Raw genomic sequence first — 71,578 nt, 5'->3', positions numbered from 1 at the left:
AGAGGAAGATCTCCAGGACTGGGCAGCAGTTAGCGGCAGCCAAGGACAAAGCGTGTATCAGCACCGTTAGCTCCAGGAGGCGTCCTGCTGAGTGACAAATGTCAGCAAAAAGTGACACAACACCCATCACAATTATCCTAAGATAAATACACGTGTTCTAAGATCCATGCATATTTTGTGGCGTGAACCAAACACATTAGAGAAGACACTGGAAGGAATAAAGAGGAGAGAAAGTTAACTGTGGAAAAGAGGACTTTATGAACCGAAAAGGTGCTGTGTTAGAGTCACTAAACTCACCTCTCCTTCTCCTAAGAGGGAAGAAAGGAGGAAGAAACTAAGGAAGGGAGGAAGAGAAAGAGAGAAGGAGTAGGGAGGGATGAAAGGAAGAAGGAAGGAGGAGGTTAGGAAGGAAAGAAGGAAGAAAGGAAGGAAGGAAGAAAGGAAGGAGGGAAGAAAGAAAGGAGGGAAGGAAGGAAGGAAAGAAGGAAGGAAAGAAGGAAAGAAGAAAGAAGGAAGGAAAGAAGGAAAGAAGAAAGAAGGGAAGAAAGAAAAGAAAAGAGGGAAGGAAGGAAGGAAGGAGGGAGGGAGGGAAGGAGGGAAGGAGGGAAGGAGGGAAGGAAGGAGGGAAGGAGGGAAGGAAGGAAGGAAAGAAGGAAGGAAAGAAGGGAAGAAAGAAAAGAGGGAAGGAAGGAAGGAGGGAAGGAGGGAAGGAGGGAAGGAAGGAGGGAAGGAGGGAAGGAAGGAAGGAAGGAGGGAAGGAGGAAAGGGAGGGAGGGAGGGAGGAGATGGGAGACAGTGGAAAGAGAAAGACGGTTTCATTCACAGCGCTCCTCCTTGACCCCAGTCTATCCTGGCAGGATGAGCAGGAGTGCAGCTGCACCTGTCTCGGGCGCGTTCCCACCCCCCTGGTCGCCGGCACACTCCCTCTTGGCACAAGGCCCCTGGTCAGCACAGCCCAGGCCTGTGTCTCTCTGCCCCTCCTGAAGCGCGCATGTCTGCCCAGACTTCCCTGTGACTGTGGAGCTTTAGGAGCTGTGCTTAGCTCACTTGTCCAGACTAAGTGCTCAGTAAATATTTGCTACGTGGAAGGTAATCAATAAGACAACACTGGAGCTTGATAAACGCATGGGGCTGAGTGAGCGCGCGAAGAGCGGCGCGAAGCTGAAGGTCACCTGAGAGCATCCAGGGACTCTGTCCCTGGGGAGGCGGCAGAGAGGAGACTTTCTGAGCGCAGTCCACACAACTTAGTCTCCGGGACCCAGTTGGCTGGAGGGAGCGGCGGCAGGGCCTGGCCTCCCGGGGAGAGCAGAGCGGCTCCCCTTGTGATGGGAGCAAAGCGGGGAGCCTTCACACCTAGAAGATGACCAGGACCGGGGTTCAGAGTGACGCCAGAGCCCTCCCAGGTGCTCCCGCACAGGTGACCCCCAGTCACCAGGGCCTGGCACAGGACAGCCTCGTGACCTCGTGACCCGCTGCGGTGGTGCCGTGCTTCTGTCTCACCGGGGTCCCGAGCCACAGACATCCCGCCCTGCCCTTCACCCTTTGCGCCATCCCAGGCTCCCGGTGGGTACCAATCCCAGGAGGGAATTCTGAAGTCTGTGCCTCCTATTCGAGTCTCCGTGTCCTTCAACGAGTATTTGCATGTTAAATGATCACTCATTTGTTACCATGGTCATTTCATTTTTCCCTGACGTTCAACCAGGGCTTTACACATGAATCTTTTTGAAGTCCTACGGGACGGGTGGCGGACACGGCCCACGGAAGGAACTCTGCTGTGCGGTTTTTAAAAACATTCTGGATTCTGAATATTAGTCCTGTCCGATGAACACTGGCTCCCTCCCTTAAGTTGTTCAGCCAGGCATCTGGTCGCAGCTATGTAGAGGGAAGAGGCCAACAGCCCTCCCCAGCAGCGGCTCCGTCCTCCTGCCGAACCTCTGCCCCTGGGTCGATGTGGCTGACTTTCTCTGAAAAGGCCATGGGCTCCCCTCACGGCCTGTGCTATCTGTCGGACCTCCTGACCCGGCTGCCTTCATGATGATGGTGGCCTCGAAGGACAATTCCAGAAGGAGCACCAATCCCTAGCACCAATGCTGTCAAACATTAGCGTGTCAAGTGGTGTTAAAGGTGATCCTTAGTTCCTGGGACTAGCAAGGATCTCAGGAAACCACAGGCTTGGATAAGCGCACTGCATCTCAGCCCCGTGAATCACAACGCTTCTGTCCACGTTGTGCACGTGACGCACAGAGAGGGTAACGTCACTCTGGTCACACAGCCAGGAGGAGCCTTCCGACTCACGATTTCCTGCGATTGGCTGGGAGAGCTGCTGAGGCAGGATGGATTATTGAGATACTAATGCACGCTTTACTGTTTCAAAGTCTCCCATCCTGACTTCTGAGCTGGGCCGCTGCGCTCTAGGTGCCCAGGGAAGCCTCATAACTCAGCGAGAGAGGAGGTGACCACCCACCCGTCCCTGCCTGTCGTGAAGGCCCAGCACAGATGCCAGCCTTCCTGAAGCCCGCCTCTCTCCTAAGGCAACACTGGCAATTCCTGGATCAGCCCTGTTGTGCGTTGCCCTCACTGATCTCAGACTCGTGGCTCCGTTGTTCGTCATCTTATTAAACATTTACGGATGGCTGGGATGAGTGGCTGTGCTCGCCTGCTCTCCAGAAGAGGTGTGGGCAGCTTCCCAGCCCAGCTTCCTCCGGCCAGGCTTCCGCTCAGACTGCGAGAAACGCCCCCCCCCCCCCCCCCCCGGCCGGTACATCCACGGCCTCAGTGCGACTGCGGAAGCCTTCCATCGTGTAAGAATCAAACACACAAAACCAGAATGACTATTTTAGTGAGAAACCAGCTTAGGAAAACAAATTGATAAAGCATTACAAATCTGTCTCTCCCCCTGTTGAGAGGATAAGTTATTTCTACCTACTTCTTTCTTGAACTATGGGTTTTCCTTCAGTAACAGTGCTTATCTTCATCTTGAACAAAAGCTGCCTGAGGAAGGCGGTTGTAATGATGCTATGCAGGCCGGCGGGGCCGCACGAGCGCGGTGAAAGCAATGCTGTGCTGGGAACCAAAGGTGAGTCAACGCTGCAGCATGTTCACGCACTTAGCAAGCCCTTCTAGATCACAGCTTCCATACCTGCCTGAAAGGTTCGTACTGAAGCAATGAGACTATTGAGACTGAAGTAAAGAGCCTGGCTGAAGGGGCCATGTGGGATATGCAGGGGAGGGGCTGCAGATGGGATGGGTGGTATGTACGCGATGGGTGGTGCATATGTGGTAGGTGGTATGTACTTGATGGGTGGTGTATATGCAATGGGCAGTATATATGTCATAGTGGTGCATACATAGGAGAAACAATGTATATGTGATTGATAGGTGGTGTGCATGTAAGATAATATATATGTGATTGTGTATATGTGATAGGTAGATTTTAGAAACAGAAAACTTAGGTAAAAGGCTTCCTACAAGGGGCCAAACTTCTTGAAGTTTTCTGCAGGAAAAATATAGAGGAAAGAGCAAATAAAGTGTGAAATACAACCTCCCAACTCCTGTAAGGAATAAAATATTAGCCGCATTCTATGTACAAAGCTATAGAGAACGCGTCCCCAGCACATCAGCTCCCCAGCGTGGCTCTGGAGCCCGGAGCAGGGACAGGGAGCTGGCATCTGCTTCCCAACGTCCTGTTGCTGCAGTCACAGCCAGGCGGGCGCGGGCGGGCGCGCGCACACGCACATTGCCTGTGGCTGCGTTCCCATCGCTACCGCAGAGCGGAGATGCTGCGGCACACACCATCTGGCAAGCAAAGTCTGAAATATTTACTATCTGGCCTTTTACAGAGAGCATTCCTGGAGCCTGACCGCCAACATCAAACCAACGCTTGCCAAGGATGTGGGCAAGAACTAATCTATGGTCCTGCTAGTTGATTCTCGGACTTCAAGGAAGCTAGGATTTGCAGGGGGCGTGCTTTGGAAGTGCTAGGGTAGACCACGTGCCCCAGCTCCGGGAAGACAAATGGCAGACTGAGGCAGAGTGAGAAGAGCTCTCTAGAAACCTCTCTAGAAACCTCACCCCTGACATGAACAAAGAGCAAGTCCGGTAACAGGGAAATAGTATGAGGCAATCAGCCGTGTTCTTATGTGCTTTTTGTTGCTGCACTTAAGTCTCCTACTTTTCAGAATTAAGCATGCATGCAAACACGTGCACCCACACGCAGAAGACATGTATACACACACAACTGAACATATGGAGGTATTTTCCCATCAACACAAGAATCCAGCTCTCTTTCCTTATGACTCAGATAGAAGAAGAAGGCATAGAATATTCCACACAAGATCTATTTGGAAACAAACTCAGTGAGAACACAGAAATGTGAGACTGTTCAAAGAACATTATTCTTCCTGTGGACTCCATTAGCAGCTGCTCGGTAGAAAATAAAACCTGCCTGGCCGTGAAGTCCTCTATGATGGTGTGCTCATTACAGATGCATTCAAATAGAGAAAGTGCTTGCTGGACTTTGAACTATATAACATGCTTATTATGAGGACCTATATTCCCTGACAAAAGAACAAATATTAACCGGAAATAAAGCTTTATTGCAGTGTGAAGCGGAATCAGGTGTTAGGTCCGGAAGCTGAACTTGATTTTCTCCGAGTCTTGCTCCCTGTTAAGTGATGGGGCTGATGTGAGTTTGGATTTCTTTCCTCCACCCTCTTATTGTTCTGTGGCTCCCGTGCTGTTTCAGAGACAACAGGGAAGGTTTGGAGCCCAAAGACCAGAGCCAGCTTCTCCACAGGGCCAACACTGAGCAAGGCTTCAGTACCACAAACCATTACCTTCTCAGTGCAATGCCGGGAAATCAAATAGAACCCTTTTTATATCCCACATTCGCCGTACTTCTAGAGAATCAAAGTTTGCTACACTCCTCAGAAGACAGAAGTCACTTCCCCTGGCCTCTGCATTTGAAAGGGAACTGCCGTGGCACCTCCAGGCGCATGCCGTTTTAAGGGTGATTCTCTCCCAATCTCCACGTGCAGAGGGGAGTTTAACCAGGAACTGACCTTTTTTCCTTTAAACGTGGGAGTGTGGGCTGGGAATCGGAGACACTGCCTCCTCCAGCGGAAGGAGGCCTGCTTTCCTCTCAGCAAGGAAAGGACTCAGTTTCAGGCTAAATGAAGAAGAGGGAAAGCAAGCATCTTTGTCCTGTTTCTGATTTGTGGGAAGAGGGAACACATTTTGCATCTTCCAGTAAGTATAATGTGGACTGTGAGTTTAAGGGAGGGATTATTTTTAAATCAAGGTGAGGCGCTTTCTCTGTCTGTGGAGTTTGCAGAGTATTTACACTCTAAGTGACTGTTGGGTTTGTAAAGTGTTTTTTGTGTCTGATTCTATGATTTTTCCCTTTCTTTAGTCTGTTCTTGTGTGCATCATCTGGAAATATTTATAAATGTTCCAACAGCCCTGCACAATTGGAATAAATGCAATTTGGGTGGGGTGTGTAATTGTCTTTATTCATTGTTGGATTCTATTTGCTAATTCTTTATGGAAGATATCTAATGTTTTTATCTGGTTCAGGCCCTAGGGTAATTCTTTTTTTTTTTTTTTTGTCGGTCGTGGGGCTTGAACTCTGGGCCTGGGCACTGTCCCTCAGCTCTTCAGCTCAAGGCAAGCACTCTACCACTTGAGCTACAGCGCCACTTCCGGTTTTCTGGTGGTTTATTGGAGATAGGAGTCTCACGGTCTCTCCTGCCCAGGCTGGCTTTGAACCGCGATCCTCAGATCTCAGCCTCCTGAGTAGCTGGGATTACAGGCATGAGCCACCAGCTCCCGCTCCTAGGGTAATTCTTGTCTCCTATGAGGAGTACCTGTCTTCTGGAAGACATTGTGAAGAGTCAGTCACGTTTGTGCCGCAGGTAAGTGAAGCCTGATGCTGTCTTCTGCTGAAAGTTTGTCAATCCAGTCTTTTATCTGGGCAGAGATACATTCAGATTATTTATTTCTCTCTGTGTGAGCTTTGGTCATTCCATCATTCAGGTATTAGTCTCTTTCTTCTAGGATATCATATCTTCAGGCATAGAATGGTTCATAATATCAATTATCATTTTAATGCCCATGGAATCAGTATTGATGTTTTCTTTATGTCTAATATTAGTAATGTCTATTATTAACAATCCATCTATCACCTGTTATCTATTCTACCTCTCTATCTTTTATCTATCTATGTTTTACCTATGTATGTTTACATATATGTATGTACCTACTTACCTACCTACCTACCTATACTGTATATCACTTGTTTTTGTGGTCAGCATTCCTAGAGATGTATCAATCTCACTCCTTCTTTTAATCTGTTCAGGAGACCCTAGAAAAACGCTCAGAAACAACAGAAAGTTACTTCTCATGGTTCTGGGAGCTGTAAGTCCTGGGTCAAGATGGAAGCAGGCTTGAAGTTTGGGGATTCACAGGTGGCGGTCTTCTTGCTGGGTGCCGGCATAGGTGGATGGTGAGGCAGTGCTGTGGGACGCAGGGATTGGGAACGAGGATTTCAAAGATGAGGATGTTGAGAAAGCCACAGATATTCCATCTGCAAGATTTTTTTAAACAACCACTTTTTGGCTTCATTGACTTTCTCTGCTGATTTCCCATTTTCAATTGCATTGATTTCTGCCTGAACTTTATTCTCTCAGTTCTTCTGCTTGCTTTAGGCCAGAGTTTCCGTTCTTTCTCTTGTTCCCCAAGGCAAGCATGTGCATTATTGATTTCAAATCTTCCTCACCATCTCTATGTTTTATGCTGGGAGTGTCCTTGTACAGAGTGCTTTCTCTGACTCCCACGAATCCTCATGCCCTACATTTCTATTTTCATTTAGTCTTCTGTTGTTCAGAACTCTGGCTCAATCTCTCAGAAGTTTGGCATTCTCCAGCCATCTCTGGTTCCAGGTTTCGGGTTTCATTCCGCTGTGGTCTGAGAACACAGCTGAGGACATGCACAGCCCTTCGTGGGTGTGAAGCTGTGGTCTGCCGCCCAGTGTGCAGGTTTTCAACACACCCGCTCCTCCCGGGAGGCTGTCCTCCTCTCTGGTCCGGTCTGAGGAGGACCCAGCTAGCTTCTGCTGGCTTTTCCCCCACCGTCTCTGTCGGCTGGCCCCTGGACGGACCAGACTCTGAAGTCCAGGTTGTCTTGAGGCCTGCTTCTCCTAGGGCTCTGGGGACATCTGCTGCGGGCCTCCTCCAGCCTCTGGTGATTCCGGGGGTCCTGGGCTGCAGTGTTGTTGCTCCAGCCTCTGCCTGTGTGAACCCGGTCTCCCTCGGTCTGCCTCTCTCATCAAAGGAGATTATCATTATATTTAGGGCCCACCCAGATGATCCAGGATAATGGCATTTGGGCATACTTAATTACCTCAATAAAGACTTTTTTTTTTCCAAATAATACCACATCATAGGTTCTGGATAGATATAAAGGTATCTTAGGTATAAACATGTCTTCTTGGAGACATGCCTCTCTGGAGACCTGTGTAACTTAGGGTACAGTGATTATCTCCCAATTTTGGATATTCCAACTCCATTGTATGGGACGGACAGAAGGAAGGGGAAGTGGCAGGTTACAGAAAACCAGGAGGGCCAACCAAGGGCGATGCCAGACACCTCACATCCACACAGGACGGGTTGCGAGGCCAGCACAGACCAGAGGCCAGAGGCCACCCTGACACACTTGATTTCACATCTTACTGGCTCAATTGAATCAGATTTTTCCTCATGGCCTGAGGTTAGGGTCTCAGCCTGTCATCTCAACCATTGCCCGTCAGACTGATGTTTAACTGTCCATTAAGGAAAGGTGTGCTACATCGTGATCCACAAACAAAACTGCACAAAGTATGCACAACACAATAGACACTGATGTACATCAACTGCTTTAGAATGCCTGAATACTATTACACATGTCTACATTTTACTACCAAGTCATCACATACACACACACAAACATACACACATACACACACACAATACACATATACACACACTCACACACATACATGCATATACACACACACAATCTCACACACATATACACACATACATGCATGCACATATACACATATGCAGACACACACATACATGCATATACACATACACATATACATACACTCTCACACACATACACTCATACACAGACACACATACACACATACATGCATATACAATACACACATGTACACACATATACACTCTCACACACATATACACACATACATGCAAACAACATACACACATGCAGACTCATGCACATACATGCATATACACATACACATGTACAGACATACACACATATACACTCTCACGCACATATACACACATACATGCATGCAATATACACATATGCAGACACACATACACGCATATACACATACACACGTACACACATACACATATATACACACTCACACACATACACTCATACACATACACACAAACATACACACATACTCATATACACACATACACAATCTCTCACACACACATATACATACACACGTACACTTTATAGCATCCCCCTCTCCCCAGTGGCCATCTAAGCTGATTCACTCAAGAGATCTGTCAGAGGCCATGTGCTGACCGTGTTCTGTAATTTGGGCAGCGCACTCATTCATATAACCACAATATTTGCAGTGTGATCATGTCTGAGTTTCTTTTTGTGTGTGTGATTCTTTTTTAAAAAAAAATAACAACCCAGAGACAGCTTCTCCTTTGGAGTGGGTTGTGTGGAACACTAAAGGAATGGACCATCAAAACAGAGCCCTTGAGACATGAGACACAGGAAATGTGACTTGATTGAAGGTTGAGATCAGGCATTTTCTTTGTCTGTTCTACAGAAATTTTCTGAGAAATATATTTGTGGATTCCACGGCCTTTCTTTGAGCTACGAGAAGGTCATGTTTGGATAACTCCTCTTGAGCTATTTGATCAGTGCGGGTTCAAGCAAAGCCCAGGCAAACAGGTGCCACAAAACCAGGAGTCAATATTTCATGTCTTCCGTTTAAAAAACAAAAGCCATGCAACCCGTCCGACTATCCCAGGTACAGCCAAGGTGGCATTTCCAAATGAGAAGATATTGTTAGCTGTTTTGTCTTGTTGATTCATTTTAATTTTATCAGAACCTTTGTTTCCTTGATGCTGAGGATATCGCACCATTTGGTGCTAAAATCTACATTAGAAAAGCATTCATTAAAGACAGGCACAGTGCAATGGAGACTGTTAAAATGATGCTTGAAGGTACAATGTAATTAATTTTGTACAAGGGAAACATAAAAGAGGGAGCATGAAGCAGGAGGAAATAGCATCACACTGCACAGGATGATAATGAGAACTACAGCTGCAGACCAGGCAGACGACCCAAAGACATATGGTGTAATTGGACTTCAGGGGGAACATGAGGGAGGGTCGCCCGGTGAGTGCTGGTGACAGCGGGGGGTGGGGGGAGGGCACACCCTGGGCCCCCGTGAACAGTTTCTTGAGGACAGGAGCCTTGGGGACCTCTGCCAGGTGGATGGAGCCGATCACAATGCCACTTTGCCAAGAGTGTGGGCCATGAAGATGGGAAAAGGATGAGAGGCGGGAATTCCAGTTTCCCTGGGGCACAGGACACTGCTTAGGACGGAACATGGATGTGTGCTCCAGCCCTTGATGGCTCCCCTCTCTACCTCCACCTGTTGACCTCAGGAGATCCATGGTGAGAAGGTCAAGTTCAAGACAGGACCAGAGCCACCACTCAGGATTTCACGCACAGCGAGTCGGGCAAACTCAGCCCTCAGCAGGTGAAGAAATCCATCTTTGAATTCACTGCTTCCACCCTTCAGTAGTGCCTCGGGGAACGTGACTGAAAGTTACAGAAATGTCATTAAATTGGGTCTAGTGAAAGAGCTGTGAACTTGTACAAAATATCCTTCCTGAGGCTAAATCACCACGATGACGGCCATGGGCGTTGGAGACAAAGATAACAAACCACGTGATCAGCTGTGAGCGTGCCGAGGCGCTCTCTCGTGACAGGTGAGCTGAAGTGCCACGGAGGTCAAGTGTCAGGGCCAGGGCCGACACTGACCCACAGAGAGGTGAAATCTGGGCCTTTGGTCACCTGACCTTCTCCACTTAACACACACAACATATGCAGGATGTCGGGGAAAGGAATTTTCTTTGTACATATTACAGTGACAAAAACACGCTGGACTCAAGTAAACCTTCACCCCACGGCAACAGTGCGCGCAAAGGTTAAAGTAACAGGTGGCGCCTGTGGTGGCCTGTGGTGCCAGGTGTCCCTGCTGGCACCTCATGTGAGAAAGTCGGGTTGAAGAAGGAGTTGACATTGTGTAAGACAAAGGAAGAAGGAAACCCGCACGTGCACAAGAAGGAGGGGCAGGAAACACCCAGGCCTTGAGCCAGGCACGCCAGCACAGCGCCAGGAGTCATGGTGAGGAAGGCCTCTGTGTGATCTGTCAGCAGGTGCTCCGCAAATGTTTATGATGTGCGCATTCTATTCTCTAAGAAGCATTTAAAGAGCATCAGGGATCCTGGGAGGTACCAGTGGGGCTCTCCCTCACGTTCTATGGGGGACAGCACACCAAATGGCTTCTGTCCCTTCTGTGTGCCACTCCAGCTTGTTTCTCTGGGCTTCTTTACTGACCTTTCTCTGCTCTGGTCCTTCATGCTCAGCCTCATCATGGTCTCAGTTGGTCTAGGTCTTGGGCCCTGGGCCTTACTGGAATTGTCCTACATCTCTGGTGTCTGGAGCACAGGGTGAGAAGGCTCAGTCCAGGCCAAGAGTCCAGGCCCGGCTGGACCAGCTGTGGTCAAAGCCATTTGCCTTGGTGGAGATCACCTGGACCAGGGACGGCTTGCAGGTGGAAGAGGGGGCAGTCTCATTAGAGCCGGCCCCAGGGCTGGCAAGTGCTCACCGCCCCAGGGTTTTATTTAACCAGTACCTCATGGCTTGTCTTCCTTGAGAGGAAAACCAGGACAGATTTGCATTAATGTCACTGTGTGACAGCTGACGCGTGTCCTGGGGTCCTTTGTGCGACGCGCTTTCTCCTGTTTTCTCTGTGACACCTCCTTAAGCCTTCACAGCACCACAAGCCTCACTGTCACGTTCCACAGAGGAGGAGAGGAGAGGGGCCCTGCGGCGGTGGGCAGGCGGTGGACCTCAGGGCCGAGGGAAGTCCCTGAGGGACAGACTCCAGGGCTTCACTGATGAAAACTGCCCAGTGTTCTCCGCCTGTGTCATCCATTTCCACCCTAGGCACAGCTCACCATAGCAACCTTTACCGTGGACCTCAGTGCAGACGGAGTGCGGCAGCTCTGTGGGCCTCCGCTCCAGCTCTCCTGTGACAGCAATCATGGCGCCAGCCGGGTGGGGCTCTGGCCACTTCTGGGCCTCCACTGCCTTCGTCAGCATCCAGTCCTCTCTCAGACCTCCCACACAGCGCCACAGATCTCCACACTGGGGAGGAATGCGAATCTCCCATTCCCTCTGATCTCTGTCTCCCCTCTTCCAATGACACCTCCTCCCTTCCCTCCTTTCCTCACCTCCTATGGCATTCCCACTTCCCCATCAACCCCTCTGAGGTCCATCCTCGGGATGAAGTCAGTCTCTTCTAAGATGATCCAGGAGTTCTCCTAGATCCTCAAAAGCCTTCCAGCCCTGGCTGCGTTTCCATCCTTTCCACCATAGACTGCCCTGGAAAACCAGGAAGCGGGCTCCTGACACAATCCCGGCGTGGTGGGTTGGATGGGGCACTCTTAGCTGGTGAGGGCTCACAGCCGTCAGGCAGGCAGTGCGTGTGAACTCAGGCGGCCCTAGTCCCCACAGTAGGTGAGGCTATGGGACAAGCCAGAACAGCCAATGCACTGTGGCAGATGCGACAGGAAAACCAAGTCTGAGGAACCCAGGAAGCTGACACCTAGACAGGTGAGTGAGACTGCATGAGGGCCCAGGCCCAAGGTGCAAGTCTCTTTGGGGTGTTCTGTACCCCCCTGATTTCCCTAAAATTCCAGCTAGCCTAAGATGCTGTCTTCTAGGAGATGGGGGCTCGGGTGGGCGAGAGAATGCTCACCAGCACTGCAAAAGCCAACAGTGCTCTGCCACTGCCCCTGCCTCCGGGCCTTCACACGGGGGCTGCCGTGCAGACTTCCCGAGAGCCATGTGAGCCCCAAGGGCTTGTCCTCTCTCCACCCCGGGGGAAACATCGCCCTTCCTGCCTGCCCGGCCTGAGCTGCTCGCAGGATAACTGATGCACGCGTTGACCTGGTTCGGAAGAACTCTTGTTTGGCATTTTCCTGCCTGCTGCCCTGTCAGGTAAAACAAAGGTTACCCTGGTCCCCTGGGATCTTACAGAATTTACTTTACCACGACTGACTCTGCTGTGGGATTCCTCATCAATCATGTTAACTTGAAGTCTCGGCCACCCTCCACTTCGCTGTTAAACCCTTCGCGTAGAAGAATTGTGATGAAAGTAGTGGAGATGTCTCCACGGAAAGTGATGGCCAGAGATGGGGGCTCACCCCCTATTTTTTATAGCCTGCTGCTCTGAGCCGAAATCGTCTCATGAATGCTGGGGCTGGGCTGCAGCATCCACGCAGACACCAAGGTCTGGGTGCTGGGCACCGGGCTCCTGCGTCTGCGTCAAAGCCCTCCATGTTCTGGAATGAATGTCTAAAGCCAGGTGAGGCGTTGCTGAGGGTCTGCAAATGCTATTCTTTAGCTTTTAACTTCCACATAAAACAGAATAAAAAACTAGCACATGTCCAAAAGGAAAAAAAAAAAAGGTCTGGCTTCTGCTTGTAATCATTCCTGCCCGTGCGCCTGACGCAGGGCTGGGTGCAGGGCCTCCGCGGATTCATTTTTCATGGAGGTTGTATTTTTTGGGTGGTAGTCATTAAAAGGGGTGTCAGATACGTATATATTACTCTCTCTCTGTTTACACATGTACACAGTTCCAGATTCATACAAATGCATACCCAGCAATACACCCGTGTGTGCCGTGAGCCGCCCGCCGCCGGCAGTGGTCCCTTCTGTGTCAGCCGGCCTCGCCAGGCGCTGGCAACACGACAAAGTCCAGATGTGCCAGGCCGGCGGGGCTGAGCTCACGTCTCACGTCTGCTCCTGGGTGAGGCTTCGGAGGAAGCCCCTGTCCCCCGCAATGGGTCTATTAAAGACAGGGTTTTTATTTCATCATGTCTGTGGTAGAGTGAAGCCCTCAAAGGAGGGTACCATTTTGAAAACGATGGCCATCATTTCAAGTGGCAAACAAGGCATGGAGACTCTGGCGTGGGAGAGGACGCTGGCAGAGCTGACCTGACCCTGTGAAGCAGGTGATGTACGCGGTGGAGCGTGCGGGGTCAGGCGCCGGGGAGGCAAAGGCAGGCCGGAGCAGAGGAAGAATGGACCGCCATGGGTGCGCGTCACAGGGAGGCCTGGGACGGGGACTTCTGCCCACCGTTCTTCATGGGCAAGACGTTCTCAGGCCCAGAGAACGTCCGTGTGGAGAACTGACCGACACTCGCTTCCGTCTGGCTCTGGCCTGCACAGACGGGAGGAATCAGCACCACACCGCTTCTTCCGCCATTTCTGTGATCTGTCCCAAGAAGAATGGAATGCAAAGACGCTCAGAGGATGAGCAGAGGAAGAGAAGGGGAAAGGGCGGCCCAGAAGAGACAGTGTGGCATATGTAGCACCAAATCTGAGCATGGTAGTGAAGTCTGTGTGAGGAGGCAGAGGCGGAGAGCAAATGGTAGGGAGGGGTCAAGCAGGGGGGTGGGGACTGCACAGGGGGAGGGGGCTGCACAGGGGGAGGGGGCTGCACAGGGGAAGGGGCTGCACAAGGGGAAGGGGGCTGCACAGGGGGAGGGGCTGCACAGGGGGAGGGGGCTGCACAGGGGGAGGGGGCTGCATGGGGGAGGGGGCTGCACAGGGGGAGGGGGAAGGGGCTGCAAGGGGGAGGGGGCTGCACAGGGGGAGGGGGCTGCACAGGGGGAGGGGCTGCACAGGGGGAGGGGCTGCACAGGGGGAGGGGCTGTACAGGGGGAGGGGCTGCACAGGGGGAGGGGGCTGCACAGGGGGAGGGGGCTGCACAGGGGGAGGGGGCTGCACAGGGGGAGGGGGCTGCACAGGGGGAGGGGCTGCACAGGGGGAGGGGCTGCACAGGGGGAGGGGCTGTACAGGGGGAGGGGCTGCACAGGGGGAGGGGGAAGGGGCTGCAAGGGGGAGGGGGCTGCACAGGGAGGGGACTGCACAGGGGGAGGGGCTGCACAGGGGGAAGGGGCTGCACAGGGGGAAGGGGCTGCACAAGGGGAAGGGGCTGCACAGGGGGAGGGGCTGCACAGGGGGAGGGGCTGCACAGGGGGAGGGGCTGCACAGGGGGAGGGGCTGTACAGGGGGAGGGGCTGCACAGGGGGAGGGGGAAGGGGCTGCAAGGGGGAGGGGGCTGCACAGGGAGGGGACTGCACAGGGGGAGGGACTGCACAGGGGGAAGGGGCTGCACAAGGGGAAGGGGCTGCACAGGGGGAGGGGCTGCACAGGGGGAGGGGCTGCACAGGGGGAGGGGGCTGCAAGGGGGAGGAGGGTGCACAGGGGGAGGGGACTGCACAGGGGGAGGGGGCTGCACAGGTGGAGGGGGCTGCACAGGGGGAGGGGACTGCACAGGGGGAGGGGGCTGCACAGGGGGAGGGGACTGCACAGGGGGAGGGGGCTGCACAGGGGGAGGGGCTGCACAGGGGGAGGGGGCTGCACAGGGAGGGGACTGCACAGGGGGAGGGGGCTGCACAGGGGGAGGGGACTGCACAGGGGGAGGGGGCTGCACAGGGGGAGGGGGCTGCACAGGGGGAGGGGACAGCACAGGGGGAGGGGGCTGCACAGGGAGAGGGGCTGCACAGGGGGAGGGGGCTGCACAGGGAGGGGACTGCACAGGGGGAGGGGGCTGCACAGGGGGAGGGGACTGCACAGGGGGAGGGGGCTGCACAGGGGGAGGGGCTGTACAGGGGTAGGGGCTGCACAGGGGGAGGGGCTGCACAGGGGGAGGGGCTGCACAGGGGGAGGGGGCTGCACAGGGGGAGGGGCTGCACAGGGGGAGGGGCTGCAAGGGGGAGGGGGCTGCACAGGGGGAGGGGGCTGCACAGGGGGAGGGGCTGCACAGGGGGAGGGGCTGCACAGGGGGAGGGGCTGCACAGGGGGAGGGGCTGCACAGGGGGAGGGGGCTGCATGGGGGAGGGGGCTGCACAGGGGGAGGGGGAAGGGGCTGCAAGGGGGAGGGGGCTGCACAGGGGGAGGGGGCTGCACAGGGGGAAGGGGCTGCACAGGGCAGGGGTGTGGGACCCAGGGGCAGCAGCTGGTAGAGTAGGGTGAATCAGGAAGGAAATGGGGATAGATGAGAAGACAGTGGAGACTTCCCCTGGAAACAGCCTTCCTGTGTAGGAAGGGGAAATCGAGTCTGAATGGCAACATCAAGCCAGAGTGGCAGGTGCTCATGAAGGGATTATGGCGCCGAGTGAACCGCAAGGCATATTTCTTTTTTTCGGGGGGGGGGGGGTCTGGTCGTGGGGCCTGAACTCTGGGCCTGGGTGCTGTCCCTCAGTTCTTCAGCTCAAGGCTATCGCTCTACCACTTGAGCCACAGCGCCACTTCTGGCTTTTTTCTTTTTGCTTATGTGGTGCTGAGGAATTGAACCCAGGGCCTCAGGCATGCAAGGCAAGCACTGTACCACTGAGCCAACTTCCCAGCCCCCGCAAGGCAGATTTCTGCCTGAAGAAACCCCGAATTGAAACCTGGCTGCGATTTGGCCAGACGGTGGCTTCGAGGCCAAACTCTCCCAAGTGCCTAGTGCCCTGTCCACTCACGCTGGGAGACAGGAAATCTCACGCTCGAGGAGACATTGGGCTGCCATGACCTGCCTGGAACCAGTGAACCCACGATGTGGACGGCCACGGCCACCGGAGGGGCCACGTCAGAGCGGGGGGACACCCCAGCGCCGCAGGAGGGGGCCTAGTGCATACTCTAGCCTCTGTTTGCTAGGAAGTTCTTCAACAACTCATTCAAACTCGTATCTCATAAGAAAATGGATTGCATTATCAATGATCCCCAGGAAGAATATACTAGGAGGAGAGAGCATTTACACCACAAAGCTTCCAATGGTGCATCCTAGGATCCACAAAAAGACCGAGGAGTAAGGTCTGTGGGTGCTTTAGATGACACTGAGAGGGGACAGAAGAAGGGGGGAGAGGGGGAGAAGGGGAGAGAGGAAAAGGGGAGATGGGAGGGTGGGAGAGGGGAAAGAGGAGGAAGGGAGAGGGGAGAGGGGAAGGAGGGAGAGGGGAGAGGGGAGGGAGGGAGGGAGAGGGGAGATGGGAGGAAGGAGAAGGAGGGGAAGGGAGGGAGTAGGAGAAAGGAGAGGGGAAAGGGGAAGGGAGGAAGAAGTGAGAGGGGAGAGGGAGGGAGAGGGAAGAGGGGAGAGGAGAGGGGAAGGAAGGGCAGGTTATACAGGAGAGGAGGGGGGAAGGAAGTGCAGGTTATTCAGGAGGGGGGGAAGGAAGGGCGGGTTATACAGGAGGGGGGGAAGGAAGGGCAGGTTATACAGGAGGCCTTGGAGAGCTTGGAGCAGGAGGTGTGCAGGTGCGGACAGCTTTGACAAAGTCACGTGACTGGCCTGTGGAAGAAAGCCAGCGCAAGGTGGTTTCCAGGGCTGTGCATTTGGCAAACGTGTTGGAGGCAGCGAAGGTGAGGGAGCAGGGAGGCGAAGGCAGCAGGCCCGCGGCATGGTGGACGGGGAGACCTGTCGGGTGAGGCGTGCAGCCTTGCAGCAGCCATCTTCTCTGCGTGGTGGGCAGGGGGCCTCTGCCCTCAGACTCGGCTTTATCTCACCGCTAGCCAAGTGCACTATCTGTTCACGCGCTTGTTTCTTCTCAAGAAATTTCTGTGCGGGTCCTTGGCTCATTCTGGTTCGAGTGTCTTGTGGTGGAGTTTCAGGAGTTTTCTATGTAGTCTGGACATTCATCTTCTATCAGATACATACTTTGAAAATAGGTCCTTCTATTCTTTAGTTGATTTTCTGCTCTGTTGATGGTTTCTTTTGACACATACATTTCAAAACCTTTTCATGAAGTCAATTTTTCTTTGTTAATATGTCATATCCAAGAAATATATATGTCGGTCATGTAACTTCTGGCCTGTTGTCTTGTAAGACTTTTGTAATTGTCAGTTTTATAATTAGACTTATCATACATTATAATTAAATTTTATATATGGTGTTAGGTAAGGATCCTACTTTATTGTCTCACATGGAAATTCCACTTTTTCAACCCCACATAGTAGGAAGACTGTTGAGTGTCTTGACAGTCTTGTGGAAATGACCCTTGTCATTCGGCCGTGCATGATTCTGGGCTTGTTCTTCTATTCCGTTGCTCAATATATCTGTCTCTATGCAAAGCTCAACATCTCTTAATTATTGAAACTGATAGTAAGTAAGTTGCAAAATCAGGAAGTAGGAGCTCTGAAGCTCTGCTGTTTTCCATGGTGATTTTGTCTTGAGATTCCACATAAATTTTAGGAGAGATTTTTTTTTTCTGTAAGAAACATAATTGAGTTTTCGATAAAGATGGTGTTAACCCTGTGGTAATAGCAACATCTTAGCAATATTAAGTCTTCTAATCCATGAAAATAATGTGTTTTTTTTATTGATTTCTTCATCTATGCTTTGTACTTTTTATTGTGATACTCCTTTATATCCTAGACTGGTTCTGAAGCATCTTATTCTTTTCTGAGGCTGTGGTGAACAGACTTGCAGTGTGATTCCTGTCTCAGGTGCTCACTGTTAATGCACAAATACAAATGATTGTCTGGGTTTGCATTTATCTTGCTACTGTATTTGAATTCACTCATTAGCTGTTTTTCGTTGCTGAGATTTTAGGGCCTTCTACATGTATGCTTACTCTCACATTTTCACAAAATTGTGAACATTCCAGGCTTTTCTTCCCATTATCCCATTCTGGTCAGAGAAGCTGCTTTGTCTGCCATTCCCCGGCTTCCCATGGCACCGCCAGTGTGTATGGAGTTCAGTTCACGCTCACCTCGCTAGCGCATGGAAGCCACCGCCCCCGGAAGCTGCCTGCCTTCTGTGGACTGCGGGTTCTAGCACAGTTACACGATTCTGGGTCTGCCTGGTTGCCATCTCCCCAGAACCCGCCTCCATAATAACGCATTTCATTTAGCAGGCTGCTGGTACAAAATCCACGTGCGTTTCTTGGCTCCAGGTTTTGTACTCTTTCATACCCGCTGAGCTAGGCAGCCAACGTAACCTGGATTTAGACAAGGATCTTTCAGGCGTTGAGTGGTGGCCATACTGGACTGGGTGTGAGACACTGGATGACCGTGGGTGCTGTTTGTGAGGACGAGGAGGATTTGGGAGGAGTGGGTAGGAAGGCCAAGGTCAAGACCCTGTTAAACACCCAGGGATGCAGTTGGACCTAGGATTCCAGAGCCCCGATGAGCCCTGGGCCACAGGTTTGAAGTTTCAGTGGGAGTGGTGTTGCCTGGGGGGGGGGGGAGGAGGAGGGAGGAGGGAAGGGCGCAGGCGGGGCGCAGGCGGGGCCTCGGGAAGTATTCCGGATCCGGACCTCTGGCGTGGTGTATCCCTGTTGGCAGTGTTGACTACTATAAAATAATGGTTGGAGGAGAGGAATGGAGGCCAGCCATGTAATCACACAGCAGTGTGGACAGTTTCATGGCGCGCGCTGCCCTGAGGCCTGCAGGCTGCTCCACCCCATCCCCGGCCTCTACCCACCAGCGCCTGTAGGCCTGCAGTGTCTCTCCAACCCCCAACCCCCGAGAGGTGACAGCAGTGACAAAGCACAGCGACCCCTCGCTAAGAGCCACCTGAGGGGACATTCACTCCCAATTTAGGGATTGTTCTTGCTGGGTGGCAGAGAAGGAACAGGAGAAATAGGCTGAGGAGAAGACGGCAGGGAGGATGGGAGGATGGGAGGATGGGAGGGGAACCCAAGCGCCCGCTCAGAGCGCAGGGTGGATATGAGGGGGGGAGGGGCTAGCGTCTGTACGTGACTAAGAAACAGGTGAAACAAATCTGAGAAGTGCGTTTTATTTAGCCCAGAGACAGAAGAGGGAGGTATTATGCAATCAGCCTCATCATCTCCTGGGAGACCCAAGGCAATTGGAGACCAGTGAGCCATTTTTCACCCAAAGAAGAAATAAAACAGCCAAAATGTCTCCAGTGTTGGGCCTGATACCAAAGCCCAAAGTCTCAGCAGGCAAAGAGGCACTGGAGAAAAGGTTCCTATCTCAAAACTCCTATAACAGAAACACAAAGACAAGGGGATTAATATTTTCCAGAAAATACAATGCCATATTTATTCTACTTTCTGTGACTTATTAAATTCCTAGCTACAATAATTATAACCATGTATTGTTAGGGAGGATAAACACAAGAGAAACTTATTACTGTCAGAAATGATTATTAAAACCACACTTTTGCCTACAGACTAACACAGGCAAAAGAGAAAGTTATTAAAACTCATTTTTAGGAGTCTGCTTGTATCCTTGGGCTAAGTTCTAACACAGAGTAGAAAATTGATACTCTGGTAATTTTCCTTTACAGGACTTTTATTAACAGTATATCTTGTCACCACCAATTAATCTTTGCAAATTTTCGCCCCTTTCTGAATGCACAGTGAATTCAGATGGTCTATTTCTTCCGATAGCTACAATGTATGAAAAGGTTTCCGAATCTCCTTCAGAATCTCTCCCAAGAAGAAGACTACACATGAGACTGGTTAAAATAGTCTTCTACTACAAAATGACGGTTGGAGGTAAAAATGGAGGACAGCCTTATAATCACATAGCAGTGTCCCTCTCTCCTCTCCCTTCTTTCCCCCTCCAGCCTTTCTCTCCCTTCCTCCTTAGCTGTCTCTTAATGAGGACTTCTCCAGAGCCACAGCCTGGGGCCCTCTACCTATACCTATACCTCTCCTTTCAGACCTGTTTACCCTCCGACAGAGAGGGACTGACCCCATGGAAATGGCCAGGCGGAGGGAACTACCTGCAAGGAATTAACATGCCTGAGAGGAACTACAGCACTCCTGCAAGACAAAAGCTAAAACTGAAAATCGTTTTGTCTATGCATCTTGTCTTCAGTCCGCTGAGAAACACCACGTAATCCACCAGCTGCCTTTCTAAGTTTTAATTGGGGCCAGGTGTGCGCACACTGGGGCGTGGTGGCGTGGTGGTGGGCTCCTGTCCCCTGGCAGGGTGGAGGCTCCCACGAGGTAGATCACACGCTGCTCACGTGGGCATCACAGACCACAGCACCCGGTGGAAGGCCAGGGTCCACTGCATCTCAGTGGGAGAGGAGGAGGAGGAAGATGGCAGGGATGGGGTGGTGTCAGAGTCCTGTGGTCACAAAGACAAGAATCACATTACAGGGGGTGGGAGGAAGGTTCAGAAAGAAATTTCCAGCATTATTCAAACTGACCGGACATTTCTGTCCAGGGGTGGTCCTACTTGTTTTAATGACAACTTTTGCATTTCTCAGTGGAAGTTCAGGCCCTGTCCGTCGGCTTTCTGAGGTAGAGGGTACACACAGCTATGTAGACACAAGGTGGTGAATTATGCCCTGGACCTCCACGGCCAGGCAGGACCAGGATGTGACGGTCGCTTCCAGGGCAGAAAATAAGTTGGCAGGCCCAACTCCATTTATTCTCTGGATTTAGAATGCCTGATAAGGGCTACCTGCTTAGAATGGAGAAACTTTAATAAAACGAGCTCGTTTTTCCACCTGGACTATTTACAGAAAGCAGATTCTGAGTAATATTTTCCTCATTTTTCTGCAGAATTGCTTTTGCTCAGAGAATTGTATTTCCAAATTAAACCCACCTCCACCCCTGCCATAGCTTATGTCTGGATAGCCAAAAGAAATAGAAAGGTTGAAGATTACCACGCTTCATTACTGTGGCCTCAGAAACTCTAGTTTACTTAGTCTACTGTGGCGTGCTCCTGGTAAATGTTACTCCATGTCTAATAAACATGAATAATCATGCCTTCACTTTGGGACCACTGATCAATTTAATTGTTCACGTAACAACTAGGTTACTCGTTGCAAAGAAAGTTGGAAATCTGGGTGCTACATCCACTTGGGAGGTAAGGAAAGGGGCAGTTAGCTGGAAACATTTGCCAAGAGCTCATCAGTCTATATCTGTAATTCTAGTCAGGGAAAAATAAACATTGCGATGAGATGTAGTTGGTACAACACATGTAGACAATTGCTGTTTTAATTCCCAGAAAATAGAATACCTTAATCAATCATCTAATAAGTGATACCTAATAAAAATACAATGCAGACATAACATTTTTATGCATGTGTTTCACACACATGCACTCGTATATGTAAGTATGTGAATGGTATGAACGTATATACGAGCGCATGTACCTCTAGCTAGTCTACTTAAGTACCAATACCAAGATTATCACTTACCAAAATATTCATGGAAATATTAGACTTCTGAAGATGTAAGACCCTTCTTTGGACTAAAGGTCTACAAGGAAAGACAAATCAAACGGAAGTAAATGACTATCAAGTCCAGACATTATGACGATTCATTAAAGTGACAGTCATTGCACCCACTATAAACATGATTATCTTTTTCTTTTAATACTTCACCAAAGACAGAAAACACAGGTGGCAAATCCGCCCGTGAAGCAGTTCCGCAGCTTTGGTCTTCTGAAACGCAAATCATAATTAGATCCCAGCACACTTTCACCAGAGTGTCTGGAACGAAGTCTTGGCAGGATATGGAGGAAGTAGAATTCCCCACCTTGCCCGTAGAAATGGCACAAGGACAAAGTGGGGCAATTCGGATTATTTCTTATAAACAACCACTTTCCACATAGCCCAACCACTAAAGTTTTATCAAAATAATGTGGAGGGAGAGAAGAGAAGGGGAGGAGGAGAGGAGGAAGAGGAAAAAGGGTGGAGAGAGGAAGAGAAGGAGGAAAGGATGAAGGAAGAGAGAGAAGAAGTCCTGGAGGGAGGGCAATAGGAAGGGAGGGAGGGAAGCACGCATCCACACAGAGCCTTGGAGACACAGGTTCCTGCCACACCTGACATATCTAAATGCCCATGATGCACTGTGCTAATGAGAATCAGTTGCACCCAGGCCTCGAACACAGCTCAGCAATCAAAACAAGCTGCCAGACATTGTGGGTGGGGCTGTGAAACTGTATTCTGTGAATGAAGCAAGGCATAAAGCACACAGCTCAATTTCATTCACGCGGCGTTCTAGACACTGGAGCAACTAATGCAGGTGGTGGGGCGGGCCGAGGCTGGGAGCAGCGGGGCGCAGAGGGGTGCAGGAGACCCTCGGGAGAGCTGGACACACACTCTGCCACGCCCGGGAGGGGTCTCCTCAGCTCTGTTCAGTTGTCAGGATGCAGCAAACCAAAGCAAGTTTTAGTGTGCAAACTAGCTTGATTGCATGTCTAAAATCAGAAAAATGATGGCAGTAAGGAAGCAGGCAACAAAGACATGGACAATAAGAAGCTCAAATCCTGCTTGTCTTCGTTCTCACTGAGGCCAGCACCTGCAGGGGAGCAGTGTACCTGCGCTAAGCCCAGCTGCCCACAGCATGGCTGGAAGGAGCGTGGATGATCCTGCAGCGAGAGCAGCCATGTGTGGCAGAGCGCAGCCTGCTCCCCAAGTGTGGGATGGGAGGAAGGGAGGAAAGGCAGGGCCGGAGAGGCTCACCGCCCACACTTCCCGGCTCTTCCTGTCTGCCGTGGGCTGCTCACCACGCCAGACTTTAAGGACGCAGCAAGCACACAAAACAGAGGCTCACTCACGGACACAGCTCACATAGAAGACCAGCTGCTCTCAGGAACCCCCCACTGCTAGAATTTCAGTGATGGTGAGATCCAAGAAAATGTGAGCTTCCAGGAGCATGGAAACAAACCTAAGTCTCTGAGACAGACCAGAGCACATCCCCGAGAATCCTGGAAGGATACCTGGCTGCACCAAAATCACGGCAGGGCTGTGCTTCTCAGCCTTGAAGTCAAACTTGGAAAACAGTATTACTGCCAGGCCTTGCTTTAGTTCACTAATCAAGATCTCTTCAGTTGCTTCCAATTAAGCTATAGGTTAAGGTTTCCAGGATAGAAAGCTAGGCAGTGGCCAGGCAAACAGAGCTGATTTAGGGATTGAGTGCCGTCTCCTAAGGAGGACGAGGAAACACCTGAAAGCCGGTGAAGGCAGAGGGTAAAACGGAAACATTTGCAATGAATGAAAAGTAGTCTTGGCTCAGTATAAGGATGAGGCGAATTGGTTTTGAGGAGCTCTGTTCAAAAGTAATTAAATAATTTAGGCCAAAGACAGTGGGAGGGCTGTCAGTAGGGCTGGAGCCAGAGGGACCAACGCATGGAGGTAAACTGGCAGGCCTGTTGGAGAGTTGGGCCTCAGGACCTCAAAAGTTCTGGAAGCAGCAGGTGGAGAGCAAGCCCGGCCCCGGCTGCTTCTCCAGGCCTAAGGCTGCTGCTGTGTCAGGCAGGTGCAAGAAAAGAAAGGATTTGGTGCTGATGTCTCACTGATAGTCATTTTAAACATTTCTCAAGGGCCTTCCCGTCTCTCGGGTGGTCAGTGTTCAAACATCGCCCCTGAAGAAAGAGGAGACAACGGACTAGCTTCAAACACCTTTGGTTTGAGAGTCTAAAACAAGCAAACAAAAAAAACCTTCTGAACTTTAACAGTCACCCCCTAGAATATTCATCCTGCCTGCAAATTCTGTGCCTACAGCCTGTCAGCACAGGGAAAACATTTACAAGGAAAGGAACTTCATGTGGATGGAAACACCTGACTAGGTTCATGGCTGAAGTCCAAGTCCGCCTGGGAGGAACTGTCCAAAGTTCTGAAGGGGACTGCTGTGTGCTGAGCCCAGGTGACCTCCCCCAGGCTGGAGGACAGTCAGACGTGGAAGCCAGGGAAGGTGCCCTTCCTCTGGGAGGGCATTGAGGGGAAAAGGCAGCAGGGGTGAAAAGCATCTTAGAGAGCTTGTCATTTCTGCTTTCTCTGACTTGAGACCTCTGCAAGGCTCACTTCAGCCCCCTGGCATGCTGGCTACGAGCAAATGCAAAAACAAGAAGACACGGTGGCTGGCAGCACAGAGCCACTGGGAGGAGCTGGCACTGGCCCCGGTGCCTTTGTCCTGATGTGGAAGAGAGAGCTGGGGACAGCACTTCCGTGGAGAGTCTGTCCTGGAAACAAGCACACGAGCGAGTTCCTTTCACTCCGGCAGCTCAGCCTTAGCAACCCCACTGCCCGGGTGCAGAAAGCACAGAGCAGGGCTCCCAGGCCTGACCCGCACCTACCTGCTCAGGCGGCTTGGCTTCCTCCATTACGATGGCTTAGGTGCCTCCAGGTCCTGGTTCCCTGTGACAAAGACCAGGAACTGTGCTTCAAAGGAAGCAGAAAGCGGGCGTCAGGAACGGAGTCTGCAGTCTGTTTGAAACCCCCAAGCCGGTCAAGCCACCTGGCTTTCTCCTGCCAGCCACTATTAAACCATCAAAGGCTTATTTGTGCTCCTTTGATGTGGGCTGAAAGCGTGCTTCCCGTGAACGACGGAAGATTAAATGTTATAAGTGGACCCAGAGGCATAGCCGGAAAAGCACCAAGTCCTTGTCTTGGGGGTCCATGTATTTCCTTTAGGGATCATGTTCTTAGAGTTTTGGCTGAAGTGTACACATGTCATCAAATGGATGGCACCTGGGAGGGGCAATCTGTCATCATTTAAATGACCAAATCTCGGCTTCTCATCTGGGCTACGAAGGCCTGGCTCATCACATGTCTGTGAGGGCTCATCACCATCTCTGAAAGTCATGTGACACGGGAGGCCACTGCAGCTCACCACGCCGCAGCGGCTGGGGTTGGAGGAGCACGCCCCGGTCCTGGGAGCACGCCACAGAACTTCACGGCCTGGGGTCAGGGGTCGGGGCGGGGAGCCTGTGGTGGTGGGGGGATGTGAGATGAGCACATTCTGCCCTCTCACTGCCCTGGGAAGGCTAAAGTTGAAGTCCAGGAATTGTGACCAGGAGACAGTCTGCCCTTGAACTCTGCAGGGTGGCGGGCTAGAAACACAAGGAGAACAGAACAAAGTGGGGCAGATTTCCCAGCAAACAGTGAAGGAGGAGGAGGGTCTACAGAACCACTCCAGGAGCCCCCGGTGAGGGTTCTTCAGGCCCATGCACGCTGAAGCAGAGGCGAGAACACAGACCAATGGTACAGAGCCGCCCTTCCAGACCTCCCCCAGCAGTTAGGGCAGAGGTGGGACAAGGGGAGGGGAGAGGAGGGAGGAGAAGAAGGACTCCCAGACTAATGGCTCAGGGTCGCTCACATCCTACGGATGGAGCAGGGATGCTGAGTCCTGACACCTCTTCAGACTAAAGCCAGTAAGTACCAGACAGATCGTAGATCTGAATGTAAATGACAAACGGTAAGCTTGTCAGAAGAAAGCCCAGAGTATCTGCACACTTCAGGGAAAGAGTCTTTTTTTTTTTTTTTTTTTTTTTTGGCGATGGCAAGGCTTGAACTCTGGGCCTGGGCGCTGTCCGTCAGCTCTTCAGCTCAAGGCTAGCACTCTACCTCTTGAGCCACAGCGCCACTTCCAGCTTTTTCTGCTTATGTGGTGCTGAGGAATTGAACCTAGGGCCTCATATATGCAAGGCAAGCGCTCTACCACTGAGCCACCTTCCCAGCCCCTAGGTAGAGTATAATGGAAGAGTGAATCATTGATTACCCTTAAAACAGACAAAACACCACACACAGTGCAAGATGCCACAGTGCAGATGTATTTACAGCGCATGCACCCAGCCAGCAAAGGCTGTTGATCTGCTGTGTGACGAGGAACTCTTCCAAGTCAATAAGGGAAAGACAAATATCCCATCGGGAAACCATAGACCAGAGCCATCCTTTCTCAAGAAGTGAATGCCAGGGGCACTGCGTGTATGGCAAGTTGATTGGCAGCACTGATTGTCACCAAGATTCAACCTGAATGGTGCCGAGACTCCACACCTCCAGATGCCGACGTGGGGAGAAGGGAAGCAGCAGAGGGCTGGACACCAGAGGGGATGAGGAGCAGTGGAGGAGGATGTGTCCTGGCACCGCAAAGGCCGGAGGGCTCCTGGGCCGGCAGGTGACCCACGAGCCAGCGGTTCAAATCCCAGGAAAAATGCAACAGAAACAATTCACACTGTGAACTAGAAATGTGCCGGCTGTGTTTATAGCTGTCTTACTTGTAATAGACCCACACTTGGAAGCCATCTTCTATTCCAGTCACTGGTAAGTGAATAAACGTGCGGTGTATAAGGCCTCCCACACAACAATATGAAACGTGTCACACAGTGGTAGCATGGACAAAGATCACAAAACTCTCCATCTCTCCCTCCCTCCCTCCTCTTCTTTCCCTCCCTTCCTCCTTCTTTTGTTGTACTGAGTTCACCAAGCAGGCCGGAGGGGCTAGGACTCAGGGTAGTGCGTGCTCTGGGCAGAGCTCTTCTAGGAACTGAGTCATATTCCCTTCTTGACTTAGCACTCTTACCTGTGAATCCCTTTCTGTAAGTCCTGGATCTGTCCATTCTGTATGGTCTCTATCCTTCAATAGTATGCAGAAGGTTTGGTGAATTCAGTCATAGGATTCAAGTGCGATTATGAAACCAGGTAAATTGAATGGGTAAGGATGAGCGAGATGGAGGAGAATAATGAAAGAGGTGGCATTGGTCAAGATGCACTGTCCTCCCAAATTGACATGTGGAACTAAAACCCCTTTGTACAACAACTACTTAAAGACAACCACACACACACACACACACACACACACACACACACACACACACACACACACACACACACACACACACACACACACACACACAGATAGCTCCAGATCCCTCAGTAGGGAGATACGACCCTGAAATAAAGTTGGCTAATAAATATGGCAGATAGAGAAATGTACATATTTCAGAAGAATTAGACTGACTGGCACTAATGGATCAGAGCTGGGAGACAAGGCATTCTGGTCTGTGCTAACAGAGCCATGCCTTGTTGCCCATTAGTTCTGCTGAGTATTCTTAATTGTGAAGTCCATTGTTTTTGGGCACATCTCACTTCACACCAGGAAAAGAAAGAACAGTGGGAGCAAGGAGGGCAAGGATCTACGTTAGCACTAGTAAAATGTATTCGCAGTCCTCCTGTCCCCTTTGCATTAGCAACAAGGTACGGTCTAGGTTTAAATTAGTCCATTAAACAGGGGGACATCCTTGCAGAATTTGTCTAGGGACAAAGCCTCTGCAGAGCATGGAGTGTCTCCACCAAGCAGGAGAGGGGAACAGGATGACAACATGGCCTCTGCTCCTTCTTGGTGGGGAAGGAGACGGACGGTGGGGCCGCTGGAATTGGAGCACAGAAGTAACTAGTCACTTATAGATTGGCTATCCCCACAGCTCTGTAAAGCACTGCAGAGATCAATACAGCCCTGCAGGTCCTGTTGTATTCACTGGGGAGGGAGTGTGAGTATGTATGTGAATATGTGAGAGTATGCCTCTGTGTGTGTGTGTGTGTGTGTGTGTGTGTGTGTGTGTGTGTGTGTGTGCACGCACGCGTGTTCAGACCCCTGTTCACAGCTTGGAATACCTTCCACAGCTTGAATGAAGAGAAGTGGTCTTAGCAACAGAGAGTTTTGCCTTGAGCTTATTTAATAATTAGGCTGAAAAGCTTGAACCAAGCGCAATACCTATGTAGATTATAATGTCTTAAATCTATTTTCCCTAAATGAAACTGAGCTGGAAGGAAACAGGGGAAACCTGAAGCATGATGTGAACTGAGAATGAGGATCTCAAGGTACAACCTGAAGGTAGAACAAGAAAGGAGTGCTGGGATGGACAGACAGGGCTGCAGGACCCCTGCTCCAGCACAGGTGTGTGTGTGTGTGTGTGTGTGATGGAGGCACAGAGTCTAGCCTGTGCCTGCACCGTGCATACTGTAGCACCGGTGCCAAGGACACTTACACTGTGCAGATGCACCCTGATACAGAACCAGAGAATTCCACCTGTTGCTTTCAAAGATACTCTTTTAACCATTTTTTATAATAAAATTGTATATCAATAACTTAATAAGGGATTGGTGAGGACGGTGATTGTACTTGCAATTGTGTTTCCCAATTGGAAGTGGAGATTTCCACAACTGCTACATCAATGGAATACAGGACAGCGTTCATGGCAAACAAGCCAGCACTGACCTGTGGTTGAAAGGTTTCCAGGTTGGAGCCATTGAGCTCAGACAAACATTGCAGAATACCCCCATCGGTGTGTAACACATGCACAGAGACCTTGGCTGTCCACAATGGGATGTCTGTGTTATCATTCTAAGGAGAAGATTTAGAAGGACACCAACTAAGTAGCAGTGGCAAAGTGGAGACGGGGTTGGGCTAAGATTGGCGAGTGGAATTTTATCCTTTTTCATCACGTCTGGATGATTTATTGATGGTACTGGGTTTTGAACTCAGAGCCTCGTGCTTGCTACATCGACATTGTACCCCTAAGTCATGCCTCTAGGCCTTTTTTCCACTGGTTATTTTAATTTATTCTGCATACTTTACAGTTGTACCTATCATGGCCAGTTTGTGCTGTGGATTATGTTTGAGGGAGGGTCTTGCTTCTTGCCTAGGTCTGTGCCTGGTCCCTGATCCACCTCTTTTATGTGTCCCTTCTTCGCCGAGGCGACAGACCTGCCCCACCACACCCAGCTTCTCCCAGTGAGATGGAGCGCCACAACGCATTTCTTGCCCAGACTGGAAGGGAGCTGCAGCCCTCTTGACCTTGTACCCCTGAGAGCCAGGCTGTTAGACGTGAGCCATCACATGGAGTTGATGCTGGGCGTTCTTAACAAAGGTCAATTATTTAGCATGCTTGTATTTTTAGCTCAGTGAAATGGCTGACGTGAGATGGCTTTGTGAATCACACGGTGGTGTTTAAATGTGTGCGTTGTTTCTCACCATCGCGGCTGGACGGTGTGTGCGGGAGCCTGGCGGTGCAGCGCTGGGTCCAGGGCTCTGTGTAGATTTGTCTGTGTGCCCCGTCACCAGTGCCACCCTGCGGTGGCACGGTCACTGCACAAGCCCCTTCGTGTGGGTGCCAGGCCGCCCGCGGCAAGGCTGGGCGGGCACAGAGGCTGCAGGCCGCTCCGTGGGGAAGGCACACAGGGAACACGAGCAACCGCGGGCCTCCAGGTTCTACCGTGTGCCAGCACCGCGCTGCATGCTTCCCAGGGTCTCGGCTCCTCGAGCCGCGTCGGGCAGGGTGGTTTGTAATTCCTATCCACAGAGGCCGTGGACGGCAAAGCTTGGACGTGAAACCAGCCCTGTGACTGTAGCTGATGAGCACGCTCAGCCAGGGCTGAGCCACAGGCCAGAGCGGCCAGTCTGAAGGACTGTGGCGAGAGGAGCTTCCGCAGGCCACACCAGGAAGCTTCGTGGACCTGTAGAGAACACACGGCGGTGACATTTCCACAGTAGAGTTGGGGGAGGGGTGATAAACTGGCAGCGTGAATCTAAGGGCTGTGTGATGCTGAGCAATCTGAGATAGACTTCTTCCACAGAGACAGTAGGAGTTTAATGGCCTCATTTTCACTTATGTATCCATCCTGCAAAGGCGGGCCGAGTTCCCTCCCAGACGCAGAGCTGAACATTCAGGAAGGGACAGCGCCGGCCTCTTCAGGCCGACCGTCTGTGAGTTAGCGATGGTAATAAACAACTCACACATAAAAAATATAATTATAGATGTCTGGTTCTAGCAATAGGGCAGACAAGACAATCAAAAGCACTCCTGCTATTATTTTAAAACACAGATAAAACAATAAACAGAGCCAAGCCACCTGGGAAAAGAAAATGGGACTGCCCAGGTGCAGGCGGGGGAGGAAGGGGAGGACTGTGAGGGGCGGGGGAGCCAGGCCCTGGGAGGGGGGCGGGCCCTGGGAGGGGAGCGGGCCGTGGGAGGGGCCGGGCTGTGGGAGGGGCCGGGCCGTGGGAGGGGCCTGGCCGTGGGGGAGGGTGGGCCATGGGAGCGGGGCAGGCCATGGGAGGAGGGCAGGCGTGCGCAGGGCAGCGGTGCCCCTGATTAGAACACAGTTTGCTGGGTCCACAGCCATATGCCCTACAGCCATTCTGGTGTGGGTGTGGGGAAAATTCCAGCCACTTCGAAATAGGTCCCAATGATGCGGTAGCTCTATGAGATCCTCTCTATCCTGCTAAGGACGGAGTGGGTGAGCCTGGTGTCTTTGAGGCCCTCCCACAGCCACAGCCTTGGTGGGAGGGAAACCCAGGAAGGATTCATCTACCCTGCACACCATGCTTCCTGGCCATCGCCACCTGGCATCATTTGGGAAAGAGAAATAAAAGAGCCCCTTTGCCACGGGCAGTGTCCATCCGGGCCTGGGTCACATAGTGACTTCGGTTTCAAAGCCAACTCGACCCTGACCCCCACATCTCCAAGCCCACGACGGCACTGGGAGTGGCATGGAGCTGGCAGCGTCGCTAGCTTCTCTCAGACACCAGCACAGAGCTCGGAGAGGACACACCCTCTGTGCAGGGCACAGGACTCGAACCCACCACTGTAAATGGTGGACATACCTCGTATAAAATAAACCGAGCCTGTTTAAAACAGGAGGGAGAAGGAAACATAAGAAGAGGGGTGATGACAGTGGAATGGCGGGTCTGGAAGGTTCTATTTCTGAAAGAAAACAGCAGCTCCATAAGTTACAAATTCAAGCCATCAAAGGACCAGAATGAAAAAGTGCCCAAAGGAGAATCAATCGGCTGGCGACAGACTGGAAGAAATTACCCCAAACAGCACCGCGAGAATGGCTCCTTTTTGCCAAATGCCTTTACTCTTGTGTCCATCAGCAAGAGAGCTAGCACAGCCGAGGCGTCAGGGCTGTGAGCCCTTGGCTGGCAGACCAGGCAACCAAAGCCTCAGAAAGACGCAGGACCTGCTCCAAGTCACGGACAGAGTCAACGGATGAGCCTTGGCTCCACTCAGGCCGGAGTTAACGAGGTGAGCTGACATCCAGAAGTATGGCCAGGATACAGCGTCATCCATTTCTGAAGGAGCCTCCATGGCCTAGGTCCTGGGCTCAGCCGTCCCTGGTCCCCGGCTCGGACCGGAGCTGCTGGCCAGCTCAGAATTCCGTGGACAGAGATGTAACCCCACATCAGGACATTGCTTGAAGCAGTGCTGGTATTAACTGACAGCAGAAATCAAAACAACAGAGACTGTGTCATAACTCAGTGATGAATGAACAGAAGCAATTAGTAATGACACTCACAGGATATTAGGTTGTAGTTGGACAAATGATCATTGGAGCCTCATGAAAGCTTTCTTTCCATTGCACAAAGGCCCTGTGAGGTGACAGTATTTATTCTGCACTACCCACTCGAGACTTAAAACGCTTCCTGCAGCTAAGCTGGGGCCTCCTGGGTCAGGGCAGGCTTAGCAAGGACCCGAGGAACAGCACTCCAAAGTCATCGTGAGTGCTGAGCCCAAGAGCAGGTGTCAGCTTCAAAGCTTTGCTGTGAGTTGTAGGACGAGGACGCCAAACGAGTAAAAGCATCATCGGAGATTTCCCGGCAGTGGCTATAAAGAAACTGAGCTGTCGGAATGTTGGGATTTGGGGATTTAAATAATTATATATTTTAGCAAGTACCTTTTGCCTGAAAATTGCCTTGAATTGTTCAAGGAATAGGTAGAAAATAGGACACACATACAACGATCCCTTCTATCAACCTGTGGAGAGAAACAGCCAGGAGAGGAGAGGTGCACAGCTGCTGCTTTACTATACTTTCACCCCGCAGGGCACTGTGTGCTGGGACAGCCCGGACCCTGGCTTCAGCCGTCTCCATTTCCGTTCACATCTCCACCGTCTCTGTGATCTCGACTCATTGCTGCATCCCGAACCCAAACACGCCTCCCTCCCTGTCACCCCAATCATCGCCATGCTCAGAACCCCAGCTTATCGCTGCTGCTGTCACCCCCCCCACCTCCATTCCCATCGCCCCAGCTTAACCTCCCAGAACCTCACCCCTCCATCATCGTAGCTCCAACTTGTCACCTTCCCATAGCCCTAGTTTATCACCATCCTCCAAACCCCAAAGCATTGCCAGTCCCATAACCCCCACATTCCCCGTCCCTGTCACTGTGACCATTACCACTCCATCGTCCCAGCCCCTCCATCCTCTAAACCTCAGCTCATCTGCATCCTTCTTCTACCACCACTGCCCTGCTGGAGTTTGGACAGCAGCCATATGCTTTCCAGCTTCATGTCCTGCTGAGCTGGCTGCTTGGTCTGGAGAAAGAAGCAGCTCATGAGCAAGCAGGTGGTTCTGAGATCCCAGCCAATGTGACGTCACGGGGCATCATGGACACAGGGCTTGGATCTGAAGAGCGTGGGAATCACTCACACAGCCTGGGTCGGCATTGTCCAGCAGAGGGTGAGAGCCACAAGTCCCTGCACGCAGCCTCTGCCTTCCCGAGTCCAGACCTGCCTGTACACGCAAAGGGCTCAGCTGTCTATCAGTAATCCCTTTATGGACACTGACATTTTAATTTCATGTAATGGTCATGCATCTACACGTAAGGTTCTTCTCTTGATCTTTTTCCTTGTTTTATTTTGAATGATTCTTGAGTCATCAAAAGTATTTAAAACCATTCTAAGGTAAAGAACTGGATTTGGCTGTGGGTTGCAGTTTGCCGACCTTTGGGCAAAGTTTTTCTGGTGGGCTAACGTGCTTCTAAAATGCTGGGTCCTAGGTTCAGACATACATAAGGAGTCCTCAGAACATATTTAGTAGGTAAATGAATGGAGAGGAGGGAGGAGAGAGCAGAGACACGTGGAGGCACAGAGATCTCCCCAAGCACGCCGTATGAGCCGATATTGATGTAAAGGTTAACAGCATCCACTCTGCCTCTCAACTCTGTCTTTAAAACAACAAATGTATCTGTTTTTCCACTGGCCTCATGTCTTCACTGACGACATTCAAAACGCCTGCTGTGCGCATGTGCTGAGACTGATGAGCATCTATTGAGGGCCAACAGATTCCGTCCACACCTTCCGAGGACAGCGTATGCCATTTGGGCTGGCCTGAGAGGAAGGCGATGGAATAAAGCCCCAATAATTTTCTGACCTATATTTGAACGTGGTTTAAGCCGTTCATAAAATGGGCATTAGGAAGCTTAAACCTAAAGCATTCGCTGAGCAATGTCCTGGGGGTTGGATGCATCTTTTCCAAACTTTTGATTTGCGGTGGCTTCGAGCACTCCATGGTAATTTGATGCCCACGCTGAGGGATAATACAAGAATGGTGGAGAACAATGACACAGCATTTGAGACCAAAGGTGTTGAAGAGAGAGCTGCGTGCGGTTTTCTTGTGTGTGAGATCCACCGATTCACAGACACCCCCTGAACATCCCGCCCCCACCCCCGCCCCATGCAATCGAACTACAGCCAATTCAATTCAAGAGAAGGGATCAATTCCTTCTTTTCCACATGACAGTGTTCGATAGGTGTGTGTTTTTAATAGAGGACGGGAGAAGCAGTCTTAGAATGCTGCAGGGGGGTGGGGGGGGGAAGATTCAGGAGACAGCTATGTACATGGCCCTGTGGTGTTCAAAGGAAGCTGGGCAGAAAGTAAGGCAAACACCCAGGACAATGGGAGGGAGTGGCGTTCCGCCCAGCGAGTGTCTCTGGTCCCCTTTCAGTGGGACGGAGACTTGATCGACTTCCTCAGCATCTGTCCAGTCCCACACAGACTTGACCTGAAGTGTGGGCCAGCTTAACCACACCCAGAGTCCGCACAGATGCCTTCTGGGCAGACCCTGTAGATAGGCAGAAGAAACTCCTTACGGATGCACCTCGTGAACCACGTTCACATTCACCACGTGTGTGGCAGTGTGACCTTGCGAACATGGCAGTGTCGCTCCACTCAACTCAGGGGGAACAGGACACAAGGGGAAACACAGCTTTCAATCCCCTGCGGTGGGCAGTGGCTGGAGCCCCAACCCCCACCCCCATTCTCTCTGTGGTGAGTCCTGCAATAATACAAACAGAGACAGCACACTGGGTAAGGAAGGCTTGCCAATGATGATAGGAAACATACGGGCAGAAGAACTTTAAATCCTATCAACAACCCCAGTTCCTGGCCCCAGTGTGAGATTGCAGAAGTGAGAACTTGACAGTCTGCCTTTCTCCTCAACACTGAGTTCCACTCCAGACTTGGATCGTTTACAAGTCAAAACAAGCTCTGGGCAGCAACTATGCTAACTCAGTGCTGTCTGAAAATCAAGCTGGGATCTTGCTAGCAATGGAGACTCCGGGGTGATGTTCTGCCTGGCCTCGGGCTACAGTACACTGTGAGAGGACTCCACGCTGCTCCCCTCCAGTCCATTTCTTCCCGTTCCTCCCTTAGGACACTGACAGTATGGCTGACAATTTATCTTGATGGCTTCAGTTCTGGAGGGGTATCAGGTGCAAATCATAATCAGACAGATTAGCATTTTGGACCCAGGAAGAATTTCATTTCCCTTCTAGAATAAAACTCAAAAATTTAGGGCTGTTCTAAGCATCTGACTCATCCTAGCTGCCTCAGTGATGATAATTCCTTTTTCCTTCCTTCTTTCCTTCTTTCCTTCCTTCCTTCCTCCCTCCCTTCCTTCCTTCCTTCCTTCCTTCTTTCCTTCTTCCCTTCCTTCCTTCCTCCCTTCCTTCCTTCTTTCCTCCCTCCTTTTGTGCTGGTCTTGGGGTTTGAACTCAGATCCTGAGTGCTATCCCTGAAAGTTTCACAGACTTTCCTGCCTAGGCTGGGTTTGAACTGCAGTCCTCAGATCTCAGCCTCCTGAGTAGCCAGGATTTGAGGTGTAAGCAGAACAGCCTGCTTTTCCTTCCTTTCCCCTTTCATTTCCTTGTAATGTGGTAGACAGGACTGGGGGCTGGCCTGTGCCAGCAGTTTCCCGGCTTGCAGGCACTGAGGCCTGAAGCCTCCCACCCAGACGGAAAGGCCAGCTCAACCCTCTGCAGAAGTGACGAGAGAGCTTAGAAGTATGTCTGAAAGCTAAACAAGCCCCTCACATTTCCTATGTAACCAGGCTCACAAGTTTAGAAAAATAGCAATCAAAGCCACTACTAAGTCTTAAAAGATAGCAGCACCCATGTGGTAGGCAGTCTTAGCCAAGACTCTTGGACCTTGGATCTAGATGGCAGGGTGTTTGCAAGCTCCACCCCAGAGGGACTTTTCACAGGGTCACCGGCATCTTCCTCCCTGGTGGATATCCAAAGGATATCAAATGGCGCGGCAATATTCTTTGCAGCAAAGTGATAAGAAAAGCCTGGTACGTTGAATCATACTGTCAGAGCCAAACTAAGCCAATGTATCAAGTTGTTTCTTCACAATGTGGCTTAATTACATCGGAATCATCCTCCCCAGAAAAAAAATGTAATAGCTCCAAGAAGCACTTTCCTTAATCACACCGAACCTGGCCAACAGGGTTTGTCTTAAGATAAAACGAGTAATTACCAGCTCATTAGGAGCTAACAGAGGTCCAGATAATCAGAAGGGATTCCCAGGTGACTTGGCGGAGACAAAGAAATCCTGGACACATGCGTGCACGGCACGTGTGGCGGAGCCCATCACAGGCTGGGCGTGGCCGCCATGTTTAGCCTCTAAGAACAGTCCAGGTGTCCTCTGCTGACGCTTCTCTCCTCCTTCTCTCCTGTCCTTTCTCCGGCTAATTTCTGTCCTTAGCTCGGGTGTGTACACACGGAATTTCTTTTTGTTGTTGTTGTTTTATTTGGGGGGGGGGGTTGTCGGTTGTGGGCCTGAACTCTGGGTCTGGGCGCTGTCCCTCAGCTCTTCAGCTCAAGGCTAGCCCTCTACCACTTGAGCCACAGCACCACTTCCGGCTTTTTCTGCTTATGTGGTGCTGAAGAATCGAACCCAGGGCCTCATGCATGCAAAGCAAGCACTCTACCACTGAGCCACCTTCCCAGCCCTACACATGGGATTTCTGAGTGTTAAATCTAATTGAGCTTTAGCTAAGATTGCTTTGGTAAACTCACAAGAGGTTCTTATAGGCAGACAAGAAACTATGTATTTTACAATAGTTAATGGCCATGAAATTTGCCTTCTATGATGCTCAATTACAAAAGGCAGATAATAGGCACTGCCGATGGAAGATGGTAAGAAAGCACACTTTTATTCCAGTATTATTTCCTTAACACTCACTGAGAAAAAGAATTAAAAACTAGCAAGAAAACAGATGCTACAATATCATTGTAAAGAATACAAATAGGCTGGTGGCTCACGCCTACAATCCTAGTTACTCAGGAGGCTGAGGTCTGGGGATCGCAGTTCGAAGCCAGCCCAGGCAGAAAAGTCCCTGTGAGACTCTTATCTACAATAACTGCTCAAAACCCAGAAGTGGTGCTGTGGCTCAAGTGATAGAGTGCTAGCCTTGAGCACAATGGGGCTCAAAGACAGCACCCAGGTTCTGAGTTCAAGCCCCATAACCCCCACAAAAAAATACAAGTAGGACTCCCAGCTGACAGACAGGAAGGGGACAGTATCCTGAGTAGAATAGAGCCCCTTTGCCCTCCACATCCTAACGGCAGGAAGCCCACACCCGGGCAACAGCTCAGAGGGCCATGACCATTTATGTTCTTGCACTAAATTAAAAGCAAAGCATGTTTTACCTTAAGACATTATGTACAGAGCCATCCTTGTCTGTCCCCTGCACCTGCCTGTAGGCTGTGCTGTAGGGGTGGCTGGTGGGTGGATTTTACATAGGTCCCTGAATTTTTCTGTATACCCCGGGCTTTATATAATAGTGTGAATAATTTTTACCAAACTCTTAAAGTCATTACTCTTAAGTGAACCAAACAATCTTGTAATGACTCCCAGAGGTGTATATATGTAGGACTTACCCAAAATACGGGTAATGGTTGTTTTCTGGGAAGTAGATGACTGTTTCTGTTTATTTCTCACAATGTATGCAGGTGCACGCATGCATATGTGTGTATTTTCCATGCTGCCCATAATTAGTAGGCCCTAATTTTACCTTGAAAGCACAACAAATGGCATAGCTTCAAAGAAAACAAGAAAATCTTCCACCCTGGGATGGATATGCAGGGACAGAGGAGGTGCTTTCTTGGGAGAGCCCTGCTGCCTGTGGAAGGTATAGAAGAGGAAAATTCCTGTCATGCTTTAATAGCTACGTGATGCTTCCTCTTTCTCCTAAGCAACCATTTCCCCTTCTAAATAGCTCTGTGTCGATCAATAACTCTGCCCCTTTTACTAAATTATTTCAGTTTTGTTCACACCTACCCTAATTGTATTTGGAGCGGCCAAGAAGCCTCCGGACCCATCCGCCCTCTCGAAGTTAATGTATTCATTAGTTATAATTGTCTCCCCAATCTCCATCTCCTAGTTACTTAATGGTTCTGATTGGATGTAGAACACTTTTATCTGGGTTAATTTTCTATTCATGGTACAATGATGGAGTATTCATTTTGTTGCCCAGATTACAGTTGTAAATGGAATGATACATCATCCTCAGGAACCCTGCACGGGAGTTTCCTATTAAAATGCCTTTCAGGTGTCTTACGGGGAAAACAATATTTCCGACTAAACGTTGTCATTTTCAGCCTTTCTGGACCAAGCGTGGAGTATGCGTTGTCTTTTGTGTTTGGAGTCTCCCCGATTCCTTTTGCACTTCCTTTGGTTAATGGTGTGTGCTGCCCAGACAGGAGATGGACTCCACTGTTGGGGCACAGGTGAGGGCACCCCTGAAACCAGAGGGGGCAGGTCTGGAGCAGGCCGGCTTAGCTTGCACAGGATAGCCAGCCTGCAGAACTTCCCACGGTCTGGCTTAGACCCACGGCCTCCAAGCCTACGAGGATATCAGACTTCCTCAACTGTCCTCCACGAATCAAGGTGTTACCTTATTTATGTAGACCACGGGCAAGGATTGCGTTCTTTCTGACTCTGGTTCTTCTCCTGACTACATTGAAACTGTATCTGAATTTTACCTCCTCGCATAGCCCCTGCTCCTGAGTACTGAAACCAGCCCTGCTGAAAATTCTCCCTGGGAGAGCAAAGACCAGCCTGGCCCACTCTGCCCTGCTGAAAGGATTTTCTCTACCCCACGTGGGATCTCAGCTCTCCCTCCACACAGTACACAATCTGTACACTGGCCACACAAATGCCCGGAGGAAGGCACGCTGTCCCTGCCCCTAGCCTTGGGCAGGTGCCCTAGAGAAGACCTACTGGGGACTTCCATCTCTAAACACTCTCAGAGAGGGTGTTTGCTGATGCAAACAGAGGCCGGCACCCAGGAGGGACCTGGAGGAACTTCCAGGCCTGCTTTCCAACAGAGCCAACCGCTGCTCACTCCTGGGTCCCCTGAAGAGGACCAGGCCTACTCGTGACCTGAGCGGGAAGCACAGGGCCAAGGTGGTAACAATGAAAGTCTGGCCCGGCCTTGGGGAGAATCAGGACCCCAAGGCACTATAAGAACCTGTGAGCTCTGGGAACCGGAACAGGCTCCTCTGTGAGGCCAGTTCAAGACCCCAGTGGACTTTTGAGTGGCTTTTGCCCTTCTGATGAGCATCCATCGGGAACTAGGTTCTAGAAGAAACCCCGGGTTTCTGGACATTTAGAACACGCACACAAGAACATACTGCAACACAGAAACGTGGCCAAAAAGAAAATCCAAGATTGGAAACAAATGAGTGCCCAGCAGCGGGGCAAAGATCACTAAGCGACTGTGGGTGCACACTAATGTTGAGTCCGTGCACACAAACGTTGAGTTCATGCACACTAACATTGAGTCCATGCACACAAACATTGAGTTCATGCACACTAACATTGAGTCTGTGCACACTAACATTGAGTCTGTGCACACTAACATTGAGTCCGTGCACACTAACATTGAGTTCGTGCACACAAACATTGAGTCCGTGCACACTAACATTGAGTCCATGCACACAAACATTGAGTCCATGCACACAAACATTGAGTTCATGCACACTAACATTGAGTTCATGCACACTAACGTTGAGTCCATGCACACAAACGTTGAGTCCGTGCACACAAACGTTGAGTTCGTGCACACAAACGTTGAGTCCGTGCACACTAACATTGAGTCTGTGCACACTAACACTGAGTCTGTGCACACTAACATTGAGTCTGTGCACACAAACATTGAGTCCATGCACACTAACATTGAGTTCATGCACACTAACATTGAGTTCGTGCACACAAACGTTGAGTCTGTGCACACAAACGTTGAGTCTGTGCACACTAACATTGAGTCCATGCACACTAACATTGAGTCCATGCACACTAACATTGAGTCCATGCACACAAACGTTGAGTCTGTGCACACAAACGTTGAGTCTGTGCACACAAACGTTGAGTCTGTGCACACTAACATTGAGTCCATGCACACTAACATTGAGTCCGTGCACACTAACATTGAGTCTGTGCACACAAACGTTGAGTCCGTGCACACAAACGTTGAGTCCGTGCACACAAACATTGAGTCCATGCACACTAACATTGAGTCCATGCACACTAACATTGAGTTCATGCACACAAACATTGAGTCTGTGCACACAAACGTTGAGTCTGTGCACACTAACATTGAGTTCATGCACACTAACATTGAGTCTGTGCACACTAACATTGAGTCTGTGCACACAAACGTTGAGTCCGTGCACACAAACGTTGAGTCCGTGCACACAAACGTTGAGTCCGTGCACACAAACGTTGAGTCCATGCACACTAACATTGAGTCCATGCACACTAACATTGAGTTCATGCACACAAACGTTGAGTCTGTGCACACAAATGTTGAGTCTGTGCACACTAACATTGAGTTCATGCACACTAACATTGAGTTCGTGCACACAAACATTGAGTCCGTGCACACTAACATTGAGTTCATGCACACTAACATTGAGTCCGTGCACACAAACATTGAGTTCATACACACAAATGTTGAGTCCGTGCACACTAACATTGAGTCCGTGAACACTAACATTGACTTCGTGCACACTAACATTGAGTCCATGCACACAAACATTGAGTCCATGCACACAAATGTTGAGTCCATGCACACAAACGTTGAGTTTGTGCACTCTAACATTGAGTCCGTGTACACTAACATTGAGTCCGTGCACACTAACATTGAGTCCGTGCACACTAACATTGAGTCCGTGCACACTAACATTGAGTCCGTGAACACAAACATTGAGTTCATGTACACAAACGTTGAGTCCATGCACAGAAACGTTGAGTTTGTGCACACTAACATTGAGTCCGTGCACACTAACATTGAGTTTGTGCACAAAAACATTGAGTTTGTGCACACTAACATTGAGTCCATGCACACAAACATTGATTCCGTGCACACTAATATTGAGTCTGTGCACACTAACATTGAGTTCGTGCACAACCGTTGTTTTGAGGATCTTGATCTTACCTGCCTGTGCTCACCTGGAGGAACTCCTAAATGAACTCTCACATAGATCACTGCAAAATAAATACATAAGTAAATGAATAAATAACATGGACAGAGCAGATAAAACTAGTATTTGTGTGATGTGTCTATAGATTCCACTGGAAAAGCACACTTGGGACAACAGAGACTTGGAGACGCTCACTTCTTTTGTTTTCCTTCGGCAGGTTGCTGGTTTTGGAACCAATGGACGTGAATGGGTCACATCAGCCTAGAGAGCAGATGCAGGAGTGAGGCAGGGAGGAATTGGGCTGAGGCCGGGGAACCTGGGCCTCACCCTGGGGAGCGCAGACGGTAGGCTGTCTGAAGCTGTTCCTTGTAACCAACCTTCTGGGAGAGTCTTCCAGAACGGAGTTACCGAGGGCTCTGTGTCCGGAGGGGACAAGAGCCACGTCTTCTTCGTGGAGTCACTTCGTGGTGACTCAGGGGGACGGTGCCCCTTCCCAGCCGGGCTGGCAGAGCCGCGGCCTGGGATGGCCTCACCTCTCACACAGGCAGAAGCAGAGTTTTCATTTGATGCACAGGAAAGACGCATTCCCAATGGAGTAGGGGTTGGATCCAAGCATCTGTGTGAATGTGAGCTGGGGGTGGGGGCCAGCGTGCTCTGACGGCAGAGTCTGCCTGGAGGAGACTTGGACGTCGGGGGCCCCGGCACGCGCCCTGGCACAGGTGGAGGCGTGCCTGTCCAGCAGGGGGTGCCTGTCCTGGGACCTCTGGGTCCCTCACCCCCTTGGTGCCAGGGTCAGCTCACCCAGCCCAGGACCGCCACGTGCCTTCCTAATCTCCACAGAAAGCCTAGGCAGCCCCATCTTGCCCACGGGCCTCCTATACCAGCCCACGCCCCCTTGGGGGGTAATTATTGCTGTGAGCATGCATCTCCCCGGATCTTAACTGAGACAAATGTTCTGTTCTGTGCGTGTTCCAGTTTTAATTGAAGGCAGGTAACTAATAATCAGGGAAACGTAGTCATTATCCCCTGGCTTCTGGCTGGTCTCTGTGAGAGGTGAGCTGGGGCTTCTTGGAGCAGTCAGCGCGTTAACCAGTCATTATAGCCTGCGATTTCCACGGGGAGTGCAGACCTGCCAGGAGCCAGGGCACCCGCTGCAGCTTCCGGAGAGGAAGCCGTGGGCCACGCTGCAGGAAGGAAGGCCAAAGGAAGGAAGGGCGGGGCCTGGAGAACCAGAGGCCCGAGGAAGCGTGGCCTCTGTGTCTGCGCTCCTCGGGCAGGGGCCTGCGTGTCCTCCCATGGGGAAACCAGCCTGACCCACATAAACCCCAGAGGCTCCCACGTGGGCTCCGTGCTTCACACACGCAGATGAGAGTTCAGGATACTTCTGATGTCCCACAGCCTGGAGGGGTTACCATGCTTGTGACATACACACCCACCCACACAAGCAAATGGAAGCACATCCAATGATTCTCACAGCACAGTCATTCACACTGCCAAGGTGAACGTCTGCGAGAACAGCAAAGTAAATCCAGAACAAGATACTGGCAAGACAAGAGTCTTGGCTCACAAATCCTTTTGGTAAGACCACGTTAGAGAGGCTGAGAAGGCAGAGAGAGCATGGCACCCGAGGAGAGCAGGGAGGCAGAGCAGGCCTGGGCGCGTGGTGGCCCAGGGCGGCAGCTGTGCATGGTGGCATGGGGCAGCATTTGTGAAGGGCACTCTGTCTTGGCCAGAGGACTCAGTAAGTGAGCATCTCCAGAGGCTCCCAGCCTCTGCAGGTCTCTGCCCTAGGCAGAAGGTCCTAACCTGCTTCCTCCCTTTCCCCCATGTCCGTCCCGGCCCATGCGAATTCCCAGTCTCTGCGGCCATGCCTGGTGCTCCTGCCTCTGTATCTCAACCTTCGGGGAGTACCACACGGTCCGTACCACTCCTCTGCTGTCTCTGTGTCCCCGGAGCCCGCTGCCCCTGCAGGAGCCCCTCCGAGCCCACCCCTGGCCTGACGCAGGGCTCCCCTCTGCTGTGCTTGGAGCTCTGTCCTGGCCCTGCCCAGCCTCCTGTACAGCTGTGGAATGGGACAGCCACGCCTGGTGTTGTCACCCGCAAACAACGGCCAGTGCTTACTGAGTGCTTACATACGCTCTGTGATCACCCCAACTCCCAGCCGTGCCTGCACACGTGCCGCTCCCAGACCGGGGAGCTGAGAGGCAGAGAGAAGGCTGAGAATCAAACGCTGCCATGCTGGCTGATATGTGTGGGTCACAGCCCCTGGACCAGCACCTCTGAGCCCCAGAACACAAATGATGACTTTCTCGAGTGGGCAGAGGCTGCACACCCCATTTGCCCCGTGGTGGGGGGAAGGGGAGGGGTCCAGGCTGCTCACCCCACGTGCCCTGTGGTGGGGGGGTCCAGGCTGCTCACCCCACGTGCCCTGTGGTGGGGGGGTCCAGGCTGCTCACCCCACGTGCCCCGCCGTGGTCAGCACAGCGTTGTGCTGCCCCTGTGCCAGGTAGCAGGTGGAAACTATTTTTAGGCTGCTTTTCATAAATTACCAGAGTCTGCAAGAGTGTCCGGCCTTTGTAGTTTAGGCTGGCAAATGCCACAGGGAACCTGACTGCTCTGTGCACTGAATGCAGTTGGTAATAGGAAGGAGGGTAGTGCTGGAGTCGCTAGTTTCTGGATCCCGGCTTTTCCCCAGGGGCTGTGACAAAGGCCGCCCCCTACCCTCAGGTCCCGGGGCATCCCGGTCGCTGCACCTGCTGCCTGGGTTAGAAAGTCTGGCCACCGCAGGGCTTCTCCCACAAGCCTCACCCGAGAGAGCCAGGTGGGCTCCTTCTGCCTGTCCTCCTCCAGGGTGTCTAGCACAGAGTGTGACATCCATGGATGCCGGTGACTTGCTTGGTGTGAAGACCTCGCCCTGGCTCCGTGTGGTGTGATTCCCCGGGTGCAGCAGCCAAGACAAGGGGAGGCAGACAGAGGAGCCCCAAGAATAGACCCGAGCTTCTCTAGTTTCCCACTGGGCAGTCATTTCTCCTGAGGCCTGGGGGCATCATTCCAAGAGAGAAGATTCCAGAGACAAGTCGCTGCTGCCAGAATCCACTGTCCCCGTTCAGCAGCACCTTTGCTTTCTCCGTGGCTCCCGCAAAGCCTGGCTGGTGCAGGTCTGGAGCCGCCGTCCCTGCCCCCGCAGCACCGATGGCCCCCCGCAGGCCGCAGCCACGACCCAGGAGCCGCCACGATGACTTTGACCAGGAGGCAGTCTGGGCAGGGGAAGTGGGCTCCCGAGAGAAGGGGTGGGCGTGGGAGGGATGCAGGGGCCGTGAGTGGACAGAGGAGGACCAGACCCCTTGAAGGAGGGCCAGTGAGGAGCAGGGAGGGAGGGGAGGACTCCCGAGGGGCAGCTCTGCACCCCTGTGAACTGGTGAGGAGGATGAAGGCTAGTGATTCACTTTTGCTCAGGGACGGGCTGCTGCGGCCTGCCTGGGATGTGGCCTGAAGCAGCCTCTGTGGGGTGAGGTGCTGGAGATGGAGACAGCGCTGGAGGTCAGGGCATGGGGAGGGAAGGAGGCGCCCTGGGGTACTCCAATTGTTGTTTGCTCCATGCTTCCTGCCCAGGCTGGCTCTGCCTTCCCCAGTACATTCCCAAGAACTCCTCCTCCAGCCCAGAGCTCCGGGCTTTGGAGTTCAGGCAGTCAGTCGCTGCATGGTGTTTGTTTATTGGGGTTTTATTTATTCATTCATTTTTGTTGGTTATGGGTCTTGAACTCTGGACCTGGGCATTATCCCTCAGCTTCAGCTCAAGGCTGGCGCTCTACCACTTGAGCCACAGCACCACCTCTGGTTTTCTGGCAATTCATTGGAGATCGGAGTCTCACGGACTTTCCTGCCTGGGCTGGCTTTGAACTGCGTGCGATCCTTAGCACTTAGCCTCCTGAGTAGCTAGGTGGGAGCCACGGCGGCCCCGCACATTACATGTTTTGAATACTTGCCTTTCTTCAAACAATGCTCTCCTGCCCCAGGTGAAGGCTTCCACCCCACCCAGAGAGCTCAGGCAAGCCACCCAGACCACCATCCTGAAAGTCCCTCCCAGCGTGGTGCTGGTGCCTCTGCGCTTCTCTACCAAGGCCGGAGGTTGGAGCCAGGACTCTGCCTGAGCTCCATCTCCCCATTCCGCATGCAGGCAGATCCGGCTGGGCCCGGATAGTTGTCACAAGCTTCTTACGTTAGGAGAGCAGACTTCTATTTTCATCCATGTGGAGCGCTTGTGACCTTAGCGCACACACAATGCTTGATTAGCGGCTGATGAGGAAATGAACAATGGTAATATCTGACCTTTAAGAAGCTTTGGTGCCTCAGGAAGAATATTCAGGGGCGGGGGGGGGGGGGGAAAGGGGGGGAGAAGACACACTGCTTCTGTTCCAGTGCCGTTGCCTGGTCTTCCCGTGGCCTCCAGTGGACCACAAGCAAATTCTCCAGCCTAGAAGCCCGCCTGTGGTCGGCCCAGGCCAGCAGGCTGCTGAAGATGGGACCGGGGCTCCCATGGTGGCGGCTTGCGTCCGCATGGGCCAGTGTGGAGCCTCCTGGCCGGGCAGCTCTGGGACTGTGAGGGTGAGGTAGATGGGGCTGAGCACCGTCCCTGGGTGCACGGCAGGAGTCTGGCTGAGCACAGGCCCCAGACCCAAGGAGGACCTCAGTTTCTGCCCATGCCCCCTTCTCTGTGCTCTGTGCTCTTGCTCGCTTCCTCCTGATTCTAGTTTCTCCAGAGTCACCAGGCTGCCACCATGCCCCCACCCCACTAAAGCCCCAAGTGAAGACAGAAATAGATTTTGCCTAGGGACCCTCTCATGTGCCCCTTGGGGTCTTGCTGCTCGAGACGCTGTCTGTGGCCACGTTCGACTCACTCGGATCCAGCCGGAGCTGCAGAGGAAACATCTCAAGTCCACCTCGCGGAGCATGCAGGGACTGTTGAGCTGCCAGAGCATCCGTCTTTCACGAATGATACGCATGTGCAGCTATGCCACACATTCGCTGCGGCAGTCAGGTGCCGGGGAGAAGGAGCGCCTGCTTGTTTGTGTGCCCTTCAGCATGAGTCCCTCAGTTCCAGGGACAGGGCAAAAGTCACACACGTTATAAAAGAGCAAATAGACGTACTAAATGCTTGCTTGTTGCAAAGGAGTCTGCCTGGCTGTGCCTAGAGGAAGCAGGAAAGGCAGGGACAAGCTCAGGACGGGTGCAGACAGGTCTCTTGTGGAGCAGCAGTCATTTGTTTCTTCGGGAGGACTCGCCCATGAATCCTGTCCGTAGGTGGTAGCCCCGGCCTGCGGGCGCACCGCAGCCCATGGCTGGCTTTGGGTTTGGCAGCCCTCCCACTAGCCACACGGGGAGCATTGTTTCTCACACCTTGTCCCACTTTGGAACCATAACTGACCCTGGCTTATTTAGGGACTGCCCTGTGCTCTGGAAGGACCACAACCTGGGAAGAATGAGAGAGCTCGGGCCGCTGCAGAATGAACGGCTAAGATCAGTTGTGTTAGCCTCCAATACCAAGGCCCTGTGCGGGGCGGGTGCAGGGACCTTTGTTGAAAGGGTTTTGGCCCAGCCACACGGGCCAACTGGATGCTTCGGATCTTTTGTTCTCACCTACAGAGCAAACTGCCACAGTGCCTGGAGCCTAGACGCGGGCACGTGATGGGCGGGTACCGGGAGATGCTGACCAGAGGCTCTGAAGCTCAGATCTGCAGGATGAAGACGCTCCGGGGGCTCGTGTGACGTGGATCTGCACGAAGGCAGCTGGCAGCAGGAACTGCGTGCCTGTGGGGGGCTCTGCCCTGACCTGCTCTCCCAGGAAGGGCAGTATGTGAAGTCACAAGTGTGGTGACAGCTGGGGCCACTCCTGCCAGGGGGTGTGCGTACTGTGTGTGCAGACTGCCCACGATCGTGTACAACTTACAGCTGCTGGTTGAGAAGACAGCCACAGATCCAGCCTAGGCAGGCCTGGCTGGAGACAGACCAGGACTCCCACCTTGAGTCGGGTGTGTGACCTTGGACGATGATGTAGCCTCTCTCCCGTTTACTGCCCTCGGTTGTGAAGTACAGATAATGTACTCTGCCTTGGAGTGTTCATGGGAGGAGCGCTTTCTAACTGTGACTGCACAGGAAAGAACACATAACAAAACTAGCTACCATGGCACTTCCTATCAAACCAGGTTCATCTCCAGGCTCCGGGGGTTCTGGGTGCTGAATCCCCACTGACTGCAGGAAACATGAACGCAAGTGTAAATCACTGTAACCTCGGAGGGGGGCATCGAGCAGTGTGTACCTTCATGACAAAGTCTTCCAAAAAACCAGCATTATTGGTAGGGCACCCAGGGGCCCTCACCACATCTGTCCACGCCCAGGCTGGCCAAGCAGGTGCCAGAGTGGCCGGGACAGCTCGCTGGGGCTGGGGCAGGTAATCCAGGGGGCGTCCTGGTGTTCCCCTCACGACCATGGAACTCCCAGTGCATTTTTCCTTCTGGATCGAGCTGAACGAATGCTCCAGGTGCTCAGAACCGTTCTTCTAGCATGAGGAGCTTGCCTTCTGCGATGGATCCAGGTGGCGGCTTTCCGTGTCCACTGCGGTCCCGGCCTCCTCTGAGCAGCTCTCCTCCCAGCTCCAGGGAGCACGTGTGAAGCTCTTGCCTTTCACAGCAATGTCCGCCCCTCAAGGTTTGCAGCCGTGCTGAGGCATCTTCTGTAAGCCAACGGTGAGCTTCGGCGCCCCCGACCTCTGCGAACCCGCCCTCTGCTTCCGCCACCCACTTCGGCGAGGTACTGCAGTGTTTGTCAGACCCCGGACCTCCTACTTTCTACATACAGGGCTCTTTTGGTCTCCCGAATTCTCCACACCCCTGATACAGCTCGAGCTCTTGTTCCCAGTGGTTCACAGAAAGTACCTGCTTCCTTCAGCCAAGTCACTTTAAACAAAGCCCATGAAATGAATGTCAATGTTTTATTTCACTGTGGCAGGCTGTCAGTAATGCGAGGAGTAAATCGGAGAGTGGGTTTTTGTGGTGGTGTGGTTCTTATGTGTAGTTGGCATCCTATCTCGGAAGCATAAAGAATTCTCTTTGTACCAGCCCCACAAGAGCCTTTTTCTGAGAGAACTGCAGTATCTAGAGGTGACCGGGATTCTCAGCCCTGGCAGACATTGCTGCCGCATCGTCCCACGGCTGGAGAGCGGCAGCCTGTCCTCCCAGATCTCAGCAAGGCTGGGGGTATTCCAGAGACTCTCAAAGCATGCCGCCCCGCATGCAAAACCGTCCGACACCCGACTCTTCTGGACTGCCACGGGACGTGTCGGGGAGATAGGTTTGTGGAGATCAGCACGGGCCAGGGCTGGTGTAGGATGGGCCTCTCAGATGTGTCTCCCATGGGTTCCCTGCTTTTTCCGAGAAGCTGAGAGATTTCATGGGACGTCAGGGGACCCCACGGGAGGCCCCAGCGCTCTGACTTCCCCTTGCTCCCCTTCCTGGCAACAGACGACCGGCCCCAGACTCCGCACAGGGCCGCCGTGGCCACCACGGCTGTTGGCCCTCACCTGCCCTACCTCTCAGCATGGCTCCGGCCCGGGAAGGAGACACCACTGGCTGCTGGTGCCCTGCGTACTTGTGCAGAACAAACTGCAGACCAGAGCCTCAAGCCAGGCTCGTAAGCAGCCGCTGAGCCTGTACCTTCTACCTCGACTCTATGCATCTGGGTCTTGTCCAGAGCCTGAGACATCACACACCGGTGACCGCGAAATGCTCCCGAGCTGGCTTCTGTACCCAGCCTTGCCCAGGTGTCAACTGTGGGAACAACTGATCTTACACTCAGGCCCACACCTCACCCTGCCAGGCCCCCAGCCCGCCGAGCCTGCCGCTCCCCCCACCCCCTCTCCAGCTCCACGGTCCCAGCTGCTCATCCATCTGCCCATCCGCCACTGGTGTCTTGAAGGTACAGATCGTGCCTACTTGTTTCTTACCAGGCTCAGGTTGGCCCCGAGCACTTGAACAGAGCTAACCAATCTGTTTGTGGCATCCAGTTTGCTTAGGCACACACCTGTTCATCTCGTACTTTGTTCCCAAATCCATTTCCTGCTCCAGTCGTACTTTATGGTAGCCATGTGCTGGCCTCGCCCTTCGGCGGTGGAGCTCATCCTGCAGAGTGAACTCCCGCTCGCTGGGATCCTGGCGTTAGTTCCAGTCACTTGGGGGCAGGCCTCATCAGTTGGAGCAAATCGAAAGCTGGATGGCACTGGAAGGGGCTGGGCGGGGGAAGAACCCCACAGAGTTCCCACGGCACAGTCTTACCAGGCTTGTCCACCAGGGAACCACCCAAACCCGAGGGCCCTGAAGCCCTGGGCATCCGTGTCACGTCTTTATGTTGCTTTCTGGGTGCTGGACAACCGCTCTGCAGTGTGTGAGTCGGAAGCCAGTGTGGAGGAAGTCGGCCCTCAAGGGCTCTTCCCCATGCGCTGAGATCACCTGGCTCTCGCACTACCCAGGGGCACCGTGCACCTGCGTCAGGGCTGCACACAGGGCAGGGGTCACAGCTCCTCCGGGCACTTGAGTGTGCACCAAGCCAAGGGGCTGACACCCTGAGAATTGCCCTTCAGGTGGAATCTCAGAGATCTCGGAAAGAACAAGATGCAATCACTCTCATCCTTGTTGCTATGACAATGAAAGCATGTTTATTTCAACCCGAGGAGCATTCCACCACGACCTCGGTTTTGCCTTCCTTCGGCTTCCGGCACTCAGCGTGTGTCCAGAGGCTGTCCTAGACTAGGTGTGTCAGCCTCTCAGCTCCCCGCCTGGCCAGACAGACCAGCCAGGTTTGGTGACTGCAATCTGACATCGCGTATTACACCCCTATCTTCTGTCATTTGCAGAGAAATGCGTGAAATGACCTAGGAACGGTGAAGGTTTGCAGTCACAGTTGATGTAAATTTCCCCCCGACGTCCATCCTCTGAATGATGGACCGCTAACACTGACTTTAGAACAAAGATATGGATGCAGTGTTCCCAGATTAAAATACAGTATCTATCTTTATTCACGGGAGAGTTTATCTCAAATAAAATCTCCAAGCTACATTTTGGAAGGCAGCTTCAGTGGCAGGACCCAGGATTTATCACTGGAGAGAAAGGCAATGAAAATACATATAAAAATCTTTGCCACCAGCACAAAAGAGGAAAGGGATTTATAGAAGTACCGTCTTCATCAGATTTGCAATCTGGGTGCTGTGGGCCTCCGGAACGGCTCTCTCAGTAGGAGGCTGTGATGGATGGGAAGAACCTGGACCCAAACCAGGGTCCCCTGAGCAGCCCTCTGTGCCAAGCGTGTGTCGGTGTCAGAGGCCGGATCAGGTGCACGGAGCAGCAGGATGTGGCTACAGAGCCGCTGGCAGCATTGGGGTGCGTCTGGGAGCAGCGGGGCTCAGGCTGGCATTCTTGCTGTGTGCCAGGCGCTGTGCATACTCCACCCACAGAGCCTCCCTCTCTGATGCGTGCAGCTAACATGTCGCTCTGTCAAGCAGGGACGTGAAGCACAGAAAGGCTTGGGGTCTTGCCTCAGATCACACATCATGGGAGACAGACTCAGACGCAAGCACGAGGCTCCGGGGCCAGTCCTTTCACCCTGGAGGCATACCTCTGCCAGGCCACGCGTGCCCTCAGCTCACACGGGACAGCAGTTTGCATCCCTGAGACTCGGGTTGTATGTATCTCGTAAGGCAGTATGGACCATTGAAGCCATCGGTAACAGAACTGGAAGAAAATACCAGGATTTTTTTTCACTAAAATGACTTCTGTCCTTGGGATTCCATTTCCAGGACTGCACAGACCCCAACACTAGTCTGTGAGCCCCACCAAGAAGCCCCACCACACAAGACGCCCCTGTGGGCCTTGCCTCTCAGGGACACCAGCATGTATAAGCCCAGCTTGCTTTGCACTAATTCATCTTAAATTACCCTGAGATCCTCCATGGAGAAAAGCTATTGATTAGATTTGTTTTGTTTTCATCCTGCTTCATATTCAAAATGGAATTAGCTTTTGCAGCAAAACATCCATCAACAGCTTCTCCCCCAGAGGTGGGATTCCATTATTACAGCCCAAAGAGCCCACCTTCCATGAGCTTCCTCAACTCAGGAAGAAACAGTAAGCTATCGGGATCGTCGACTGCCCGTGGCGGAGGCTGGAGCTCCCGTGGCCAGTGAGAGGCTTCATCTCTGTGGAAGTCCCGCAGCCAGCAGGCCCCCGGAAGCCCGAGGGAGCGCAGGGCCTAATTCATCTCTTGATCTGTCACTTAAATCACCATCTAGAGAAATCGTCCTCCTGGCTGTATTACATCCAAATTAAATATGTTTGATCATAAGCCTCAAAGATGAGAGCTAGACCAGCCCTGCCCATATTACAAAGAGACTACGATACAGAGGGAATGAGATGGGGTGCTGGCAGGTCTCCGGAGTCGTGGAAACGGCATGTCAGTGCTAAGTCACCACTCATACATTACTAATCACCCAACAACCAATTCCTCTGGAGCTTTGTTCTAACTGCTCTCCCTCGCTCCCGCTTGCCCTCACTGTCTCTCTCTCTCTTACTCTTTTTCAAGTTTTCTTTCTCCACCCTTGTGTGATCACTCTTCCATGATGCATTTGCAGTGAGATGCTGCAGACTTGTGCCTGGTGCCTGGAAAGGTGGCGTGGAAGAGGGAAGCAAACAACAGCTAGAAATGGGAAGGGGTGGAGCTGTGCGTCTCCAGGGTAACCCTGTCCCCCTGTGTCGGGAGAGACCTCTGGGCATCAGCATGCATTCTATTCTGTCTTCCTTACTCCTCTCACAGAAGAAATAAACAGCAGTTGCAATTGGTTTTTAACCGCCCTGTTGGGGGCAGCAGAACTCATTCAACAGTCTGAGAGCACCAAGGGGACCAGGGCCACAGCGAGCTTCCACACACTGCCCATTTTGACTTGAAGGTTACACTTCCGCCGTGCATTTCTAGTCTGGTCCCTGCTCCAGTTGGACCAGTGGGGGGCTCTGGAACAGGACATGGACGTCCTGAAAGACCACAGATGAACCCCAGCAGCGCTGGCAAGGGAGGGCCTGTGCGGTAGACTTCTGCACAAAAGCAGAACACAGAAAACAGCACTGTGTTCTCCTCGAATGGGTGTGACATCTAGGGTGCCATTCCAGGCGGCAGTGCGATCAGAGCAGAAACGGGGACACAAGCACATACCCCGTGAAGATTGCTTCTTAGAAAACTTACTGAAAGTTTGTTGTTGTTAAGATTGTTAAGATTTATTCAGCACTTTGTAACTGGTGAGTATTGAACGCCGCAATGTGCGGAGCTTTGAGCCCTGCCTTTCTAGAGCTCACAGACTAGGACTCGAATAATCACAGCCAGTTCTCCGAACTGAACCGTGCCAGCAAATCGACTGTCTTCTGCTAACCCATTGGTCCTTCAAGTGGCACTGTGAGCAAGCTCTACCACTACCCTTGCTCTGCAAATGGGAAACAGGAGCCAATACCAAGGCCGCCCAGAACAGAGAGCAGGGAGCAGCCCTCTTACCGAGGCTGGGTCACACCCTGACTCCTCCTTACATCATGGCCCACTACATTGGCAAGTCCTGCTGGGACCTGAACAAGACAAAGAACCTCCTCCCAGCAATCAGAACCTCCTCTAGGGTATGGATGAAGAGAAGAGCGGCCCCAGTATCTGGAGAGCTCCAATCGGCCATTACATTTGGCTGCCCGCTGCTTCTATCAAATATGACCAAGGCAGGAATGCACACTTCAGAGCTCTCATTTCCAAATAGTTGCATTACAGAGGAAAAAAATAAGTCTCTTCCAGCCACCTGATGACTCCATGATGACACTCTGCAGGTAGACAGGAGAATGCTTGTGAGCACAGCAGGTCAGAGCTAGCACAAAGCATAGCAGCGTGCTTGCTAGCAGTAAGTGACCACTTCCAAGAGCCTGCGCTCACCGTGTGGCTGTGAGCCTCTCACTGAAGATGGACAATGCCTCCTCAGACCTCAAACTCCACGGGTCGGGAATCCGTGCTCCCCTTAGGACAGACACTGTTCAAGTGGGAAACCTGCCCTCTTCTCCGTGAGCATCTTCGGGACACCTCGCACAGCGAGAGACCCCGCTGTGAGTCCCAGGTAGAGTAATGTATCCCCTGGCTGATGGAGACCGTGAGGTTTAGCCAGGTGGAAGGATCAGCCAGGAGAGTCCTCCCCACGGCCAGCGGTGGGAAGGGAGCAGTTTTACTGGGTGCAGCTGAGTCTGGAGTGTTCCCTGACAGGCCGGTTACCGTCACCGGGAGATGAATCACCCCAGCATTCTGTGCATGACAACAGCAACCACTGTCTCACCTCTGCTCTCAGCCAGTGCGGAGCCTGATCATCCCCGCACAGCGCCGCCACGCAGCCCCCGGGGGTGAGCGGACTTGCAGGGTCTGGAGGCTTCTGACAACATCTGCATGCCTGTGTCTGGCAGGTGTGACTGCAGATGGGTGGGCCCCAAGGGGGCAGGCACCTTGGTGGGGGGCCGTTCCTGCTTCTGATGGGGGACCGGGCTCCACTGGAGTCCTAAGTGGCAGGACAGAGCCCTGGGAGAGAGGACAGAGCCACCTTGAGGGGGACATGGCAGGGACAGGGAGCTGAATCCCAGGGGACCTCCCATGCTGCAGTCAAGCTGTGGTGAGAATCAAGGTGAGCCCACATTCCTGCCTACGGGGCAAGGGAAGCCCAGCCATGCACCCAACACGGCCTGACACCAGTGAGACCCGCAGGAAGGTGGCCGTGATTGTGTCTGAACAGCGCGTGTCCTCCGTGAATCCTGTTACCTCCCCGAGGAATGGGGGCAGTTTTGAGGCCTCTCCTATCAGTAGAGACAGATGTGCCACTGCACTGCTCTTAAGAAGAAAACAACTCACGGGGCTTCACCTGTTCAGGGGACCACCTTAGCTCCTTATTTCCCAGTGATCAGTCACATTGTCCTGAAGAAGCCTCCCCTCCCCCATGGGAGTGCCCACAGGTACATGTTGGTACTGCAGCTCAACCCTACCTCTCTCCACTTGGGGACAGGGTAGGTAGCAGCAGGAAGGAGGGGCTGTGGAGGTTCACACTGGCATTCGCGCTGGAAATGAGCAATCAATATGCTAAGTACATGCAAGAAACATGTAAATGAGCACCTAACCTTTTTGAAGGAAATGTCTACACCCTTTCCACAAAGATGCGGGGTGGAGGGGAGACAGGGTGGGGTGACTGTTCCTGCACCTGCAGTCTATGAGCTGGAGGCACAGGGAAGAAACTGAGAATGATTCACACAGAAACGATGTTTCCACAACAAACAGAACATCTCCATCTGTGATCGCTGAGCAACCAGGAAGCTGTGAACACACACACACACACACACACACACACACACACACACACACACACACACACACACACACACACACACAGCTTCTATCTGACCTGCTGCTGTAAAGGCCTCAGCCACCCCAGGGAGGTGGCTGGCCACGCAATGAGGTCGCACTTCCACCTGCATGAAGAGCATGGTTATTTTCACTAGTCTGTAGTTCTTCATCACACACACACACACACACACACACACACACACACACACACACACACACACACACACACACACACACACACACACACAGGGCCAACTCAGCCACCCACATCCCAATTGGACCTGGCCAGGCAATTACAGGACCCATTTAGGTTTTTCTGTGCAGCCAACACTGCAGAAAGACCGACATGTGGGTCAGATCCCGGGGGAGAAGAAAACCAGCTATTTGGAGAATACATGAATGGGGATACGTGCCATCTGAGGCTTTGTACCATGGCTAGAGAGAATAAAGGAAACGGCTCTGCAGCTCTTCACCTGCTCTCCTGTGGGCATGGCGGCGGCTGCAAAGACCGGAGAGGGTACAGAGCTAAAACTGCGCGAGGTGTTCCTGCCTGCTTCCCAGCTTCGGTTAAGCATGCTAAAGATCATCTTTGAGGTGTGGAGTTCAATCATCAGTACCACCACCACCACCAACAGCAACAAGACATGGTAAGGATCTTTGGTCACCTGATAATCAGGTGTGCCTGATCTGCACATTGTGTGGCATCGAGGAGGCAGAGGTCTTGGCTGGAGTCTGGCCTCTTCCTCTTGTCTGTCACTTGATGTGAATGCTTTGGTCTCTCGGGCTTTATGCCTGCTGTCCGGTGGACCCCACAGACACACATGCAGCACTAGTTCAGAGGACAGGGGTTGCATAGTGCACGGCCTGAAAGAGGGATCGGGAGCTGCGGCGGCTAACACACTGGACATGGCTACCTCTAACACTCGACTTGATCTCCTCCCCGCTTTAGGTTAGAATTCGCTTTGAGTCCACTAAGCAGCCCAGCTTGGCTCTGGGGAAGCATTTGGTTTGAAGCCCAGACAACAAACAGCCTTCTGTCACTTAGCCTGTCAGGGGAGATGGCACCGTTTCCCAGAGCCTTTCCCTGTCACTTCAGCCATGGGGACTTCTCCAGGGCCCTCAACAGAGAGGCCTTCTGTGAGCCAGCTGTCAGCACACCTTGAAGAGCCTTCACCAGCTCTCAGGAAGCGTCTCCTGGGCTGCGTTCTCTGCCAGGGCCTCCACTTAGTGAACTCTGAAGCTCATCCTGCCAGGCCTCATTCGGCCGTGGAGCTGAAGCTCACCTGACGTTCACAGTAGGCTCACTCAGCCACACAGGCATGGAGGCCCCGCAGCTGCTCGGCGGCGAGGCCCAGGCTTCTCTTCTGGAAGTGCTGGCCAGCCTCAGCCAGGGTGCCCTTAGCCAGCCTCAGCCAGGGTGCTCTTAGCCAGCCTCAGCCAGGCTGCCCTTAGCCAGCCTCAGCCAGGATGCCCTTAGCCAGCCTCAGCCTGGGTGCCCTTAGCCAGCCTCAGCCAAGATGCCCTTAGCCAGCCTCAGCCAGGATGCCCTCAGTCAGCCTCAGCCAGGGTGCCCTTAGCCAGCCTCAGCCAGGATGCCCTTAGCCAGCCTCAGCCAGGGTGCTGTTAGCCAGCCTCAGCCAGGGTGCTGTTAGCCAGCCTGAGGTCCATCTCCACAAGCTTTCTCCGTGCTGGCCTCCCTTTGCACCTAGCATTACGTCTGACCAGAACCACCAGGGCTAGGGCCGTGCTTAATGACAGTGAAGTGGCCTTTCCTGGGCCTGGGGAGGAGAAAACACTGAGCCTGAATCTGAGAAGTCTGCTGTGCTTTGCCAGACACACAGGACCTGAGCTCCCGGGAGCCTCATCAGCCTCAGCCCTTCCTAGGAAAGCAGAGCCCCTGGAGTCAGGGAATTCCTATCAAGAGACTCCAGACCCGACAGGACAGTCAGGACCCTGGATAGTAGCCAAGGGCCGAGCATCTGATAATGAGGCCAAGGACAAAAGGACAAAGGAGGAACTGGCTAGAGAACATCGCCCTCACCTCTCTCCCCTCGGTCCCTCTGCCAGCCTCTCCTGCCACGCACCAGCAAACAGATATGAGGTCATACAAGGAAGTTGCAGCGGAAAGGTGTCGGGAAGGTAGCAGGACAGACGTAGGATGGGCTCCAGCAGGGACCAGGTTCTGTGAGAGGCCACTCTTCAGGTTGGGTGGATCAGCCTGGTATACATCTGAAATCATCTGCGCCAAAGGCAGAGAGGGGGGTCAGGGTCCAAGGCTGGCTCAGGAAAAGAAAAGTCTAACCGAAGAATGGTCTGAGGGCAGGGCTCACGTGGGAAAGTGACTGTCTACCAAGCTCAGGGCCCTGAGTCCAAACTCTACTCTGTGTCACCTCCATTCTGGTGTTTGTTCCACCTGAATCCTAGAAAATCCACAGTCATAAAGCACAGAATGCAATTCAGTCTCTCACTGAGTACTTAGAATTTTAACATTTCTATGCATCAGGAATATAATGAAAGACAATTTAAAATATGTGGGATCTGGGCTGGGAAGGTTGTTCAGTGGTAGAGCGCTTGCCTTGCATGCATGAGGCCCTGGGTTCCATTCCTCAGCACCACATAAGCAGAAAAAGCCAGAAGTGGCGCTGTGGCTCAAGCAATAGAGCACTAGCCTTGAACTGAAGAGCTGATGGACAGCGCCCAGGCCCAGAGTTCAGGCCCCACAACCAACAAAGAAAAATAATAATAAATAAAACAAACAAAATACATGGGATCCATTTGCCACATAGCCAACGTGGAAAGACTTGCAGGATGTAACTCATGGGTGCATAATCCAGTAAGAAAGTTCTCTTCCAAGCTGCAGAAAACTTGCCTAACTCAGACTTAAAGCTAGTTAAGCTCTGAGCTTCCCATTGAACTTAAAGCCAACTGAACCAAGTGAACGGGACCTTGTGTGCACCCTGCCACAGCCAACTCAGCCGGCCAAGGGACTGGGAATGGACCATGCCCAGGGGCGTGGCCTGGTGACCTGGGCTCCCTGGCTGGGGGTCTCCCCATGGACATCTCAGGAGGCGCATGATCTGCTCAAGCATCTCAAGCGGCCCTCAGGGGCCACGCAGCTCTGAAGACATATGACTGGAAAATGTTCTGGTGCTGTGATTCCAACCAGCAGCTGAAGGCCAGCAGCAAGGAGAGAGGGGATGCCTGACTCCCGCTTCAGGAAGCTCCTGGGGGGGGCAGCCCAACGGTGCCCCCTCCTACCTCTGAGGACTGCTGCACCACACGGGGGGCGGGGAGGAGGGGTGCATTCACAGCCGGAAACTCAGCCATGAGGAGCACTTCTCTCTCTGTGACAGAACTGTCACCAGCAGCCAACACAGCCTATCTGAGCTCTGCCATAGCTATTGTTTTAGGGAAACAAACAATTGAGGATGAAATTCTGATGCTTAGGGCACTATTTCACACCTGGCTCCTTCCCCACTCCTACCACCTCCCCCCACAATTTCCATCTCTTAGGCTCCTGAATGGCAAAGCCAAAGCCCAGACAAACGGAAATCCAGCTGGAACGTGGAAAATCAACTCTGTTTTCAGAGGGCTGAATGGGTTTTGTGCGCCATGTGTTTAAAGCTGGCAGCTCCAAGCTGGGAAAGGGCTAAGTTGGCGGCCATCCTGTTGTCTCCAACTCTCAAGTGTTAGAACGAGTCCAACAGCAGAAACCGCTAAATAAATCCTGCTACATCTGTAGGGTGGAATGGTATCTAGCCATTCCATAGCATGAGGGAGAATAAAAATGACAAATGAGAGGAAAAAGGAAGGCAGATTACAAACATCATGCTCTGTATGGTGACAGACTTGCTGAAGATGAAAATAACTGCATTTTTGTGTGTGAATCCGTGTGTGTGTGTGTGTGTGTGTGTGTGAGAGAGAGAGAGAGAGAGAGAGAGAGAGAGAGAGAGAGAGAGAGAGAAGAGAGGGGGAGAGAGAAAGAGAGACAGAAAAAGAGGAGGAGGGGAAAGAGAAAGAGGGAGGGGGAGGGGGAGGGGAGAGAGAAAGTGCAGTAGACCAGAAGAACCAACATTCAAAGCTTTCTTGCAGTCACTTCTTAGATGTGGGAATTGCAAGTAGGTGAGTTTTGTTTTTCTCTTAAATACTGTTGTGTGTCTAAAACCTCTGAGAATAAACAGTGTGTTCTTGATTTTTAAAATGGGTAGATAGACAGACAGATAATAGAGAGAGACAGACAGACAGACAGGTGATAGGAAGCTATCACCACGTAGCCCCTCCTCGCTCCGCTCCTCCTCCAGGCTCTCCAGGCTCTCCAGGAGATTGGGTGCTTTCTCCCTCCCGATATCCCACAGGATGGGGTTGGTTATCACATGGTGGCCTCTCTGGCCGCCACAATCCCTTGTGGGAGCATTTCTAAGAACTCCATTCCTTTTGATGGCTGAATCGTATTCCACTTTAAGGATGTGCACCTGGCTCTATCCATTTATCAGGTGGACATCTGGGTTGTTTCCACCACCGACAGGGAAGACAAGTATGGCTATGAATATTCACGGGAAAATCATTGAACCTTGGTCTCCAGTTCTTGGGGGTTTGTAGCTGGAAGTGAATTTGCTGGGTCCTCAGTTAATTCCCTGCGGAGGATGCCTATCTGTTTATGTGATGGCTGCAGCATTTACACTCCCAGCAGCAGTGAATGGGACTTCTATATTCTTCACAGTCTCAGATACTTGTTCCATTTATGTATCTGTTTATCATTAGTAGTAGTAGTAGTAGTAATCCTGGTGGATTAAAAGTAGTAGTATCTTATTTTGTTTTCAATGTACTTTGTATATATGAATAGTTTTGAGTTCTGTGATATGATCCCATATGTGCCCACCATTTGTGTAGCTCTCTTTGGGAAATGTTTTTAAAGCCCATTTTAAGATTGGTGTGTTCGACCTTCTGTTCTTGAGTTGTGAGTGTTCTTCAAGTATTGTGGATACCAGGTGGTGATCAGATCCATGATGTAGAAGTGCTTTTCTATCTCTTCAGTCCCATGATTGGTCCTGTAAATGCAAGGGAGTGCTTTAAAGCTGACAATTTCCCATTGTTATATTTTATGCTGTGGTTGCTCACAGTTTTAGTGTCAAATCTAGGAATCTATTGTCAATCCAAGAACATGAAAACGGATCCTTCTGCTTTCTTATAGAAAGAGTTAAACAGAGCATTTTAACAATATGAAATCTCTTAGTCTGAGAACACAGAATTCTTTCTATGTATTGTGGTGCCTTTTCCTTAGGAATCTCCTTCATGTCTTAACAACATGAAGTCTTATCCCATGAACACAGAATGACTGCATGTTTATGCCTCCTTCACTCCTAACAGTGTGTTAGCTTTTAAAGTTTGGTATCTCATCGGCCTTGATTATCAATATGTACATATGTGGAACAAGGGTCCATCTTTGTTCTTTTTGCATGTGATATTCTATGGCTAATGTGTTTGGAAAGTTTATTCAATCTGCTGAATTCCCTTCACCCCACAGGCCCTTTTCCCTCTGTGCTGGTGGTTCTTGTCCTTGGATCTCCAACTGTTCTCTCCCCCCGTGAGGCCACACCGACTTCTGTGGTGCCACCCTTTGCTTTCCGGTAAGGAATCGCTCCACCTTTACTCTCAGGTCTCAAAGTAGAGCTGGTTATTTTGGGTCCCTAAACTTTCATATGAATTGCATGTTCATCTCTTCCATCTTCACAAAGTGCCACTGGAATAATAACAACAGTAATATAATATGGGTACATTAATCTGAAGACTTATTTATGGAATATTAACATCTCAATAGTACTGAGTTCCAACCCAGGGACACAGAATGTCTGTTTGTTTAGACCTTGTTTACTTTCTTAAAACAATATCTTCTTATTTTCCCTGCAAAAGTCTTATATCTCTTGGGTAAATTGATACCTATGATGCTGTTGTCAGGGAGTTGTTGCCTTAATTTCTATTCATATGGTCTATCACTATTTTATTCTGTCACAATGAATCCATTAATTAGTGCTAGTAGGTTTTGTTCTGTGCATTCTTTAAGCTGTCTGTGTATACTATTATAACATCTGCGAATACACATAGTACTGTTGGTTCTTTTTGGCTGTGTTTCTCTAATCTTTTTCTTCTGTAATTACATTGGCTGGAAATTCTAGCACTGTACTCAAAAGATGGTGAATGTGGGTATTTTTATATTGTTCCTAATCTTAGGAGCAAGCGTCCACCTCCTCATCATTGCGCATTATATTAGCTTTGGGTTTTCATAAATCCCTTACACTCTGAGAGTGTCATCTTTTTGAACATCGTGACTCTGACAACGTGAGAAACAATGCTAGATGAAATAAAATCAAATTTGAGTTGATCAAATGTTGTTTTCTGTTCCTGTAACTGTTGAGTTGGTTTGGTTGTTTTGCTCCTTGTTCTGTTAGTATGGTGTTCCGCCCCGACACACCTGATGCAATGAGCCCAAACTCCTCACGCTCCTGGACTTGAGGCCCACATGGTCTTGGGGCAGAATCCCACCTGTGAGTTCCTGCCATTCCATCTTTATACTCATGCATCCTGTTGATCTGCTTGGCTCATCTACCCCCCTATCCGTTTGCCCCAAAGTGTTCATGCTTCCCATGAAGGCACAGCTGCCTGGAGGCACTGTCCCGAAGAGGCATTGGCAGGGCAGGTTGAGACCACGGGGACTAATGAAGGGTGCTTCATGGACCACGTCCCAGGAAGATGAAAGGAGGGCGTGCCCTGGGGGTCACTTCCTAGCTGTGGGATCATGGCCCAGTCAATTGTCTCAGGGTTAGTTTACTTCTCTGTAAAATGGGCATGGCACTATGACAAGCAGCCTGGCAGATGTGGTTGCTCAGAGGATTAGACAGGAAACCCAGGTGCCCCCTTGGTGCTGAGTGGCGGGCAGTGCATGTGTGAATGTACTTGGGAGAAGTGTTGAATTCTGTGTGTAGGATTTCCCCATTAGCAAATGCCCCGCACAGGAGGAGTCTCCACAGACTGCCTTCAGTGTTGCACTTCTCTTCCTGTGTGCTCAGCCCTCCCTTCTTCCTTCCGTCATCCATTCACACATTCATTCATTCACATATTCATTCATTCATTCACAATGTCCAGAGTGGCCACTGCCAGATACTGCCTCCGGCTCCAATGATGGAAAAGCACCAGGACTCTCCACCCAGCACTTAATAGCTGGCGTCAGCAAACTTCCTCTTCTAGTGGCCAAATAATCCACATCGCGGGGCTGTGGGTGTGCGTGGCGTGTCTCCGCTCAGTTTGCACCAGGGGACACAGCAGAACGAGGAAGGCTGAGGAAGGCTCGTGCACAATCACAGACAATGGACTGCACTATGGCCCAAGGCGCACCATTCACAGGCTGCTGTTCTATCGTTTGGGGATTTTTTTAGGATGGTCTCCTGGAGGGTCAGGAATGGCTCCGTAAGGAAGAGATGTTCAGATGACTAGCTTGGACCTGAAGGAAGCCAGGAGACAAGAGGGCAGGCAAGGAGGGAAAGGGAATGTTCTAGAACAATGACTGTAAAATTGGGAACTGAAAGAGCACGAGAAGGAGAAGCGGTGGGGAGGTAGCAAGAGAAGTAGCGGGGGTCTTACGGAATTAAGAAGACGATGGGTAGGTGGGGGCACAGTAAGCAGGGCTGCGGCTGGTCGGGGCAGCAGCAAGGTTAGCACGGGCCCCGGGGGCAGGTTTCCAACAGGGGAGTCCTCGAGGGTGGGCGCTGGTGGCCACGTGGAAGAGGCAAGCAAGGATGGAAGGCGATGCTCCTGTCCGGTTCGGATGTGCTGGCTGGGCTCTGACAAGGACATGGAGCTTGCTCAGGAGAGGTGTTCGAGGCGCTGCCAGAGCCTCAGCCATTCAGAAGGAGCCAGTCCTGTCTGGGCAGCTCTGTAATCTCAGACTCTGAAGCTTGCCTCCCTCCTCGGGCCACCCAGGAGCGGCTTCTCCCACTCAGCGTGAAGAACATTTATGTTTTCTGCCGTCAGCATGCAAAACACCCACCCACCAGGTCCACTGGGCGGATTTTACCAGGGCCCAAAGCTTCCCAAAGCTCAGCAAACACCTGGCTGGGGTGTCCTCACACATGTAAATGCTCTCAAATAAGAAATGTTCTTCAATGCAAACTAAAGTGAGCTCAAGGCTACATATTAAAACAACAACCACAACTTGATTTTCACTCGGTATCTGTTTTCTGACGGTGAAGGGTTATTCAAAATAAACACGTTTTGCTGGTCTAAAACTGAGAACCATCCTTTTGTGCTGATAGTGGATAAGAAAGTAGATTTACAAGTCTCGCTTCCTCTCCTTCCCGACACATGGTTGTCATGTCTACTCCCCCAAAGGTTAGATAGTTTACTTTTCTTGATATTTTGAACTGAAAGTGCCTGGCAGTGGAGCAGAAGACATGCATGGCCCGTGATCATACACAGAGACTGTCAGATCCCAAATCCCCAACTATAACTCACCAGACCATGGGAAGAGGGAATCGAGGAAGAGAGGACAATTGGTGGGTCGTATTAACCATACTTGGCTTTGAGGTAGCCTAGTGGTGGTAGTGGGCATCAACTCACAAACAAACCCCCCGGAAAACCAGTCCAACCTAGTGGCTGCCCTTTACTACTGGGAGAAATATACACACAAACATCAGAAACTGGCTTTGCTTCTAAAGTTCCCCAAACCGCCGAAGTTTGAGCATTTTCCAAAACATGGTTCAGTCTATTCTTTTTATTCCATTTCCTTTTGTTGTGATATTCAATTCAACTTCTTGCTCCTGATAACCTTAACTCTTACATGCTCGTGAGCTAAATGACAGAAAGAAAATAGCACTCAAAAAGATTGTTGGCTACATTTCTACCCCCAAGGAGCTATCAGTGCAGCAACACGAACTTGAGATTTCATTCTTTTAATGGGATTCAGGCTTTATTTGGAGAGCAAAAAGTCAAGGAAGAAATTTTGTTTTCATGGAAACCCATTCCCAATGCATGCCGTTAATCCGAAGCTAAATGAATACAGCATCCTCAGGAAATAAATCCAAATTTGAAGCTTGAAAGGGCAGTCATATTTCTTGAATATTCAGAATGTCAACTTTTTGATGGAAAATAAAACCAATACAATAGCAGTCATTATAGACACAGGCCCATTCTGGGTGACTCTGGCTTGTGCACCCAAGTTTAATTTGTCGAATCTTGTATTTTCTGTTCCACAATATCTGGTGGCATTTATGCTGTTCTCCTAAAACCGCAGCTCAGGAAGGCGTTGGAAAGGTCACTGTTTCCTTGTTACATTTTGAAAAAAGGGATAAGATAATGTATGCTCTCCCATAAAGGATGGTCTTTCATGTGCATTTGTTTCTGAAAATGAAGTCTATCTCGTTCCTGCTTCCTGACAGGTGCTCAGAGTGCTCCCTGAGGTGCCAGGCAGCAAGATGCCCCCCCATCTGTAATGCGGGAGCTTTGTTTCCACCGGTCTCCCAGTGGCCCAGCTTCTCCTGAAACCCCCTGCTGAACACAGCACAAAACCCCCCTGCCCCAAGAAAGTCAGGCCACGTAAACTAGCCTCTGAATACCTTTGTTTAAATAGGAATAAAATCGTTTATCTTCATTTCATGTGTGTGGGGGTTTGGCTTTTGTGTTTCTGTGCTGGGACTAGGGTTTGAACTCAGGGCCTGAGCACTGTCTGTTAGCCTCTATGCTCAAGGCTGCTGCTCTATCACTTGGGCTAGAGCTCCACTTATGGCTTTTTTTTTTTGGTGGGGGATGATTAATTACAGAGAAGAGTCTCAGAAACCTTCCTGCACAGACTAGCCTTGAACCACGACTCTCAGATCTCAGCCTCCTGAGTAGTTGGGATTATAGGATTATAGGCATTGGCCATGAGTGCCCATTTCATTTTTTTAACTTAAACTTGTGTGGGTTAAGGATGCTATTCAGCTTGCTCCAATAAGAGTTAGCATTTGACGAGAGTTACTTGCTTTGCAGACGAGAGTTACTTGCTTTGCATTTGGGGGCTCTGCTGCATGCTGTTTCTGCATGGTGGGCCGTCAGTTCACAGAGAGACCTCCCCTGCTCTTGGGAGGAGGTGGCGTCTGTCCTCTGGTATTACTGGAGTGGAAGGGTGCCCAGGCCAGCTCTTTTTGGAGCAGGGAAGGCCTTTGCTGGCGGAGGAGGCACTGATGAGACAGGGCGGCAGCCTGACTGGGCCTGGCACCCATGCACAGACCAGGTGTCCCACACCGAAAACCCATGAAGGCAGAAACAGCCAAAAAAGTGGGGTCGGATGAGTGAGCAGGGAGCAGATAAGAACAGGACCAGTGAGCCAAGACCACAGGACAAGAAGCCAACATGGGTGAGAGGCAGAGACCTGGGGAAGCCTGAGCCGAGCGCAGATCCTGACATCTGGGGAGGCAGTGGGTGGGTGGCCGAGGTGGCCGGGCTGTCCCTGGAAGGCTGAGGCGCTCACTGTCACCAGCATCTCAGTCATTGTGGGCACGTGTGTGCCCCAGCAGGTATCAACAAGGCACAGCCTTTCGGGGATGTGTCCCTTGGAGCCCTCGCTCCACCCTGCCTTGTCCTGCAGCAAAGCCCTCACCTGTTCCTATGGCCTCTCCACAGGGGTCTCGAACCCATGACGCTAGGGTACGGGATGGAGAGAACTACTCCATGTCAGTGCGGGGATCCACCCTGGAAGCGACAAGCACCTCACGAACGTTCTCAGACCAAGCGAATCTCTACCGTCAGTGCCCAGACCAATAGCATCTCGCCTCAGTCCACGGTGACTTGCTTGCCCTGGGAACCATGCCTGGCAAAGCCAGGGGCTCTCGGGCTGAGATGCTGGGCCAGGTGGGAGGGGGAGGGGAGCTTGGCCAGTCTCTGTCCCCCCGGAGTGTCCAGGCCTGCTTCCAATGCCCCAGGCCGAGCACCTTGGGTGAGGGGACGGCGGCATGCAGTGGGGCTCAGCTGGAGGCGAGAGGGGGCGAGAGCCGTTGGTTCCTTGAACAGACACCAGCGACACACCTGCTTGGCCGGGAGGGGGCTTTCCCCGGGTGAACTAGCACCTTGGGGTTCACGCTCAAGAGGAAGAAAGCTGGTTTTCTTCTCTTTTCTTTTCCCCCAGGGATAAGATGCGGGAAGCATCGAATTTCAGAGGCAAAGCACCACAGCCCTTCTGCCTCCCACAGGCCAGGCCGCGCGCGCCGGCTGCGGGCTCCCGCGGGCACCATGGTGCAGCTGCCCTGGGTTCACTGGGCTGCGGGGGCCCCGGAAGCACTCTGCGAGGGTCAAAGCCATTCGCGCCACGCGCTCTTGTCCTCTCTTCGGCCCTGATTCCCACCGGCGGCCGCGGCTGCACGTGTCTCAGGAGCACCCATGATTCTCACCAGGGCCCCTGGGGGCTGGGCACCTCCCCAGGGGCTCCACGCATGTCCGGACCCCTGACACGGAGCCCAGGTTTCTGTAGCTTGGGTGAAGAGTCAACACACAATCAGCTCTCACTCCATTCCAGGCTCGGTGTTGGGAGAGAAGGGGCTTCAGGGAAGGGTGTCAGCCGTTCGTGGCTCATTCTTCCCTGTGTGACTCATGGATGCTCCCATTCATCCCCATGGCTAAGATGCCATGCCAGCATCCTCCCCCCGGGAGCTTCCTGAGTGGGTCGGGTGTGGTGCTGGGGCTTTAGGAACCCTTCTCCTTGGCCCTCAAGGCAACCATGCAAACACATCACAGGTGAGGAAGCCAAGTCAGGGAAGAGCTCTGGAGGAGCCGTGTAGGAAGGAAGGACTTAGCCCGTTGGAAGCAGAGCTCGAGTTCACACAGCCATGGTCTTCTGTGGCCATGACACCAACTTGGCCCTCAGACAACTTTGCCCCTCACACCTCATCCCCGCAGGACCTGCATTCACCAACATGTAGGGGGGTCCCAGACCCATGGCAACTGCTGACAGAGTCACGTGGTGTGTGGACACCCCACAGGAAGCATGAGGGATGCAGGGAAATGCCCTTGACCCTGAGGGTTCAAGACGTAAGCTTCCCTTCTTCTTCCCCTCCTCCTCCTCCTCTTCCTCCTCCTCCTCTTCCTCCTCCTCCTCCACCTCTTCCTCCTTCCCCTTCTCCTCCTTCTCCTCCTCCTCCACCTCCTTTTTCTTCCTCCTCCCCTCCTCCTCCTCCACCTCCTTTTTCTTCCTCCTCCCCTCCTCCTCCTCCTTCCCCTTCTCCTCCTCCTCCTCTCCTCCTCCTCCTCCTTCCCCTTCTCCTCCTCCTCCTCTTCCTCCTCTTCCTCCTCCTCCTTCCCCTTCTCCTCCTCCTCCTCTCCTCCTCCTCTCCTCCTCCTCTTCCTTCCCCTTCTCCTCCTTCTCCTCCACCTCCTTTTTCTTCCTCCTCCCCTCCTCCTCCTCCTCCTCCCTCCTTCTTCAATTATGAACACACTGCATTTTGTTCAGGATCACCCTCCCTACTTCTTTCCCTGAGCTGTTGACCAACAGCTTTCGTTGAGATTCATGGTGCCATCTTTGTACATAGTTGCAGTGTATTCCACGATCATTCATCCTGATACTTTTCCCTCTTCCCTCCCCATCTTCCAGAAGTCAAGTAACATAAACACAGAACACTTACAATTTAGTGGCATTTAGCATGTCGCAATAGTGTGCAATGATCAGCTTTACGTAGCTCTCAAGCATTTTCATCATCACAAACAAGAAACCCCAACCCCATATCAATCAGCAGCCACTCCCCATTCTTCCTGCCTGCCCACCCCCCACCAATCTGCATTGTGTTGGAGAACTTGTCTTGTCTTGATATTAAATGCTGACAGAATCATGTAACCCTCAGTTAACACTTAGCTTAGAATGCGTGGGTTTTCCTGTGTTGTGGTGAGTATCCACTGCACTTCATTCTTTTGGTGGCTGAAGAATAATCTCCCACATGTGCTGCTTCCTTGAACCGAGCTGGAGGCTTATCTGCTCTTGGGGGAGACCCTGGACCCCAGCATTCCTGGAAGTCTTGTCTCCTCACCAGCTCTGTCCATTTGCATCACACAGATGCCTGGCTTTGATATTTAATTGCAATCAGACTCATTAGCCCTGTCAGTCAAATAAACATAATGACCCCACCTATCACAGAGAGCAGTGATGAGAATTAAGTTTGAACACATAAAGATGGCCAAATCGCCTGACACATAATCATTATAATAAGATAATAAGAACATCTGACCCTCCCACTCACAGGCAACCCCATTCCTGCTCCCCCAAGGAAAGAGGCCTGGCTTCACACATGAGGGGAGGGCTTGAACTACGTGGTAAATTGATTTAGAAGGAATCGAACCGCATTTTATATTCATTAAGTAAAGGAATACTTAGGTGGCCAGAGTCTATTAACAAAGGCAGTCGGCTTCGTGGATGAACTGCCGGTTAAGGAAACGCTCCTGCCTGAGTCGGGAACTCTGCTCAGCACGCCGGCGGCATCGGGACTCTGCGCCTGGGAAGTGGAGAGGGAATTGGAAGTGGAGAGGGAACTGAATTTTGCCTGACGGGCTCCGGAGAACCTTTGCCAAAACCCACGGACCTCACCCAAATGCAAACCCTGCTCACAAGTGGGAAACGCAAGTTAGACACAAGGGCGTGGAGAGGGGCCCCAGAGCAGCTCACTCTGCCCCGCCCTGCGGTGGGGCGGGAAAGGCGGCTGCTGCACGCACAGCACGGCACCCACCGTTTGGAGAAGCTAGAGGCGGGGAGAACAAAGCCCTTTATCAGGGGTTCTGGCCACGTCTCTCGTCTCTTGGGTTTAGGCTCAGCAGAGTGAGGAAGCCTCTCCAGAGTCTGAGGTATGGAGGAGGCCTAGACTCGCTGCCCACCGCGGTGCTCCCGTCAGACTGACAGGTGGAGGACGAGGCAGGCCTGATGCCGGGCTTTCTAGGAGGTCCTGAGTTCTGTTCTGATGCTCATCTTTCTGATTCCTTTTTTCAAATTATCTTCAAGTAGCTGCACAAAGGAGTTGCCACTGACAGAGCAGTTTATGAATACAAAACATCTTGATGAGTGTCACCTGGTTCACATTCCCACTCACCCCTCCCACCCCACCCTGCCCTCACTGTTCTTAGTCTTCTAGGTTATACTTTGAGGTTTTTGCTGCCATCTCCCCACCCCCCTTCTCCTCTTCCTTTGTCTACCATTTGAGTTCTGACCCGGAGTTACTTGGACCCTCTGGTCTCACAAGGCACAGGAAGCACTTGGGCCAGCGGTGCTCCATTCTGTCTCAGAGCCAGCCATGGAGTTGTAACTCCTACACTCGGTAAATGGACTTTCTTACAGCACAGTTCAAATATGCATGCGCACACAGACACACAAATGACTGGCAGAAAGCAGTGTCGTGTATTAGAAAAATTACCCAGGTCCAAAAGCCTTTGTCTATGATGACAGGGCTCCCCAGGCTGCAGCCACGTGGAGGGAAGGCAGGTCTGTGGCACGTGCCAGGCACACGGACTTATTCATGAGTTTTCGAGCTGTTTTCCCTCCCTCCCCAGGAGGCCAGCCTTGCCTTCTGGAAGCCAGGGTCCTCCTCTCCCCACACCTCCCCAGGTTTCCCAGCTCTTGAATGCAGCTCCAAGACAGGCTCCTGGGTCCTGGGAAAACATTTGCATTCTAGGCTGCAATTCTGACAAGATGCTTTTTCCAAGGTTTACGTCTCCGTGAGGCAGAGGCAGTTTTCAGTGACAAGCTCTGAAGAAGATCAGGGGCGGAGAGGAGGGATGTCAGGGCCAGGGGTCAGCGGGGAGCCTTCCAAAGCCCAGCCAAGCCCAGTGAAGAGGAAGGCCAGCAGGGGCAGGCAGTGGGAAAGCCTGCTGCCGACCCCAGGACTCTTCTGGAAAAGTATCTGCTCAGATTTAATGACAGGAGTCACACATGCTCCTTCAAAAAAAAAATTGCCTTACCAAAATATTTAATTTTCTGACAATCCCCTGAAAAGCAGAGTAGAGATAAAAAAAAAAAAAACCCTTCATTTCCAGAGACTTAATTAATGCCAAACGAAGTTGTCTAGACACTGACGCCAGTGGAGGCAGAGTGTATTTCAGATTTCAAAATATTTCTAAAGGTTAGTGAACTGTATTAAACAGAATGAATAAATAAGCATCACCCCTGCGGTGTGCGTGATGCCCTGAAAAGCCCCCAGCACTACCGGTTCAGCCTCTGCGGTCTTCGTGTCTAGCCTTTCTGGTCAGCCATTAGAAATTCCTGCAAACAAGACACCGACCTCTCAGACCCCGCCACGAGGTCGGCCAGGCTGTCCTCCAGAACCGGGCCTGTGGCCGGCTGCTGGATGCTCATTTCTTCTCCCGTCGCCGGCCAGCCAGGACGAGAAGCAGCGAGCACCGTGGGGAAAGCGAAGCTGGACCAGATGGTGGTGGTGTGCACGGACCCAAGCCCTAGTTCTGCAGACACTCACATCCCGGGGTGGTACAGAGGTCACATGGGTTCCACTGGCCCATCCGAGTGTTCACAAGATAAAGATGCACTCAATGGGCATCGGGATTTCCAGCTTTCTTCGAACTCTGATATCTTTTTTTTTTTTTTTTGGGTCCGGTCGTGGGGCCTGAACTCTGGGCCTGGGCACTGTCCCTCAGATCTTCAGCTCAAGGCTAGCACTCTACCACTTGAGCCACAGCGCCACTTCTGGCTTTTTTCTTTTTTGCTTATGTGGTGCTGAGGAATCGAACCCAGGGCCTCGAGCATGCAAGGCAAGTGCTCTACCACTGAGCCACCTTCCCAGCCCCGAACTCTGATATCTTGCTGTTTATTACTTGCATTTATGAATTGTACCAGGCTTCCATTTGGACATAGCCACATCTGCTTATAAGAGACTCTGGTCAGATTCACCCCCTCTGTCGCTCTCCCTCTTCTTACCACCCTGAATCCTTAGCACAGCCTCAGGAGGTTTCCTGATGCAATTTCCATACACGTATACGAAGCTCCTGGACCCTATTTGCCTTCTTTCACCCTCTCCATTCACCCTTATTCCTTTCTCTAGTACAGGCCCCGGGACCTGTTTTCCATTCATTATTTTATATGTGTGTTGCTTGTTCAGGAGATACGCTGTGTCTGTGCACAGAACGGCATACTGAAAATCACTGAAGATTTGCTTAATAGGAGGCAGGGGAGGGGAAGGAGTGGACGGAGCTAACAGGAGAGAGACACGCGTGAAATAGCATGCAGTCTTGTCCCATAAATAAAGCCAGGAAGGAAATCCTCAGCCACACCCCACATCCACCTCTCCCAGACACCTCTACACCTGGCTTGCCGCACTGGGAGCTTACATGATGAACCAGCCCTGCCTCGGTGGATGGTAACACCGGCTGCTTATTACCGTCACCTTCCTTCCTTGTGGTGATTGTCACTGGTTCTCACTGGCCGAGGGCGGGGATCCTGCTGGCTGGGTCTCAGGTGGGATTTCTCATGTGGACACCGCCCTCACCTGGAGCTCAGTCAAGCAAAGGCTCTTTGCTGGGCTATCTGCATGCAGGAGATTTGTAAGGTGGGGTGTGGCAGAGCAGCGTGGGCCCCGGGGTGACTCAGCCCAGGCCTGCTCCCCTCCCCAGACCGGCATCCACGGCCACACTGGCTGTGTTTCACACGGGACGGAAGACACCGAATGACTGCACACAAAGGAAAGGGGACGATGCCCTGTTTGATGGGAAGAACCACAACGAACTTCTACCTCTCTTACAAAATGCATGCACTCTGCCCCAAGACCTTCTCTCCCCTCCGCTGGAGGTCAAGTCCAAAGCAGACCCAGGTCTGCATGTGGGTGCATCCCGGACGCCCCTCGGGTCCAGCTCCTCGAATGCCAGCACCTCCTCCCCCAAGGCTTACGAGAAGCCTCCCCTCGTTCCTACACTGAACACAGTGTCTCGGGATGGGCAGCAGCCACCCACGCCATCTTCCCTGCTCCCACAGGAGTCCTGTCCACAGCCACTCACACCCAACGGACGTGTGCACCAGCTCTTGGACTCCGTGGAGTCCACTGGGCAGAGGTGGTTTTGCACAGCCCCAGGCATTACCCTCTGCGCTCCTGAGGGACTTTCTGAAATCTCCTTCCACTGTGGACAGTGGCTTGTGTGCAGCAGAGCTGGCTGTCAGTTTGCCTCCTGGATGATAGTGTTTGGAATCAAAAGGCCTCTTCCTCTCCCTCCCCCATCTCCCTCTCTCTCTCTTCTCTCGCTCATCTCAGGGGGTAGTTTTTTAGGCAACAGAATTATCTCCCCAACTCTGAAGGTATTTTATAAAACCTACTGGAGTTTGTGTATCTGAGAAAAGCCACATTCACAAATTCCCAGGCCAGCGCTCCCATGCCCAGCTTCGTCTTTCTGGCCACAGACGCCCGTGGAAGTGGCTGGTGGCTGCTCTGGGGTACGCTCGGCCCGTGGGGACCTTGTCTCCTTCCAAGGGTCTCAAGCTCACCTCAAATATTTCTCAATAGTTCAAGGTTTGATTTCTCAGGGCTGCGTCTGACTCACAGACCCTTC

General features: G+C 51.9%; 1 protein-coding gene across 1 annotated transcript; it reads left to right on the top strand.

Annotated features, from left to right (window-relative positions):
- Positions 1–38,959: 38,959 nt before the first annotated feature.
- Positions 38,960–40,645, top strand: LOC138841326 (selection and upkeep of intraepithelial T-cells protein 6-like). The gene has a single exon (XM_070042010.1). The coding sequence runs from the start codon at positions 38,960–38,962 to the stop codon at positions 40,643–40,645; it is 1,686 nt and encodes a 561-aa protein (XP_069898111.1).
- Positions 40,646–71,578: the final 30,933 nt, after the last annotated feature.

Source organism: Dipodomys merriami, unplaced genomic scaffold (genome assembly GCF_024711535.1).
Source record: "Dipodomys merriami isolate MVZ:Mamm:240054 unplaced genomic scaffold, mDipMer1.0.p SCAF_316, whole genome shotgun sequence".
NCBI classification, from domain to species: domain Eukaryota; kingdom Metazoa; phylum Chordata; class Mammalia; order Rodentia; family Heteromyidae; genus Dipodomys; species Dipodomys merriami.
The sequence above is the reverse complement of the archived record's forward strand: the minus strand, read 5'-3'. Positions and strand labels throughout refer to the sequence as shown.

What these genes read in the sequence shown, in the direction of transcription:
- LOC138841326 (XM_070042010.1), top strand. Translation starts at nt 38,960, where the DNA reads ATGCACACAAACATTGAGTTCATGCACACTAACATTGAGTCTGTGCAC.